This window comes from Strongylocentrotus purpuratus, unplaced genomic scaffold (assembly GCF_000002235.5).
Source record: "Strongylocentrotus purpuratus isolate Spur 01 unplaced genomic scaffold, Spur_5.0 spur5_scaffold_1, whole genome shotgun sequence".
In the NCBI taxonomy this organism is placed as follows: domain Eukaryota; kingdom Metazoa; phylum Echinodermata; class Echinoidea; order Camarodonta; family Strongylocentrotidae; genus Strongylocentrotus; species Strongylocentrotus purpuratus.
In genome coordinates, this window is record NW_022145594.1 from 47303766 (window position 1) to 47375854 (window position 72089).

General features: G+C 36.2%; 4 protein-coding genes across 5 annotated transcripts in view; all 4 read left to right on the forward strand.

Moving 5' to 3' along the window:
- Positions 1-17278: 17278 nt before the first annotated feature.
- On the forward strand, positions 17279-19582 carry LOC105440621. Its single transcript, XM_030978851.1, has 2 exons — positions 17279-17436; positions 19240-19582. The coding sequence occupies exons 1-2, from the start codon at positions 17345-17347 to the stop codon at positions 19580-19582; spliced, it is 435 nt and encodes a 144-aa protein (XP_030834711.1). The 5' UTR covers positions 17279-17344.
- A 4309-nt stretch (positions 19583-23891) lies between these two features.
- Positions 23892-29328, forward strand: LOC115921396. Its single transcript, XM_030978852.1, has 3 exons — positions 23892-24886; positions 28564-28663; positions 29324-29328. Exons 1-3 carry the CDS (start codon positions 23954-23956, stop codon positions 29326-29328), a joined length of 1038 nt encoding a protein of 345 aa, XP_030834712.1. The 5' UTR covers positions 23892-23953.
- Positions 29329-43065: 13737 nt separating this feature from the next.
- Positions 43066-49558, forward strand: LOC105440620. Its single transcript, XM_030978853.1, has 5 exons — positions 43066-43233; positions 44853-45020; positions 45753-45917; positions 48765-48862; positions 49188-49558. The coding sequence occupies exons 1-5, from the start codon at positions 43066-43068 to the stop codon at positions 49276-49278; spliced, it is 690 nt and encodes a 229-aa protein (XP_030834713.1). The 3' UTR covers positions 49279-49558.
- A 16994-nt stretch (positions 49559-66552) lies between these two features.
- LOC105445545 (NACHT, LRR and PYD domains-containing protein 12-like) overlaps positions 66553-72089 on the forward strand; it is a 7568-nt gene continuing 2031 nt past the window's right edge. Inside the window, exons 1-3 of one of the 2 annotated variants that reach the window (XM_030978373.1) lie at positions 66553-66707; positions 67505-67791; positions 69131-70848. In XM_030978373.1, coding sequence (XP_030834233.1) covers positions 66616-66707; positions 67505-67791; positions 69131-70848 — 2097 coding nt within the window. In that variant the 5' untranslated portion in view covers positions 66553-66615. The remainder of the gene's footprint in view (positions 66708-67504; positions 67792-69130; positions 70849-72089) is intronic. The other variant, XM_030978374.1, reaches the window with a different exon arrangement.

Genomic DNA, 72089 nt, shown 5'->3' on the forward strand with positions numbered 1-72089 from the left:
CAGGAGCACAAATTCCTAGGCTTAATGTTTGATACAAAATTAAGTTGGAGACCACATATTCAGGATATAGTAAAAAGATGTAAAATAAAATTGAATATTTTGAAGAAAATAACTGGTATATCATGGGAAATGACTCCCATTCTATGCTTATTGTATATAAAGCATTAATACGTTCACTATTTGACTATGGATGTGAAGCATAATTATGATTCGGCTTCAAACTTAGTGAAGAATACGTTGAACTCAGTACAATATCAGGCTTTAAAAATTATAACTGGTGGCCCTATTGGAACTTTATTACAATCCCTGCTTAAAGAAACAGGAGAAGAACCACTAGATATAAGGAGAAAAATGCTGACGAATAGATATTATTTTAAAGTTAAATCTACTTCCCAACACCCGGTCCAAAAATGTACAATCAATTGTTGGCAGTATGAAAATCTTTAAAAAAAGAAAGGAAAAAAGCCCTTTGGTTTTAGAATTCTAAATGAGAAAATAGTTCAAGAATCGGATGAGGTTTAAGAAAATAGACCAATACCATTCCCACCGTGGCATTACATACCACCCACCATCTCCACTGAATTACATACTTTAATCAGCAAGAAAGACAACCCACACTATACCCCGGTCCCCAACATAAAAAAAATCCTCTGGACGGCCATGCATTATGGCTCAAGGCATGGGCACACAGAATTTTGTTTATGTTAGGCACCGGGTTTAAATGCAATAAATTATTGAAAATTTATTGCATTTTCTGTTGTTTTTTTAATTTATGGAAACTGCCCCCTACCCTAGCCCCCGCTGCGTACAGTCATGGTTCGGTGACAAAGCAATGGCCTCGTAACTGTGAGGCCCCAGGATCAAAACCGTGTCGATGTGCTATTTTAGTGCCCTTTTGTGGGGCATTAATCCTCATTACTGTCATTTATGACTTAAGGGCATAGGTCCCCTAGTTGATAAGCATAGTAGCATACACATGCTTTAGCAGTCACGCAAAACACACATTGGCAAATTATTATTCAATAAAATCTGAGAATGTATACTATTATCTAGATCTATTATTTTTAAATTATTTTTAAAATAATTCCATAAATTGGAATTAAAAAAAATATTCCACCTTTATGAGCGACAGTGTATAAATGATTTTCTTATAAAATTTAAGATATGGCGTATATATTCAATACTGAATGAACACCATTAAACTATTACCTACAACAACAACATCATACAACCATTTCATATATTTTCTTTTGTTTATATGTTTTATTTGCTGCAAAAGTAATCAGGAAATTGCAACATTAACACCATACGATGCAATTTTATATCAAGCATCAAATCACTTCCTTTCCGTTTGTTACGGACAAATCTTCAAATAAAACAAGTATCTGCAATCTTGAACTTTTGTTTTTTTGTTTAAGTACCTAATGGCTACCTGTTGTCCTGTTCCTATATTAATTTGCATAATCGCCATTCATTTGTTTGCTCCTTGCCAAAATTTCACATTTTCATTCATTTCACAAACATATAACATTTTTATTCATGCGTCTAGCATCAACAGCTTGTAGGTATATATATATTACTGTTATAAATGTTATGATGTAATGCGATACGCTCACAAGTAAAGTCATGAAACGGTTATGATTATATTGCAATGTGATTTATCAGGACGATAAAGGCCTTCATAAGGAAACGCAATAATTATCATAAAGTTATCTTGCAGGCGTACAATATTGGAAATATGTATCCATGGCAATTTGTAAAAGTGGACTGAATGTCAAGTCAGTACATTGTATAATTAAATTGATGGGGGACGGGTCTATTAGAAATTGTGTGGTAGATATAATTTGAGGATGACAGTAGTTGAATCAACTATGTATATATATATTTTTTTATTTTGTACGTAATCCATGCTGTGTATTTTGTACTGTTTGCTGCATGTTTATAGACAAGATACTTCATTGTTAAAATATTATGAGGAAAAAGATGTTACTGTATTTTTAATACATGTATACCTAAAATGAAAACCAAGTGATATTCATTTTCATTGTTTTTATTTGACACACGACCGTAAAGTTCTTCAGAATATAAACCTAGGGCAATTTCAAGAGCAATTTGCATCGCTTTTTCATATGTGCAAACATGCAATGACTCATTACATAATGCAATCACAATGTCTACAGGCAGCAGTACATTAGGGTATTGAAATTGCCTAAGTTCGTGAAAGTCTATGCGATCATGATTAAGTGTGTATACATCTAACTACACAATTATGATGCACACATCACAGTATATATTGACTGTACTCTATTTCATGAAAATTACATATTACAAGAAGGAAAATGAAGTTTAAACTTTAACGTGAAGTCAACCTTCACTGAAGGTAGAGAGGGAATGTGGAGGTGTCTTGGTTTTGTGGTTTATGCACTTGACTCCCATCCAAGGGTTGAAGGTTCGAATCCCAGCCCGGCATTCACGCCCTTTGACAAGACATTAATCTACAATTTCCACTCCCCCATGCAGTCATTGTAGTTTGCTCAGCATTGTGAGCGTCTGTAAAATGGCGCCTGGTTGGAATGCTCACCAGGGAGTGGCGAATGTGCAGGGAAGACCTGAATATGATGATCGGTGTACTAAAATATTTGTTTCTGTAAAGCGCTTAGATACATTGTCGATGAATTAAAGCGCTATGTTAACCGAGAATCTCATTAGTACTATTAAAATGAAACAAATCTATGACAGTTAGAGAGAATCCGATTAAGGATATAATAGATTAAAAGCCTCGGTAGTTTTGAGATACCTACCCAAAATGACATTTCTGCTTTTTGTGACTATTTCATAATTCACTTCTTCAAAGAAAAGCTGCATTATGACCGAAGTCGTCCAAGCATTCTTGTAATCGCTATTCTCCTTTTTCAAATTAATTAAATCCTTCATCAACAATCGTGGAGGTTTATTTTCATAACGAATATTTGTTTGATAGGAAAGAAATTGAGAATAGCTTGCAAAGGAAATCGTAAAATTGCCACCCTGTGAACATTCATCAGGACTTTCAATATGCATGCCTTTCTTATTCTTTATCACGATCACAGTTGTTTTAATTTTGTAAATATATTTTTTTATCAGACGTTGCTTGTAACAATAAGTTTGTAACAATTTTGTATTTTGATTAAATTCCACTCGACGTCTCCTTGGTGAATTTTCCTTTAACCCTCATGATCATCCTTAAAGTAGACATTGATTAAAATAGACATTGCATGTCAAATAAAGCTCATGATTGAAAGAAAGTGAAACGTGTCATATCTCTTCCCTGAAAATACATGTCGACAATGTTTGATCGTGAGTGGGTAGATTCCATAATATACCATGGCGAATTACGAACTTGCCGCTGAATACAAACAATGAGACAAACAAATAAAAAAAGCAGCAACGGTAGCTTTGAATTAAAATGAGTCGCACGTGATAGAGAAGTGAAAGTTGTCATCCTGATATGTGGTGAAGGTCAATATGTCGCGTCTTGCAGCTGAATAAAAACCTTGAGACAAACAAATAAACAAATAAAGAAAACATAAAAACAAAGACAGCGAAAGACAGCTTTGAATCCAAATGATTTGCACGTGATGAAGAAGTGAAAGTTTTCATCATGATATGTGGTGAAGGTCAATAGGGACTTTTAGATTTGCGTGGACGTGGACGTGTTACGTCCTTTTAAGGCAATGGCAGCCAGATGTAACGTCCTTTTAAGTACATGGCAGTGCCTTAAAAGGAGGTCACATGTTGCAGTCCACGTTCTCGTCGTGCAAATCTAAAAGTCCCTCATATGGCGCGTCTTGCAGCTGAATAAAAACAATGAGACAAACAAATAAATATATACAGAAAAAATAAAAAAATAAAGACAGCAACGGTAGCTTTGAATTAAAATGAGTTGCACGTGATGAAGAAGTGAAAGTTTTCATCATGATAGGTAGTGAAGGTCAATATGTCGCGTCTTACAGCTGAATAAAACAATGAGACACATAAACAAACAAAGACAACAACAGCTTTAAATCAAAGTGAGTTGCACGTAGTGAAAAAGTGAAAGTTGTCATCCTGATAGGTAGTGAAGGTCAATACGTCGCAGCTGAATAAAAACATTGAGACAAACAAATAAACATATAAATAAAAAACAAAAACAAAGACAGCAACGGTAGCCTTGAATGAAAACGATTTGCACGTGATGAAGAAATGAAAGTGTTCATCCTGATATGTGGTGAAGGACATAGAAAGAAAAACTAGATTTTATATAAACTAGGTATGGCACATTATAAACATGGGTAACGCCGAAAATTGCAACCAGTCCAGGAGGCCGCCCTTTTTGTGAAGAATTTGTAGGAACTGTGCCCCTTTTTCACTTAATCCTCGATCCCCCCTGCAGGAACTATTGGAAACACTTGCATTTTGTTTCAGTTTGGTTGTTTTTTGTTTTTTATTGGTTGGTTTTGTTTTATGAAGGCGTCTTTATATCATCGTTTAGCTGTTGTTATTGTTGTTGTTTGTTGTTATTGTTTTTGCTGTTGTATTGTTACAGACAAATCGATAATTGCATAATATAATTAGGAGTGTTGTAACTATAATATTTATTTATTATTTTGTTCATTTATTTATCTATTTATTCATTTTATTATATATACATTTATTTATTTATTCATTCATTCATTTATCTATTCATTAATGTATTCATTTTTTTCATTCCTTCATGTCCTGACCTACTTATTTGTTCATTGATCTACTTATGTATGTATATACATGTATGCATGTACGTGAGGGCGTATGTAAGGGTGTATGTATGTATGTATATAATCTATTAATTCATTCAGTCATTTATTTATTCATTTACTTACTTTTCTCTATATTTATTCATCAAAGCTCACCTCTCACAATCTTTGCCGTGTAGTCACGTTCAGACATTATGTGAGTACAGAAGTAATACCTGTGATATGAGGCTCGAAGAATGAGGGTGTTGTTCGGCAAAACCTGATAGAAATTGTAACACAGCATTAAAAGAAAGAGAAAATTAGTGATGATTTTCGAACTCGGCGGGATTCGAGCATTACATGTTGGATGTATGTAGTTCTTATTAAGGTGATCAAATAGATCATAAAAATACACTTTTACTTACTTATTTTACTTCAAAAAGTATAACATACTAAAAATTACACAATTAAGGAAGGATATAGATAACCAAAAGAGTAAAGGAGTGAGACAGAGAGAGAGAGAGAGAGAGAGAGGGTGGGGGGGGGGGGGGGGGAGGCCTAGTGAGAAAGAGAGAGAGAGAGAGAGAAATCTTTTAATTTCCCTCCCACTCTCCCATCCCCTCCCCTTTCCCGCCTTACCCCCTATCCGTGTTAAAATTATGTATGTACCTAGAACCCCCCCCCCTTATTTAAGAAAAAAAAAAATCCAACCATGGATATCGCTTTTTATTCATCCAAGTAAGTCATCCATGTTCAGTGTACCACCGGTTCTGTTGGTGGACCATTGCACTGTTTGTTGGAAAGCGCCATCTATCATGCATGTGAGGACAATGTCACCCTCGCAGTTCGCAGACACTTTGAATATCACTGTATATGGGAAAAGATGCTTTGTTTATTATTATATTTCCATGAATTAGCAATGTTTTGTCCTTTGCTGATTGCCATCAATTCATTGGGACTACGGGGGTTACTCGTTTTTCCGAAGGTTCATAATTCCGAAACACAAATACCCCATGGAAGGGCCGTGGTTCATAATTCCAAAATGAAATAGGATTCTTTATACAACAACTACGTGGATCCTTGTCATTTGATTGGAGGATTGTTGGTCACATGATATTCAATAGATGTTATATGGCACGGGCGTGCATTTTTGGTTATATGCGCCGTGCATTTTTGGTTATATGCAGACTGCGTACCTCTCTGCCGTGCGCGTATCCCTGCGTGTATCTGACGCGAAGGCAATCTGAATGTAATCGAGAAGGCTTGACTCCAACTTTAATTTATCTTTGATATAAGGAGTAAAGCATAATTTGTTGATTAACGTTCTATTAGATCTTATTCGATGTTGTATAAAACAAATAATGAACGTTTTCCATTCGTTTAATAGTGCGAATATTTTTACTCACTGAAAGATTAACGTTAATTCTATTCAACTCGGCTGACGCCTAGAATGTTAATAGAATGTTAATATTTCAACTCATGAAAATATTCGCACTATTGCACTCATAACCATTCATTATTTGTATACTATTCCGAAGGTTCGTGATTCCCAAAACGTTACAGGGTTCTATTTCATCTTCGGAATCATCAACCTTCGGAATTTTGAACGTTTTTTTTAATTTATTTTTTTCAATTATGAACCCGTTTTCATTTTCGAAATTATGAACTCTATTCCACTTTCTGAATTTATTAATCCTATTTAACTTTCGGAATTGTGAACCCGTTTTCCTTTTTTTTCGAAATCATGAAACTTAGGGAAAATAAACTTTGAAAATTACGAACCTTTTCGGAAAGAAAAGAAATACACGCAACCATGACCACGATAATCTGGACTGGTGAATTGACATAACGATTGTTTGTCTAAAATAACCGGTATTGTTCATGGTGTGCGGTTCTACTGGAGGCGTGTGACAATGATGGGCAAAGAAAGAAAACCACGAAAACGTGTTTTGACGGGCCTAAGAATAACACACTTTCCATGCTGTAAGTAAAGCAACTGCATTTTCTATTCTCCAACTATTTTTTTAGACTTAAATTAATATCCAGACGTGGGAGAGATGGAGGACAACCTGACAATTTGGTGTTGTAAAGTTTGATAGAAGTTCCTATAATAATTTGTTTAACCTTTTATCATTGATAAAGTTTTAAAAAAACGATGGAACAAGAAATGGGAGAGGGGCTCATAACAATACACTCTACAGAGGATAGGTCGAATGTTTTTGGTAGAATCTTGGTTAAAATGACAAATCAAATTGGTAAATTTGGTCAAAATAAGGAACATCACTGGAAAAATGTTTGTCCGGTGTAAAAATAACCTTGTCAGTTGACTGGTTCGAATTTATTTCTGTTTTTCAAGAATGCCATAAAATAGTGTTTCATGGAAGGAGCGTACTGCAATCATAATTCATCTGTTTGGAGGTAAAAAGGCGTTAACTCATATACTTAAACACAGAGTTAACGCCCTTCTGGCTCTGAACAGATCAATTCATTTACCAAAGATGTTTTCATTCATTTTGTAAACATGTTCGAGTTGACATGGTCGAGGTATCGGTATTATTTTCAACTCAAAAAGATCAAAGTAGTGCATTTACAATGAGATTGAATTGTAGTTTGTCAAATAGCAGATTATGATAACTATTGTGATGAATGTAAATAAAAATAAACATATAGAAATAAATATGTACAGGTGCGTACGCAGAGGGGGGGGGGGGGGATTTGGGGGGTTAACCCCCCCCCCTTTGGTAATTTGTATGTGTGTATTTTGGAGGACCCCCCTTTTTTTTGTTTTAATTAAAAAAAAAATTATACTAATGGCTGACCTAAAAAAAGGTGACCTTACCCCCCCCCCCCCCAAGGGACCAAAATGTCAAATTTTCAAATTTCGAGACTAAATAAAATTAAAAAAAAGTGTCCTCTTACCCCCCCCCCCCCCCCCCCCCCCGCTTTTTCAGCGGCTGGCTTAGTCGTTGCGATTTTTTTGGGACCAAAAAAAAAAAGAAAAAAAAAGGGCCCCTTATTTATTGGTCCATGCATGCAAACATTATATAGAAATTTTGCTTCCAATGGCTTTTTTGACAGTGAAAATACAAATGATAGAAAAGACAATATAACATTTAACAATAGAAAACAATGTACATAAATATGGATAATTATTTATAATATGCATGCGCCCCTCAATTTCATATTGCCTACATTTAACATGCGTCATAAATTAAATTGTCTCATAATATAATATTTCCCGTCATCCCCCCCCCTATCCGCTAGCTCCCGATCCACAGTCTCCAACACTTATCCGTCTAATTGCACTTCAATAGCAGCTATTGAAGTGCAATTAAACGGATAGCAATCGAAAACATCAATAACAATTTCAAATCCAGTAGGAAATATATGATTTTAAATATAGGTAGATAGCCTTATGTTTATAGTTATCGCGTCACAGTTGAATTATACACATGTATGGAATTATGAACGTTTTTTTAAATTTATTTTTTGGAATTATGAACCCGTTTTCAATTTCGAAATATGAAATTATGAACTCTATTTCACTTTCTGAATTTATTAATCCTATTTAACTTTCGGAATTATGAACCCGTTTTCATTTTTTTCGAAATCATGAAACTTCAGGAAAATGAACTTTCAAAAATACGAACCTACTCGGAAAAAAAATGAAAGACACGCAACCATGACAACGACACTTCGGACATGTGAATTGACATAACGATTGTTTGTCTAAAATAACCGGTATTGTTCATGGTGTGCGGTTCTACTGGAGGCGTGTGACAATGATGGGCAAAGAAAGAAAACAACGAAAACGTGTTTTGATCTACGAATAACACACTTTCCATGCTCTAAGTAAAGCAACTGTATTTTCTATTCTCCAACTATTTTGTTAGACTTAAATTAATATCCAGACGTGGGAGAGATGGAGGACAACCTGACAATTTGGTGTTGTAAAGTTTGATAGAAGTTCCTATAATAATTTTTTTAACTTCTATCATTGCTAAAGTTCAAACAAAACGATGGAACAAAAACTGGGAGAGGGGCTCATAACAATACACTCTACAGAGGATAGGTCGAATGTTTTTGGTAGAATCTTGGTTAAAATGACAAATCAAATTTGTAAATTTGGTCAAAATAAGGAACATCACTGGAAAATGTTTTGTCCGGTAAACAAATTATACCTTGTCAGTTGACTGATTCGAATTAATTTATTTCAAGCATGAATGACTTATAGTGTTTTATGGAAGGAGCAGGGGCGTACGCAGGGGGGTGTTTTGGGGGTTCAAACCCCCCCTTTGGTATTTTAATGTATGTAAACCCCCCTAAAAAAACCAAACCCCCCCCCCCCCTTTGGCTTTTTTTTATTTTTTTATTTTATTTAAAAAAGAAAAAAAAGAAAAAAAAAAATTATACCCACGGCTAACCTAAATAAGGTGACCTAACCCCCCCCCCCATACGTAAAAAAATGTCAAATTTTGAAATTTTGAGACCAAAAAAAAAAAAAAGTGTCCGCTTACCCCCTCCCCCCCCCCCCCCCCCCCCCCCCCCCCACTGAGCGACTTTTCTGCCGGCTGAGTCGTTGCGATTTTTTTTGGCCTCCAAAAAAAAAAAAAAAAAATGTCCGCTTACCCCCCCCACTGAGCGACTTTTCGGCCGGCGTGATTTTCAAATTTTCGGGAGCAAAATATTTTAAAACCCCCCCCCCCTTGAAAAAATCCTGCGTACGCCCCTGGGAAGGAGTGTACTGCAATCATAATTCATCTGTTTGGAGGTAAAAGGGTGTTAACTCATACACTTTAACACAGAGTTAATGCCCTTCTGGCTCTGAACAGACCAATTCATTTACCAAAGATGGTTTCATTCATTTTGTAAACATGTTCGAGTTGACATGGTCGAGGTATTGGTATTATTTTCAACTCAAAACGATCAAAGTAGTGCATTTACAATTAGATTGAATTGTAGTTTGTCAACTATCAAATGATGATAATTATTATGATGAATGTAAATAAACATATATAAATAGATGTGAACATATTGTATTACAACGATGTTTTTTTTTTCTCTCTCTATGAAATCATGCAAGTACTTTATTGTTTAGGCCAAATTCGGCGCCGATAGAAAAATTAGGAGCGCAAGCAAAGAAGAAAAAGAAGGACAAGAAGAACAAGAAGAAAGAAAAAGAAAAAGGAGAAAAATAAGGAGAAGACTAGGAAAAAGAAGAATAAAAAGAAAAGAAAGAAGAAAGAAGGGGAAAAGAAACCAAATGGATAAGCGGGAGGGAGAGAACAAGAGGGAGAGAGAAAACAAAAAGAAGAGAGAGAGAGAGAGAGAGAACAAGAGGGAGAGAAAGAGAACAAGAGTAAGAGAGAGAGAACACAAGGGAGAGAAAGAAAACAAGAGGGAGAGAGAGAGAGAGAGAGAGAGAACAAGAGGGAGAGAGAGAGAACACGAGGGAGAGAAAGAGAACAAGAAGGAGAGAGAGAACACAAGGGAGAGAAAGAGAACAAGAGGGAGAGAGAGAGAGAACACGAGGGAGAGAGAGAGAGAACAAGAGCGGAGAGAGAGAGAGTAAGAAGGAGAGAGAAAGAACAAGAGAGAGAAAGAGAACAAGAGGGAGAGAAGGAGAGAGAGTAAGAAGGAGAGAGAAAGAACAACAGGGAGAGAGAGAGAGAGAGAGAGAGAGAGAGAATCGGTCATTGGTGTATCTAATAAAATGATCGTTGTATTTTTTTTCTTTCATCTTTAACCCTAAAAAGACGTGTTTATAAAATGCATTTATTCATAAAAAATTTCACTAACTGGTAACCAAGATTCCCAAAGACCTTCAAAATAGGCTGCATATAAAAATATAGCCCTTTGAAGATTAACAGAAGAAATGGAAGAAGAAGAGCACTGCAACCAAAGGCATATACTGCAATATTTTCACGATGGGAGGTTGAGGCCTCTTGCCACTAGATTTGTTTTGTTTGTGTTGTTGTTGTTGTTGGGGGTGGGGCTTTGGGAGGTTCTTGCACTCATTTTCTACACGTGCCTCGCGATTTATATATATATATATATTTTTTTTTTTTGGGGGGGGGAGGGCCGGGGGGGGGGGGGGGGGGGGGCTTGATCCCTGAACCCCTCTAGAACCGCTATTATGGTTCTATTTAGAACCACTGTGTAAAACACTATTCCCCAACATTTTCTTTAAAGCCTCTCTGTTCTTGTTTTACCAGGAGGCCTAAGACCTCCCTGCATGGTCACTGACAGGTGGTTATCTCATAAAATCAGCATTCAACTAACATAAGAAATAGGGTATCATGGGGGACCAACGGTCACCGCTTGCATTGTTTGCTATATAAAGGGCGCAAGTAGCTAAGTAATGCATTAGGGCCTTGCTATATTTTTATGCTCTCTTAAAGTTCAGTTCATTCAGTTCATTTTATTCAAAACCATACAAAGTATGATATAATCTGTTACATAAAAAAGAGACTGGTAATAGTACATCAATCAACATATTCTAACTTGATTACATCATAAACTGAACGGTTTTAGGACCCCTTTAGAAGCTAAGCTTGTGAGCGGGGCCCTATAACAAAATACATACATTTACAGTAAAAAGAATGTTACGTATGATTATACAATGGATGAAAATACTAAGCTACAGAATATAGAACATACAAATACTCTCACACACACACACACACACACAGACACCACATACGCACATCACCATACACAGCAAACACACTGACGAGTAGGTCCTTAGTGGTCAAAAAGCATTTCAGAATGAGAAATTACTAAGATGCGAATAAAAACTATGTCAGTCTTTCAAGCAGGAACGTTTTAGATAAACTTCTAAACCTAGAAAGAGTTGTACTATTTTTTATATCATCAGGCAGACTGTTCCATTCTTTAATGCAAGAGATATGGAAAGAGGTCAGAGTGACATTTGTTCTTGCAGACAATTTTATAGAACAAAGGGTCTTCTTGGGAACCACGTATATGGATTGGGTCCCGTGGGCCTGTTTAAGGGCTCTTTCGGGTTGCAAAGGCAAGGCTGTGGGTCCAGGGGAAGAGCCCCCCGGACGCTCTCAAATTTGAGCTATTCACAATATTCGAGATAGCCGTCTACACTGGCGTACCTGGGGTACTCCGTCAGGGGGGGGCAAGCGACCGAAACAAACAAAAAAGGCGATGCTAATTTTCACTTCTGGCGAGCGAGCGAGCAAAAAAAAATCTTTAAGTAACGTTTGGTATATAAACTGGTATTGTTGCAAGTTGGGGTGGGAACATTTACTTGTTAGCGACGTTAATTTCATTTTTTTGCAAACGAGCGTAGCGAGCAAGAAAAAAATCACTCCTTTTTTAATAATTGCCACTTAAACTTGGTTCAATTGTCCCATGCAGGGTGCGGGAACAATATTGTGTTTAGGGTGATTTCATACCCATTTTAGCTAGCGAGCCTAAATACATCTTTCTCTCAATGAATTGCTATATAAAATTTGTTTCATTGTTGCAGGTCGGGGGCGGGCACAATCGTGTTTAAGGCAATGTCAATCCCATTTTGGCGGGCAGGCAACCCCCTACATTTCTCTTTTTAATGATATTGTAGCAGGTTAGTGGTGGGCACATAATTCCACGAGCTAGCGAGCGTAGCGAGCGAGCGAAAAAAAATCACTTCTCGTTTATAGGGAAAATATGGTACATAAAACTTAGGTTCATTGTTCCATGTCAGGGACGTGATTATTAAAAGCGGTGTTATTTCTATTTTGGCGAGCGAGCGTAGCGAGCGAGCAAAAAAATCACTTCTCTTTTGTAGGGAAATTATGGTACATAAACTTGGGTTCATTGTTCCATGTCAGGGACGTAATTATTAAAATCGGTGTTATTTCTATTTTGGCGAGCGAGCGTAGCGAGCGAGCAAAAAAATCACTTCTCTTTTATAGGGAAAATATGGTACATAAACTTGGGTTCATTGTTCCATGTCAGGGACGTGATTATTAAAAGCGGTGTTATTTCTATTTTGGCGAGCGAGCGTAGCGAGCGAGCAAAAAAATCACTTCTCTTTTATAGGGAAAATATGGTACATAAACTTTGGTTCATTGTTCCATGTCACGGACGTGATTATTAAAAGCGGTGTTATTTCTGTTTTGGCGAGCGAGCGTAGCGAGCGAGCACAATTTTTGTAATGATAATTGGTTCATAAATTTCAGATTTTTTTGTTGCAGGGCAGGGCTTACACAATCATGTCTAAGGTGATGTTAATTCCGTTTTGGCGAGCACGAGCACACCAAAACTTCTTTGAATAACGTTTGGTACATGATTATTAACTGGTTGTTGCAGGTTGGGGCGGGCACGTTAGCGGTGTCAATTCCATTCTGGCGAGCGAGCATAGCGAGCAAGCAAAAAAAATTCTCTTTTAATAGAAATGAATAAATAAACTAGTTTTTATTGGTGCAGGTCAGAATGGACGCAATCGTGTTTAACGCGATTCAATTCCTATTTGGCGAGAGGGCGTAAAAACTCTTCCATTTTTAATGATATTGTTGCAGGTCAAGGGTGGGCACAATTGTTTCCAAAGCAATATCTATTCATTTTATTCGCGAGCAAGTGTAGCGAGCGAGAAAAATGAATTACTCTCTTTTAGTAACATTTGGTACTTACACTGTGTGTTATTGTTGCCATGGTTGCAGGTAGGGGCCCGTCGGGGAAGGCACAATAATATTCTAGGCAATGCTAATCCTTTTCTTTTTTCAGGGGGACGAGCAAGTGAAAACATTTAATACAAAATAGGCTAGCAAGCAGTTCGCGCCAGCGAAGAGTTTCGAATTTGTTATATCACTTATATTTTCCTATTTTCATTTGTCTAAATTTTTCAGGGCCGTATGCGGAATATTTTTCTGGTGGGGGAGGGGGAAAGATGCGTTAAAAGTTTTCGAAGAATCTCAAAAGCAAAAGGAGTGAAGGGAGTTCGAGCGACCGAACTGGTCATGAGGGTACTTTTGCATTTTCAAAAGTAGAATTGAAGGATTTGGTATAGGCCTACACTACATTTTCAGGAAAAAAACTGTACGTTTTCAAAATATCTGGGGTCAACTGCCCCCCCCCCTGGTGCGTACGGCCATGGTCTTTTTTTTTTAAATTTCCCCATTTTTTTCCTTTCCTTTTCTTTTCCCTTTTTCTTCCTTTTCTCTTCTTCTTCTTTTTTTCCTTTTTTCTCTTTCTTTCCTTTTTTTCTTCCCTTTTCTTCCCTTTTCTTTTTCTTTCCTTTCCTTTTTTTCTTTTCTTTCCCCTTTTTCTTTTTTTCCCCTGGAGCCCGTCAGGGGGGGGGGGGGCACTCTGCCCCCCTGCCCCCCCCATAGATACGCCACTGGCCGTCTAGCTTGATGAGTGATAAAAACACACCCTCTCTCCTAACTACATTTTTTTAGAACAAAATATTGTTTTGGAGTCCAGGTGCCCGCCTTAGAGCCCCTGCTGGGGTAAAGCTTTTGCTAGGGAGCCCCGAAGATATTCAGTTTTTAAATTATTGATTTTAGAACCTTTAAAATAGCCGTCAAAAAAAAAAATCAAAAAAAAATCACAGAACCTCTATCATTTCATTTTAGAAATCACCTCTCTTTCTCTATTCGATACAACTGTTTTTCAAACTGTTCTATTTCCCTCCGTTTTCGTAGGCCCATGTCAAGCAAACTGATCAGAAATCTGTAATCTGTATGTGTAATTATAGGTTTCATGATTTTATTTCCTATACTTTTCTTCCCCCTCTCTCTCTCTCTCTCTCTCTCTCTCTCTTTCTCTCGCAGTGGCGTAGACAGGTTCGTACACCTGGGGGGGGGGGATGACTCAGGGGCGGATCTAGCTTTTTGCTAAGGGGGGGAATGACCAAAATAATGACGATGCGGAGCATCGTCCACGAGCCGCGAAGCGGCGAACCGATTTTTTGGGCGGTGTTTATTTGAACCCCGTAAGTGATGTTTTCCTGGCATCTATTAACACAATGGAGACCATAAAAAGCAGTGCATGATAACGTCTTTTTAAATCAAGTAACAGTTAAATACACAGTTATATCCAGAGTTATCATGTGTTTGGTTAAGTTACCAGATGAGTTGAATATCTTCTCACAATATTTGCACTTGAAAGGGTTTCTCTCCAGCGTGCGTTCTTTTTTCTTTCTTTTTTTCTTTTTTCCCCCTTTTTTTCCCCTTTTTTTTGGGGGGGGGGGGGGGCCGCCCAAGGGGGGGGGGGGGTTAAACCCCCTAACCCCCCCCCCCCCCCCCGTAGATCCGCGCCTGTTTAATCTTGTGGTTATCTTGTGGTTTCCAAATTATTATTATCATCATCATAATTATTATTATTATTAATATTATAATTGTTATCATTATTATTATTACTATTATTATCATCATTATGACTTATTAAGTAAGCAAATATCATTCCCCAAAACCTGGGGGGGGGGGGATGATTGTACATGCCATCCCCCTCATCCCCCCCCCCCCCCCCGTTGTCTACGCCCCTGCTCTCTCGCTTTCTATTTACCCTTTTTTAGGCAACCAAAAGGGGTTGGCCGTGGCTGATTGCCCCCCCTCCCCCTAGATCGACTGACATGACAACAATTATTATTATTGGAGACCCTGAAAACTTTTTTTTACTACTGATGTCAATTTATGTGGTACTAAGTTCGTTCACCGGTCGCGCGCAGAGAATATCCTTTTGAAATAGCCAGGCTGTTGTGAAAAAAAGAAGAACAAAAAATACATAAAAACAATTAACAGCTAAATCCAGGTCGTAACTTGTCAAAAATCATTGCGACATACTGGTTATTCCAGAATCTGGCCGATTTAATTTTGATCTCAACCACACTGTAGCAACACAATATTCATATATTCACATATTTAAATGCAGCGGTAGGACGCCAGCCGCGTAGTAGGACGTCAGCCCGGGGATTCCCCTTTCATTCGAAACACCCAAACGTATAGTCGCCATTTTCCTGCCAGAAATGTGCACGTACTGACGCGCCACACCACCGGCCACCTCGCTTCCGAATATGAATCCCAGTTCGATTCAGTGATTGATCTTACTAAATTTTAAGATCTTTCTTCAGTTGCAGTAGATTTAGATTTAAGTCTATAATCGACGACTTGCTGTCTCTGTAAACCTGATCAGACTGAAACAAGGTTAGGCCTAGTCTATTTTAAATAATCTTGTTCCTTGTTTATACATATACATGTAGCTGCATTACTATCCTGGCTGTGTATTAAAAGCTGTGCCTTTGATTCTCAACATTTCAAACACCACTGTACAAAACTCAACTGATTTCACTAAAAATCGGTACTTTAGTGACAATTAATGAAACCTAAATAGCAGTAAAATACAATTTGTTCAACTTACTGGTGTTAAAAAGAATAATTAAAAAATTCAAATTTTAAGTATAGCGTCAAATTTGCCGATCAGATCAGCCACATCGGTACTATTGTGTGCAGTCAATGCAATATTGTGCGGTGTGTATATAATTGTGTACAATACCTGTCTCTCAGCAAGTATGCAGTGCTATAGAGGTCAATACGAATTAGCATTGACTCTCTATGCTTTGCTGGAGTGACCAGTACTAGTTGTATGATGGAATGCATGCAGTTTGATGGGGGTTAATTGGGTAAACTGTAGGCCTACTCGCTGTAGTTGTAGTGTTGTAGTTGTGCTTCTTTTATTTGGTTAGGGCCTACACTACAGTCATCATGTTGATTCTTGTTATCACCTGTAGAAATATCTATGACTAGACCATTTGCTTTAACACATATTTTAACATGATACCTTGCTAATTATGTTAGCATCCAGAAATGTAATTGTTTAGTTAATTAAGCAAGGCTGTCAACTTTGGGGAACTGCTTCGAGGGAGATTGTATGCCATTTTTTTTTTACTAACGGGGGGGGGGGGGGGGGGGGGGAAGGGGTGTTGAGTAAACAAAATTAATTGAAGTGCTCACTACCCCCCCCCCCCCCCGCCCGTTGAGTAAAACAAGTTGCTTTCGATATGTACTTACGTACTGTACACAAAATAAATTAACATTAAAATTTAACAATGTGTACATTACATACTGTATGCATCATCAGATCACAGTATTTGAGAAGGAAGATGGCCCTTGGAAAACAGACCTGGAAACTTGACTGCAGATCTTCTGCATTTTTCAAGTACATCCAGTAATAAGGTGATAACTTTAAAGGGGTAGAAAATGAGATCATTGGCATTGCCATTTGTGGGAAAGGGGGAAGTAGCCCTTAATCAGGGCTGTCAACCCTCCCGCATTTGGAGAGAGGGGGCTCAATCTCCCGCCATCCCACCAGCTCGTAGCGAGAAACTCCCGCCACCACGCCCTTACTCCCTTACTCTCGCAATCTTCCGCAGTCTCCCGCAATCTCCTGGTTTATGAAGAAACCTCCCGCCATATTGACCATATTGCCCTAGCTCGTCTTTGACTCGGGGCAATATGATCTTAGCTTGGTAAATATTTCTGATATACCCCTCAAGCCCAGTCAATATAATATAAATATTTTTTTCAGATATTTCCGCCCATGTCTTATCACCATTTTCCAGAGGACTACACTTCTGTCGAGTGAAAAGGACACCTTACACCATGGATGGATTCTGCCTTCTCTATTTGATCCTGATTCTCTTGATGAGATCTGGTGACGTTGAAACCAATCCAGGTCCTAACACTGCAGTAAGGTATGTAACAGTGGTAGTAGCGCCTTCGGGGTTAATAATAAACTTGGGTTCGATAACAAATTACAATAACTGTCATAAGCTACTGAAATTGTGGCATTTGATCGGCTGAGAGCAGATTTGTCTTAGAAATTTAGCATTTGTGATTGATTTATGAAACAGGGCCCTATACACACGATGTTGAAGCGATTGGAAAGGTTGATCATGCAGCAATGAGTTTTGGCATATATATACTGTGAGGTTATGGAGTTTCAAATAAAAAATTTCGCCCAGTCTAAGAGTCACATTTACTGGACACAAACATGTGTATATACATGTAGGACTAAACAAACATGTGGCAGGAAAGTGTGGTCCACAACAAAATGACTGTCATATTATAACTCAACTTTCTTAAACAAGGCAAACCACACAATGTGGTCAATAGTCGTGAGTGAGTCAATGTGACACTTGAAATCATTATGTTATCAATCAAACTTAGTGATATAACATCGATTTGGCCAAAACAAAATTTATCATTTGGTTGTCCTCGACCTCCCGCTCGTCATTTTCAGGCCGCTCAATTTATTTATTTTTTAAAATAATGTTGTAATTTTTAATTCATTTTCTTTTTTAATTATTTTTTTAAATTCATTTTTTTGGGGGGAAGCAATCTTAAATGCCATACCATTTTATGCATTTTGCAAGGATCAAAATGCGTCCCGTTGCCAGTTTGGTCTTTTCAGTACGCAATTCTGTATTTATTAAACTTGGCATTTTTATTTTTCTATGTCAAAATGCCGTTTATTCAAATCAGGTTCTGAGCATTCTTAAACTCATTTTAAAGCCCATCTGTACTAGTTTACATGAGGGATTAGACCACCCTGCAAGGTCACTGGACAGGTGGTTATCTCATTAAATGAGCTCTCAGTTAACATAAGATAAAGAGGATCATGGGGGACCAATGGTCATCGATTAGGCATTGTTTGCTATATAGAGGGCGCAAGTAGTGCAGTGGGGATTTAAAAGGTGCTGTATTTCAAAGCCAAATAAACTTTCTGTGTTGGTCTTGATATTCATTGTACATTAAACTAGTCTTTTACCATATTAAAATTGTTATATAGACATTGTTTGTTAAATGCTTGACATCCCAATGATTTTTTTTATTTTTTATTGAAAAATATTTATTAAAAAAAATATATATACAAAAATGGGGGGGGGGGGGAACACACAAAATTAAATTAAAAATAAATAAATAAATAAAGTCCGCCAGCCTGCCCCTACTCCAGAAAAGCAATCAAGGACAACCAAACGATTTTTGTTTTGTTTTAGCATTATTATGCATGATACAGATAATAATTATGATGATGAAGAAAATAATAATAATATTATTAATAATAATAATGATAATAATCATCATCATCATCATCATCACCATCAATATCATCATCATCATCATCATCATCATCATCGATATCAGCATCATCATCATCATCATCATTATCATCATCATCATCATCATTGATCATCATTATCAACTCTAGTAATGATAATACATGTAAACATTATCATTTTTTTTTACTGCCAGACTCTGCTTTTTTGGAATAATTACCCTTGCCAGAACAATACCGCCCTCACTTGCAACTTGGGGCAATATGTCTCAAATGTTATATATCACAGGCAATATATTTTGATATCCCCACCCTGTTATATTGCACACTCAAGCACACAATACAAATTGATGCGTATCACATGATAACTTTTTAGCCAATAGGATGTTCTCTAATGAATATCCTATCATACCCAATTGATTTATTATTCATTTTACAGTACTGTCAGTGAATTGGAGTTCCTGAAGCTGGCCCAGGACATCTCTCCATCTTACTACAAGGCTGTAGGGATATCTTTAGGGATCCCCCATGCTCAGCTACAAGCAATCCTGGTTGAGAATTTGAAGAACTACACCAATGCGTTACTGGATGTGTTTATGAAATGGAATGTCATGCAGCAACCTCCACACTCAAATAAACGACAGTTTTTGGCAGACAAACTTCGAGAGATTGACTTGGGTGGCCTATCAGACGGATTACTCAATGGACCTCCAATTCCAAACAGCACAGGTAAACAGAAACTAATTCTTGCAACACCAGAAGACATAGAAAATCACTCATAAAAGTGAAGTCATTTTTTACCATAGAGATAGTGAGTGCTCTGTGTTCTATACATTTGCCACAATTTACAGAAGTGTCAAGTTTTATCAGGCCCTTCGACTCTTTTCATAATTTACTAATTTAGCTTAGTTTATCCTAGATATTTATCTGGACACCAATATAGTACATGTACAAGTACTTTGAGTGACAGCAGAATTTAATGTATGTCAGCTTTCTTTACATGCAAACGTTCTACAAACAAATTATATTCTTTTGCGTCATTCCATTCTAAAACTGTAATTATGCATCTGCCCACCGAAGGAGGTGCCGGCAAAAAAATGTTTTGGGGTTCAAGGTTCAAGGTTCATTTTATTTCTTTCTTTCACAACATTTTTACATATAATAATAGAACAAAAAACAGCATAAGAAAAAACAATTTAAGTGCAATTTTAAGTCGATATATCATCCAAATGAAAGAAAGTGGAGACCTTAGAAAAGTTGGGCTTGTAAGAGCAAGGTCCCCATATAACATAATCCATCAATGTTTCACTTTTAAAAATGTTTCAAAGTTATCAAAACTATACATGATTAAATATGGGGGAAATATTTACAAGGGATAGCTTAAATTTTGAAAATGAGAGGATGAAAATATATACAAAGGGATCGAGAGGAAAAAAGCAAACTGCAACAAGAAAAACCACAAAATAGAGAAAAAAACAGAGAAAGAAGAAAGTTATATGTATATAGGGGAAAATGGTATATGGTGTAAAGAAAAAGAAAAATAGAAGAGAGGAGGGGGGGGGGGAGAGAATGTGAAATGCTGACATTTATATTGAATAATAAAACAAATTGATAAATTATTATCTAATATCATTTCTGGTGATATAATTTTTACATTAATTGTCGACATAGTTACTCAATAAATGTAATTTCAATTTGCGTTTAAAAACAAAGACACTGACAGATCTAGTTACATTGATAGGAAGTGAGTTCCAAAACTTGGGACCAGTACAAGCCAGCGTCTTCAGAGCAAAAGCAGTTCTTACACGTGGAATATGAAGTGCAGTTGCCTGCCTTGTATTATAGCTATGAATTTGATTGTTCTTTCGAAATATTTGTACTAACGCATTTGGGAGAGTACCATTTTCAAAACCATACGTAATTGCGCCTAACTGTATAAAGTAAATGTCTTCAACCTTCAATAGCTTATTACTGTAGAACAAAACATTAGTATGAGCACGATAGCTCGCATTAAAAACAACTCTAACCACCCTTTTTTGGGCAACACGAATCTTATCTAATTGTGTTTTCAATGACTTTCCCCATGCCAGCACTCCATAATTGAGATAAGGCAAAATTAAAGTAGAATACAAAATAAGCAAAATTTCTTGTGGGACAAAAGAACTTAATTTATAAATTACACCAGTATTTCTAGACACGACTTTACAAATATTAGTACAATGAGATGCCCAAGACAGCTTCTCATCAATATGTAGCCCAAGAAACTTGGTGGAAGTTACTCTCACAACATTAACATCATCAAAAAATACATTTCCAGGTACATCCTTTAGGGAGTTACTAAAAAACATATAGTTTGTCTTTTGAAGATTCAAGGACAACTTATTTGCATGAATCCACAAAATAACTTTCTTTAATTCAATATTAACTGTATCTAATAAAACTTCAGGGTTTTTATGAGAAAAAAATACACTTGAATCATCTGCAAAAAATATGAAAGATAGTACATCAGATGAAAGATAAAAATCATTAATATATAATATAAAAAGAAGGGGGCCAAGAAGGGACCCCTGAGGGACCCCACAAGATATAGTTTGATGACTTGAGTCAGTTCCATTTAATGATACATATTGTTTTCTGCCTGTTGTATGTCCATCCGCCTGCTTTTTTGTTATTGCGATATTTCAAGAACCACTTGAGTGATAGTATTTATCACCATAGGAACTTAGGAAGATAATCTTTAATAGATTTGGGGTTTAAGGGGGTCATAGAGGTAAACTTTTGAAACTACAGGATTTACTCTCATGATATGACAGAACCACTGGACGTATGAACTTGAAACTTGGTGTTATCATGCATCACCAAAGTGAGATGAAGTGATAACATTTTGGGATAAGTACAGTGTAGGTCAAAGGCCAAGGGCCATGAGGGTCAAATTAAATAAATTGTTAGGGTTTTAGCCCCATTATTGCAATGTCTCAAGAATGGTTTGAGCCGCTATATTGAGACAAACTGATTATAATGTCAGGTTAAGAAGGTCAAAAGTCAGCAAAATGAAACGATTATCACCATACCAATAACTATTTCAAGTTTATATTTCCTGCATCACAAATTGTTTGGTTTAGAGCTCTTCACGTGATTTTGCAAAAAAATACTATTTACGGCTAGCAAAAAAACTGTAAAATCTTTAAATTTTAAATGTTTGTTTTAATTTTTTGTAATTATTATTATTATTTTTTGTAATGAAATTTAAAGATAAAGGTGAGTTCTGGTTAAAAAAAGAAAATTAATTCTCACAGAATCAAACAATACTTACACTGAATGTTCAAGATTACAAATAAATGTCATTTTGCCAAACAATTTTGGTAGAAAATGTATACTGGCTGAGTAATGAGCATAGAAAGATTAGGAAATCAAGGTTAGTAGCCCCGACACCATTTGTGTAGTCCCATACACATCTTTCTGTGTACAGTGCTTGTTACTTTACCAAGACTGGGCCAAATTTATTATGATTTTGATGACTCCAGAACTTTGCAGTACACACCAATATATACCTACATGCTACTTGATCAACTTTTTCTGATCCATTCCACACCTTTTCTTTCACAATGCAATCGGATGACCAGAACTCACCTTTATCTTTAATCAAATTCAAAATGTTTAAAAGATTTTTTTTTATTTTTTATTTTTATTTTGTTGATGCAGGATAGAAACAAAAAATACTCTTCCTTCTTTTCGAGGTACTGGTTAAAACTATGGGCCTGGGTGACTCCAATAGTACCACTTGCTTCTCTTGCCCGTAGTTTAAACCAGAACCTCTCAAGACAGTGTATATTTGTATGCTATTTTAGCTGATTAAAAAATGTAAAACAAACTACATATGGTATGCGTCACCATAGGGAGACAAGTGATCAGATATTTGATTGTCAGGTCAAAGTTCAAAGGTTGTAAAGATCAATCAACATGTATTTATATAAATACACAGGCTTTTCGTTCTCATTGTGATATTTAAAGATTGATTCAAGCCCTGATCTTAACTGAATTTAGGCAGAGGCATACTGGAGATGCAGTCATATTTCTCTCGAGTTTTTTCAAAATAAAATGTGTGATTGTCAGAGAAACTATGCATTGCTGAAATGTCCTTGGAAAAATTATTCCAGTGATATTCATGTACAAGTGTCATGTAAACCTAAATTACTCAGATTTTGAATGCCCTTAAACTGAATGAAATCAAATAAGTTCAGACAAACGTATATGTAGGACTTTGTGTCTTTGAGTACATGCACCTCGTCGTAGGTCACACTATTAGCCCAGAGCCTTTACAATCCTTTTAGATGTACCTTGTAAAGATCAAACTATGTTTACCTTTAGATATCATGTGAATATGGATTATCTATGTATTTTTAGGAGGACCATCACGACTGTCAGAATCACAGACCAAACCTCTATCTCCTGAACTGGTTAAGCGGTGTGCAATTGATTTCAAGTTCAAGTACAGGTCAACTCTTTGTAAGATCAGAACTGATCCTCTCAATCCTGCTTCCACTGTGCAGTTTAAAGACATGTATACTAATCTCTACTTACAAGAAGAGCATGGGACAGAGAAGCGAAAGCTAGATTACAATGATATCCTTGACCTCAAAGTCAATGGAGAGTTCCCCAAGCGGATCATGGTTCAGGGAGAGGCAGGGGCTGGAAAAACTACATTTTGTGCTAAGATTGCCTGGGACTGGATTGAAGGGAAGCATTTCAGTGACTTTGTGTGGGTCTTGATTGTTCCTCTACGTGAATTTAAGCAACACACTATTGGCGAGATTGCAAAGTCTTATCTGGACAAAAGCAATCCAGCAACAGTTTCTCAGATTACTGAGTATATCCGCTCAAATCCTGACAAGGTGTTCATTGCATTCGATGGGCTAGACGAAGTCAGTGGCAAAATCATGAAGACAAAATCTTGTGAATCACAGTCTACTGATCGAACGCAACTTCAGCCATCACAGCCAAGGGTCACCTCCTCAGAGGCATGCAGAAGCTCATCTGAGACTGGTGATATTGCACTTGTAGATATTCTTTGTTCGGATTAACTTGCCTCTTGCCCAGTCTTGGTGACGACTCGCCCATGGAGAGCAGTAGAGTTTAGATCAGATGGTGATCTAATGAAGCTCTACACATTCATTCATGTTGAGGGTTTCGACAGAGAGAATTTGTCAGTTTACATTCACAAATACTTTCCAAACAATGATGATAAAGCAAATCAGCTTGTCCAGTTCACCAATGATAATGATATCATATCTGAATACATGGCCCACTATCCTATATATGTAGCCATGTTGTGTCTTATGTGGAAACAACTTGACGAGCCAAAACTAAAGGAATTGAAATCACTGAAAACCTTTTCTCAGATATTCAATGAAATGATTGGCTTTCTAAAAGAACATTATGCTCAGAAAGAGGTGAAGAAAGTAGGCAGCCCCTCACTTATTGCCTTTTTGAAAAAAATTGATGAGCTCCTTGGACCTATTGCCAAACAGGCCCTCAATGGTCTGCTAGAAAATACATTGGTTTACAGTGAAGATGATTTCAAAATATGCCCAGAATCCAAGGACACTGCCTGTCGGGTTGGGATTTTGTCTCAGGAGGACAGAATTACCACTAGCATGGACATGCATGAGAGAAATCCTCATGTGCAATTGCCTGTCTTCTTTCCCCACAAACTGTTTCAGGAGTATATGGCTGGAGTCCATCTTGCTTCCCTATATGAATCAAATCGTAATGAATTCAACAGGCTGATTGAGAAAGTAGTGCTGCCAAGGAAGGAGGAGTTTAGGTATCTCCTGTACTTCACTGTGTCACAGAACAAAAGCATTGCAACCCACATAATGAAGTCTATGCTACAGGATAGATTCATGAACAGATGGACTTCACAGCAGGAACAGAATATAGATTTCATTGTTGATTTAGCCTTTGAGAGTCAGGACCCAGATGTAGCAGCCTTGGTGAAGGCCGGGATTTCATCAGAGAAGAGTGTGATATGCATCACGTCATCAGCACACACTGTAGCTGCTTATGTATTCACTGGGGTACATTTGGTAAGTTTCATCATTGTTCGATAACCACAATTAGTTCATACATTGTTGTACAAGTAATTCTTACTTTTACATCTTTTGTAATTTTCTCATAGTACAACAGTATAATCATGGAAGGGTGTATCCCAACTAGCACATGTGCTATTATCTGTGCTATTATCTAAGTATATCAAGAGCTGCAATCGTAAAATGATATGTATGCATTGATGCCCGCATTTCCATTTCTTTGAGCAGATAAATAAAGCAATTAGATGATGTTATGTACACAACACGCAACAAGGCACATGTCATTAATCACGTATGGTTTTCCTGTACTGTGGTGTTCATGGCCTTGGATGGTAAGCATATACTAATATGTGACGCATATAGCGCGATACATTGCAATGCTAGCATAATAATATGTGACGCATATAGTGCGATACATTTGCAATGCAGGATATCAAATGGCGTCTAAAAAGTCCCATTTGATAAAGAAAAAAAAAGTGGAAGATGAATAAGAAAAAAAATTCAGAACACACAAATTACAAGGCATTGGCGAGGACGTCAATGCAATGACATTGAAGCTATGTACTGGCACATGCATATAATACATATAAAAAATACATCTATACCATATAATACATGACAAAATGCATCTATACCTTTAAGACAAGATAACATTTGGGGAAAGGGAACTTCATCAATAGTTTGCACATTTTTATCCCTTCCAAAAAATATCTTGGTTTATAAATGTAACAGGGCGCAAAGGAATTTGTTTGATATTCTTGGCTCTGTGTAAAAATCTAAAATTGGTGTTATTGACATTGCAACTACATGTACATGACTACTGTAGATAAATTCATCCTATCTTCTGCTTACTCTCCCTTGTTAAGAATGAATACATATAAATGCTCATCCAGGGGGAATCAACATTGTACTTCTGTTCTCCTTAGCGTGCCTAGATTTTTGCTCCGTATATTTCCACCCTTTAAAATTTAGTGATCGTGTTCCCATTTATAAATGATTAAAGTATGAGGCACCAGATGGTGTGAACTTAAATAATCTCCTTTGAAACCTGTTTTTGGGCAGGTCCAAGCTATTGTCCCCTCTGGGGGTCAAATTTCATCTTTATATATATTTAACAAACTATACCTCATTTTAAAGCTGAAACTATGAATTTTATGAATCTGATAAAAAAAAAAAAAATTATCAAAATACGACGAGTGCCAAGGTCACGAACTTCGATTTGTATTAATTAGCGTGACGTACGGGACTTTACATTTTTATTTTTGTATCTCGTTTGAATTATTTGTTTAAAATTAAATATCTCAGGAATTGTAGACCACCATGCTAGAAAATAGGAAAAAAATATAAAAACTTTCAAAATTAATTAATTATGCAAATGAGGTAGGTTCCAAAATGTGATGTCCCGTACGTCACAATTTGATCACAATTTGTTTAATTTTAATTATGAAAATAATTTTTTTTTAAAAGATATTCTAGGAAGTTCTAATTTAGATGAATACCTAACAAAAAATAGGTTTAACAAAAATTACAAAAATTCTGTGTTGATTACATAATCAAATTAAGAAATGTGACGTACGGGACAAGTGTGTGACGTACGGGACAACCCCATATAAAACCAATGCAAGATGTGAAAAAAGAAATGACCAAAAGGAGAATATATACTGTGTTAGGAAACTTGTTGTATACAGGGATATATAAACATTTCAACTGGGTCCCTTCTAGGAATTTACTTGTTTGTACTGAATTCGATGTAATTAGTCTTCAAGCCAGACCCCTGGTATTATCAACTTTGGTATTTTGCCAGTTGATGTCCCCAACATTGGCAGGATGCTAAATATGTAAATCATAATAGTGTACTAGTTCCTGGAATGAGTCTAATGAAATTATATGGTAGTAGATAGATGCACCAGAAGCTGGCTTTTACAACTCATAGATGCTGCAGGTAAGAATCTTAGCACATGTACATGTATGCTATCAAGCTCTCCATGTGAGGTTTTTTTGATATTCTATTTAAATGTCATATTATGATGGTAAAGGATTACAGCATACACTGTACATGTTATGGAGCCAGCTTGGGAATTTTGATCTCCTAAAAACTAAATCATAACTTTTAAGGAAGGATAGCCTTTTTGAGTATTTCACACTCTCACCCACTTAAAATTTTTATCACTTTTACACCCATGCATTAATCTTTTGAATTGTGGAAAAGGTCTCACAAACCTTTAGGGTTTTAATTTCTTATATCTGGTGGTGTTAATAAGATGTCTTTAATCAATACAAAATACATTCAAGATTTATATTTTTGTATCCATCTTTCACAAACATGTACATGTAGGCTACATTAATGTACATCTAAATTCTTGAATATATGACAGCAACATAATGTTCTAATCTGTGATAAAAGGATTTAAAAAAGACAATATGTTCAGCATTATCTTTGAATTCCTTCAAAATTCTCTGATATTACTATCAAGTAATTCAAACAAGCTATGAAGAAAAGACTTCATATTTTTAATGTATCTTTGTTCACAAACACTTAGAGCATAAGAAATGTTCTTTGACAAAAATATGATGTGCCGAGTGTGCCCCTGTGTTTCAAAAAAGTTAAATAAAAGTTTTCAAGTTCAAATTCATCTTCTTCATTAATTATTATTTAAAAACATTTTGCAATGTTGAATGGAATGGATAAAAGAAATGAGAAAAGAAGCATGACTGCGCATGATAGATGGGTAAATGGAATAAAAATGGTAATATAGTGTGTATGAATATATTAATTCAATTTGTTTTCTTTGTTAAAGTAATATTTGTATTGATTTACCCCATAAATTAACACAGAGGACATTAAGTGATGGTCAGATGATCTAATTGGGTTCTAAAACACTTTAATTGTCACTGATTTAAGTTAAAATTGTTCACATTTAACAAATTTTGACGAAAATTCTTCATTTCAATGCATTTTCCCATAGGGAAAAGTTGTCCCGTACGTCACGTGTCCCGTACGTCACATACACACATTTATGTTTTGGTATATTACATAACAACGAAAGGTCAGAAAAATATGGTAATAGTTGTGATTAATGCTTGATTCCATAATGAATTAAGATATCATTACCATAAATCTCATAACTTAATAAATTCAGAGAACTTTTATGATGAACTTATTTTTGAAAAAGTCAGAAATTCTCTGGTCCCGTACGTCACGCAGCACATTAATTACGTTAAAAATGAATTTATGAATTGGTCAGAACTAAAACTTTCCACAAATGAACTAGCCCATAATAGCCACAGACTCATACCAAAAGATAGCCATATAAATAATGTCATCCATTGTTATTTCTTGTTTAAAGTCTCTGAATGTCCCGTACGTCACAAAGCAAATAGCTTGGACCTGCCCATTTAGACTCATACCTTCCTTTTATTTTGTTTAATGATTCTCTGATTAGTACATGGTAAACTAAGATGAGATATTCCTACTGTAGCAAAAATAGAAATTATATATGAAATGTCATGGCATTAGTTCTTCAGCCTGCTCCCTTATTTATTTCCTTTTCCATCTTACTCTCCGGTAGTTCTAGCAGCACATCTAGGGCAACCGCTCATGTAGGTTACATATATATGCCCAACATCCAAGTATACGTCTTACCCATCAGTAATCACTTTATCATTTTATTAAGGTTTCACTCTCAATTCAGAGAGGAGGTGGACCTACTAAGTCACTTGATGTGGCTGAGATGATATGCACCATGCCATCCTTAAAGAAAGCTTTTCTACACGGTACATTCCATCATTGTTTTTTTGAAACACTTGCCAGGAAAGGAATAGAATCAAAGGTGAGCAGTTCATCCACAATTGTGATGTATCTATGGGTGCGTTTATTGACAATTTTTTTGCCTAGAATCAGGTTTCTCAAACGTCTTTCAGGCAAATTTTGAAGGTGATAAACGCAAAGCCTTTTTTAAACGTCTTTAGATAAGGGCATATCTAAAGATGCAAAAAGGTGTGCTTTGAATGTATACAGCCAGAATCACGTTTCTGAGAGATGATAAACGCAAAGCTGTTTTGAACCCCACATACATAGCGGACCTTTCCGGTTCGGAGGCTAGCGTGCGCCATGTGTTGTGTTCAAGCATGTGTGTGTAGTTGACCTCCGAGAAACTGTCTGCTTCCCGGGTCAAACGGCGCAAATTAGCTGCGCCGACACAAGGCCTTTATTTTGAATCGTGAAGAGACGATAAACACGACATCCCGCCAATCACTTTCGTATAGTGGGGTTCGATATGTACATACATGTATCTAGTGGCAAGACACGATAAACGCAACCTATGATGGTTTAATCTAATTTTATCCCATTTACATCTCTTATCTTTTCTAATCTACATTTTAAATTTTCTTTAATTCTTTTAAATGTCGCAAATATGCTGGTTCTTTTGACAGAATGATATATTAATGGTCTTTTCACTAAGGCGGCAGCAGTGTTTAATAACAAAAGCATTTAAAGAGATCGTTTAACAATGTTAAATCTGAGATACACGGCCCTACGTGTTATCAGTGTCTGTGATATGGTGTAATATTGCTGCCCTAAAAAAAAAATGCGCTTTAAAATGATCAAGAAGTGCCTCAAAAAGTAAAAATCTTTGAGTGACCGGTTTTACCATACACGTTTTCCCCAATAGACTAGTGTTATGAAAACCGTTTGGCAAACTGTTTTCAAAATTTGTAATTCCAATCATAAATATCTTGATAATCAGACAGGTGATCGGGCTTGGAAAATTCATGGGGTTCCTGACTGACCTAAAGGTTTATAATTATCATTGCAGCACAAGCTAAATCCAGAATTTTGTTTCAGAATCTGAGACAAAGTTACCGGATCCCTTTAAGTGTGCATACTAACAATTAAAACTTAGAGGGTGGGCAGGGGAGTACCATATAATAATAATACTCAGTTTTTATATAAACAGTTGTATGCATACAATTTGAATGCTCTAAACGAAACTCACATGTAGGAGGATCAGAAAATAGCAGAAAAATAAGAGAACCAAATAATGTGAAAGTTTGAGCAATATTCGGTTAAAGATACAAAAGTTTTGAATATTTGATGTTGTCATCAGTAGAACACATATTTGCAACACTGTGATGTATCTCGTGAGCTTCTCTCCAATTTGCTCTATAAAGAAAATTTCATGAAATTTTCTTAGTTATTGATGATGGAATAGATTTGTTTCATGCATGAAGTTTATGTATGATTGAACATTTTCTTAAGGGAAACTATAAAGTATTTTTTATTACAGGGTCAAAGAGAGGGGACCTTGCAAGATTCAATGTATGTCACAAAGTTGCCAATTTGTCTTTTATTGAACGCACCTTAAAAAATAACTTTCTTATTTTAAATTGGTTTTTACTGACCTGTTAATCTTATTTTTCTGCTTCTATTAAACCAACTTAAAGATAAGTTTCATTGAAATTTGAAAAATAGGTAAATTATACCTAAACAGATTGCTGATAACCTTAAAGGAGAACTAACCCCAAAGAATAACTTTAGTTGTTCTGAAAGATTTATTGCATTTTTGTCTATCAATCTATAAGATTCCCCACCAAAGTGTATGAGAAAGGCATAAAGCAAGAATTCTCAGCAAGACATGGGCATGCCTATTTTCTTGATTGAATGGCGTACTATGCGGAGTCGTTTATCAACTAAATAATGTATTCAAATTTATGGATGCTTCCTTCCCAGGTATTTGTGGTGTTGAAACATTTCAGTCACCTGCTATTATCCTATGTACTCCACTTGCCAGAACGCAAATTGCATAAATAAGTTAGTGCTGATCTGGGGTGAAGGTTTCACATACCGGTAAATGAAATAGATTTTTCAACCGCTATATTTTAGTCTTTGAAAGTAAATGAGTTACATTTGTTACCCTATTATATATGTTTACCAAATGTATTTCTTACCTTCTCGGCTATGATTTTCCCTCATTGAAAAGTAAAGGTTTTGTTATTGAATTAAAAGGCATGAATTCATCTCATTTTCAGAATACCTACACTTATTCTTTGGGGTTAGTTCTCCTTGAAGAAAATGAGTAAAGTACTTTGTAAGCCCTCACTAGTGTGAGGAGTAAATTACATGCAATTTTGATACCCTTTCCCGAACCCACTCACAAATTAAAATGACAGCGATAAAACACATGCGATAGTGTGACATCTTTGAATGAACTAGTCGTAGTAGTGGTGGTTATTTTACCTAAAGCATAAATGCTTGTTAGTAAGCAACCCGAGGACCGACGGCTTAAGGTCCTCTCAGAGGGACCTAGTAATGAGGATAAATGCCTTACCAAAGGGCACTAGCACATCGACTTGATTTCGAACCCGGGTCGCCGGATTACAAGACCACTGCTCTACCAACTGAGCCCTACACCCAGGGGCGTACGCAGGATTTTTTCAAGGGGGGGGTTTTAAAATATTTTGCTCCCGAAAATTTGAAAATCGCGCCGGCCGAAAAGTCGCTCAGTGGGGGGGGGGGGGGGGGGGGGGTAAGCGGACACTTTTTTTTTTTTGGAGGCCAAAAAAAATCGCAACGACTCAGCCGGCAGAAAAGTTTTTCAGAAAAGTTTTTCATAAAAAAAAAAAAAAAAAAAAAAAGCCAAAGGGGGGGTTTTTTAGGTTTTTTTAGGGGGGTTTACATACATTAAAATACCAAAGGGGGGGGGGGTTTGAACCCCCAAAACACCCCCCCTGCGTACGCCCCTGCCTACACCGCACATTTGGGACAATGTTGGATGCCCATTGTAATTTGTATACATGGGTTTAACGTTGTTTGTATATTTACCGCAGATGGTGATATTTCCTTCATTTTGGCACTTTCAATGAGATGCACTAAATAAATAATACTTTCTTCAAATGTATGTTAGATTTTTATGATATTTTTTCGTCTCATTTGACCATAAAAATTGGAATAATAATCACATATTGTGTGTGCATGTTAGCGTGTATGTGTCTTATCTAGGAGTGCAAAGGACATTTTGTATGCTACCCTAACGACTCTTCTTAAGCACACGAGGCGACAAATTTACATAAAATTGTTCAGATATTCATTACAAAAATGCAGGATTAGGCCGATTAATTTATATTTTTTTTATAAATTAAGTCGTAGAACCAGATAAATGGGAAAAGGGGAAATCGAGAAAAGACGGAGATCAGTAAAGTTCGCGATATACGGCTAGCTCGATCTTCAGACGGGCTGGCTATGGCTATAGCCGACATCAAATTCTGTAGAACTTTGTGAAATCTGTGAAATTTGAATGTTAGCAGTGTCCTAATATTCATATTATGCAAGGAAACCCGTTTACCTGCTAGACTTCACTGTCAGACACTGTTGAGTGACTGACTGGCTTTTTTTCTTCTTTGGTAATAACACACATAGAATGAGCTGTAATGGTACATCAATAACTCACTTCTTGTAATGGCCAAAATTAAACTGATTGAATCTTTGGGCAGCCCAAAACGTACGACCATACGGTACAATGGTCTAAAATCCAGACTATTACTTACTGACTTGGTAGCACTTTTGTCGTTTCGACAACTAATAGTCGTTATTTTCCCACTTAAAGACATTTTCAAGCTCCCTTTTTTGAGGGAAGTTCTAAATTAGTATTATCTTCAAATGCCGTTGGAATTTAACCTTTTCATTTTTTTGGCCTGCAAATGGGACATTAAAGAACATGAAGACCCTTGTGAAAAGCTGCACCTTAAAGGGATAGTTGAGTTCTGTTTTCAGACCGCAAATGCCTTCAAAGTGCATGGTTATTGCTCTTATTCTTATCTTTGACATTTATATTGCCCTTTTAGAACCTACAATTGCTATGAAGGTAATCTTAGACCCCAAAATGTGTGAAATTTAGCCAATACGATCATACCAATTCAGCTCCACTTAAAAAAAACAGGGTGACCGTTAATAAATGATTTAATTAAAAAATTACAATACATGAGCCGGCTAATTGTGGGTAATATAAGCAACACGAAAATGCCAACAAAAAAGCCAACATCGGCATTGGCTGAAAATCTGAAATACGATGTAAAAGGCGTTATTTTGTTTTTTTCAACGGTTTTTTCTAATATTTGTGGTGGTACACAAGTATTAGAAATCGTTATATTTCAGCCGTCTCTGAACCGATTTTGATCAAACAAAGATGATTTTGTCATTAAAATATTATGTTCTTTCAAATTTGACACTCAATTTTTCATTATCTTACAAAAAAATATTTTGTGTAGCGCCCTCTGCAACAGAACTCAACTATCCCTTTTAAGGGCCCATGACATCGAAATACAAGTGTGTTCTTGTTGGTGTGCAATCCTGCATACATCTCATATTTTGATATGTAAACTTCTGAATTTGTTTCATAGATTTTAATATTTTTTTAAATATTTGTTTTTCAAACTTGCTAAGCTCCACCCCCAAAACCTCCAGATCTCATTCCCCTTGTGATATCATCTGTCAGTCATCAATGAGCTAACTTGAGAAAGTGGCATGTAACTATGCCAAAGTTGACCACCTGTTACAACACCACAAACAATAGCAACATATTAAGTTGCTATCTCAGACATGTCAGACTAAACTAAACTAACTTAACTAATTTCCTTGCTTGTACTGGGAAGGGTTGTTCCTAACTTTTCTAAGCTCTGGCAGGTAGTGTACATCTAACTAACTACTGGAATCCATGAAGCCCCCGGCCCCCCACTCAGGTTTCAAAATGACCGCATGCGTGTTGCCAAAATGTCCTTTTCGTAACAAAAGAAAAAGGTCGAGCCGTATTGACTTTACACACCGGACTTTTGCTGAAAAGGGGGGGGGGGGGGTCGGTTGGAACACGCATATGCGTACCCTAAATAACACTGAGTGGGGGGCCGGGATGAAGCCCCACCATCTGTTTCATCTAACTAATCTACATACCGGTACTTAAAGCACCGACACCTGCGCGATTCAATTCATCCAACACTGGATTGGGACAATCTAAACAAGAGTGAACGTTTTGGCGTAGTGACTCGAGAAGAAGAGGACCATTGATAGAAATAACGAGCAGTAATGATAACATGGTGCACATATATACATCAATATGGTTATTTTTCGTTTCAATTGTTTGTAAAGTTAAATGCCATTCACTTGATACATTGGAATAGTCATGGAATGAAAGCAAACTACACTTTCTTGTTTTAGATTTTATTGAAACGTTTTATTTTTTGTAATGATGTCATCCTTGACTGAATAGACCCTTTCTCTCTGTCTCAATGCCACCTCTCCCCTTTCTTCTATTTCTCATTCCCACCACTTCCCTTTCTTTTTCTCATTCTCACCTCTTCCCTATTTGTATTGCTCTTGTATGTGTAAGACTGTGGGTGTGTGCATATATATACATGGTTGATACCCGCTGTAGTAAATGTTTGGTCTTGTTTCCCCCTTCTAAATACACACATGTATACCTTGTAAGTTTGATTTTGTTTTGCAATTTAATTTAATATCGTGTTTGCCTTCATAAGGGCCTCACTTACCAATCACAAGTTATTTCTTGGAGGTCCTGGCCTGTTATGTATTTTGTATTCATGATTTGTAATTTTCTGTTCATGTCAAATAAATTGAATAGAATTGAATTTAAAACTATGCATGTGGAGATTCAGTCGAAATTGAATTGTGTATAAGATTTGCATTATTTTGATAAATAATCAATATCCAACCTTTTCTAAGTTTGATTGATAGGAAAAATATGTCAAAAAGTTTTTTTAAGAGCCAATTTTAATAGAAGGCTTGAATTAACAACACTGTACCATAGCAACGAACCTCCTGACTAAGGGGTCTTGTGCACATGCATTCCAGAATTATGAATACCTTATATGCATGATTAGCAGATGCAGATTTCTGAATATCATTAATTTCAGTGTTAGTAGGAGAAGGACCTAACAATGCAAACAGGTTGGAAGCCCTATAATTAATTATATAGAATTTTAAACACAACACTCTTACTTAATCATCTTCTTCATGGGAACTTTAGTGTTTTTTTTTCTTCTTAATAGACAAGGATTGAATTTGAAAGTAAAATCTATTCATTCATTTTTGTTGAGTATGTTGTTATGAATGCAACCGGTAATGGAATTTGTGTGAAATGTAAGAATACAGTGAGAAATTAGTAAATAAAATGTATGCATGTACGGATGAGTTACCTAACTATATACACCATGAATGCAGGTCACGACTCTCGAGCTTGAACTCATCGAGTCTCCTTCACCAGCCTCATCACATCACCTAGCAGAAGCACTGTGTTCTATGCCAGACCTGACTCACCTGTCACTCTTTTGTGGGAATTTCAATGAGGACTTCTTCTCCACATTGAAAGTAAAGGCACCGTCCTTACAGGTATGTTCTTGATGTAAATTTCAGGGAGAGGGTCATTGAGATAAAGAAAGAGCAGTAATTATTATATTGTGCATATATGTTATTTTTCATTTTAATTTTTTGTCAAGTTAAATCCCATTCACTTGATACGTTGGAATAGTCATGGAGCATGAAATGAAAGCAAACTACACTTTCTTGTTTAAAATTTTCTTCAAACATTACACTTTTGAAATGATGTCATCCTTCAAGTTCAAATTTCTTGATCATGCACAAAAGAACATGGCATACAAATCATTTTCCGGCAGTTTCTTCAATTGATATGACAGCAATTAACATACATGTACTATCAATTTATACAAAATCAGGAATGAATACATCACACAAGTTGAAAATGAGTACAGAATGGTATAGGCTTTGGTATAAAAAACATAATAACACAAATTACAATCGTAGACAGGTACCAGAAATCACTACTGCTGTTATCAATTTACGGTTAAGTAGGCAGATTAGCGAAGTATAAATAAATAAATGTGCAGTACATCCATACATCCTTAATAGCTGATTCCGCAACTAACAATGACCTCCTGAACCTGTCATTGTACAGTGTCATGGCACGTATGAGAAATGACCCCTAAATCTATTGGTTCTGACTTTCGGTAGCCGAATAGACCCTTTCTCTCTGTCTTAATGTCACCTCTCTATTTTTCTCCTTTTTCGCATTCTCACTCTTTCCCTTTTTTGCATTTCTCTTGTATGTTTGAGTTTGACTGTGGGTGTATGCATATACATGGTTGATACTTGCTGTAGGAAATGGTCTGTTTTGTCCCCCTTCTAAATATACATTGCCTTGTAAGTTTGATTTCTTTTATAATCAGGTGGACTGTATAACGTACAGACCACCTTATAATTTCGTTAGAATTGCCTTTATTTATTTATTATTTATTATTTATCAGGTGGGCTGTATATTGTACAGACCACCTTATAATTTCGTTAGAATTGCCTTTATTTATTTATTTATTTATTATATATTTTTCTTATTTCTAACCACTTTTTTGTTGGCAAGATAACTTAGAAATGGCTCATTCAAATGCCTTGAAATTTGGCACACATATGTATGGGCATATGTACAAAGCACAATAACCTTTTCAACATTGACCTTTACTGATGACGTCATCTAGGCGCCATTTTGTAAAATTTTACGAACATCAACTCATGATCATATCTTCATAACCAAAAGGTATTTCTCATTCATATTTACCATGATCAAGGTCAATATCCGTCCGGTCAATTTCAGGTAAAAAAACGCGCGCGTGCGCGTACGTCCGCGCGTCAATGCGCGCGCAAAATTTTGAAATGCTCAAAATCGTCTAAAAATCATTTTGCATACGTTTTAGGCCATTCTAAGCATTTTATAAAAAATCGCGCACACGCGCATGCACGCGCGTTTTTCGCGCGTAAAACTATTGCACAACATAGAATTGCCTTTTTTTTTCTTTTATAATATTCCACATATATTTACAAACAAATTGATACCACGTTTGTCTCTTTATGACGTCATCATAATGGCCTCCGATCTCAAAATTTCAATTTGCATATTATGACGTCAGCCAATTTATGAAAAATTGATTGTAGCTCTGTAAATATTGATCGATTTTCTTCCAAATTTTGATATGTTCTAGCTGAGACAATTTTCTACAAATGCAGTAACTATTATTCTTCATTTTGACAAAGGCATCATGGCGTATTTTTGCGATTAAAGGAGGCATGTCAATTTTTTACATTTTGCGTGTATTCTCTATGGGACATGACTTTTTCTCAAAACTGGATTCTACATTCCCGTCTTTCGCGAGCAATATCTACGTCGTTTTAGCTTCGATTACGCTGAACTTCGAGTATGTTGTAGTTGAGACAATAAGATATCTCAAATGTGCCCTTTATTTTGTCTCAATTTTTTGTTGGATCAGCCCACCTATACTTGTTCCAAACAAGTATTACAAATCTAGTTTAATCTAATATTGTGTTTACCTTGAAAGGGGCCTCATTTACCAAGCACAATTTACTTCTTGGAGGTCTTGGCCTGTTATGTATTTCTTATGCCAAATAAAATGCAAAATAAATTGAATGTAATTGAATTAAAAACTACTCGCGCGAAAGGGCGGCCTTTCGCTCCGTGTGAGCGATATGAGGTGTTAAAAGGATGTAGGCCTACTTTAGAGTTGACCCAAATGGTGGATTGGATAAACAAAACTTGGTACTTGGTTGGGTAATCCCTTTGGCAGCTCACTCAGGAAGCTATACTGGGATGGTAGGTGAGGCAAGTGACTACAAGGAGTGTCATGAATTGCTGGAATGGTGTGTGGACAAAGCACTTGTCAATTTATGTATTTCTTACAAGTTGGTAAATGGGATCCTAACAGAATTATAACACGTGTGCACATAATACATGTACAATAATAAATGTGTAAGAATTCGATGTTAAAAGTGTATTTTGAAGATGTTGTTTGTCATAGCTAAATCCATTCTCATTTTTAGGTGATATGCCGTAATGGTGAATTGGATAAACAAAACAAAACAAGTTGGTGAATGTGATTCTAAACAGATTTATAACACGTGTGCACATAATACATGTACAATAATAAATGTGTAAAAATTTGATGTTAGAGTGTACTTTGAAGAGGTTGTTTTTCATAGCTAAATCCCTTCTTATTTTTAGGTAATATGCCGTGTTTACTAACAGTAGCGTATAAAAATAATTAAAATATATCAGGTATTTGTTTGGTTTTTTGGTTTTGATTGAAATTAGCATAAAATAAAAATGCTTTAAATAGCCAATCTATTTGAAGGTGGTAACACTACTCCAGCAAAGCAAGAGATTCAATGCTCTAATGCGCATTGACCTTTAGCACTGCACTACGTAGAGTTACGCAGAATCGCCCACGTGAAAAGTCTATACACACATAACACACAAATGCACGCAATAAAGACGATGTGGCTGATCGGCAAGTTTGACAGTAGACTCAAGATTTGAATTTTTAAATTATTCTTTCTAACATCGGTAGTTGAACAATTGTATTTTACTGCTATTTAGGTTTCATCAATTGTTACTAAAGTACCGATTTTGAGGGATATCAGTTGAGTTTTGTACAGTGGTGTCTGAAATATTGAGAATCAATAGCACAGCTTTTAATACACAGCCAGGATAGTAATGCAGCTATGTGTGGGTTACTCTACTTGTTCTGAAACTTGAAAGAGTTCGATTTGTCGACCTAGTCTAGACCACCAGCAAAGCATAGAGAGTCAATGCTAATGGGTATCGACCTCTTCTAGCGCTGCAAATGCATATTGACCTCTAGTGCTGCAAACATGCTAATAGGCAGTGATTGCACACACGAATAGTCAATACACACACAACACACAAATGCATGCAATAAAGCGATGCGGCTGATCGGCGAGTTTGACAGTTGACTTACAATTTGAATTTTTAAATTATTCTTTTTAACATTGGTAAGTTGAAATAATTGTATTTTACTGCTAGTTAGGTGTCATCAATTGTTGCTAAAGTACCGATTTTGAGTGAAATTAGTTGAATTTTGTAGAGTGGTGTTTTAAATGTTGAGAATCGATAGCACAGCTTTTAATACACAGCCAGGATAGTAATGCAGCTATGTGTGTAGAGCTTTAATTAATGTGACGTCGCTTGTATTGCATTTCTGTACTGTGCGCGCATAGATGGCTACATGTACTGCATGCTGTATAGATAGATGGAGGCACCAGGAATGAGCGGAGCTTTAAAAGATCTATGTGACATTGCTTGTATTGCACTTCTGTGCAATTCATGGGGGCGTAGATAGATGGAGGCACCAGCAAACGCAACAGTACTTGTTGCTTATTTCAGTTATCTGTGAAAAGTTGCAGAGACCAGTACAGAAACTTTCACCCGCGGAACCATTTCTTTATACATGCTGAAGATATTGCTAATTTAATTATCCTCAATTTCAATTTGAAGAGTGTACATTCGCTGTACAGCGCAAGTACCGATATCTGTTGCCATCCTTTTTCATGAACTATTTTGAGGTTTTATATTTAATAATAATAATAATAATAGTTCGTCCTTATATAGCGCATTTCAGGACCGCAGGCCCTCTCAATGCGCTTTACAGATATATAATATTACCCTGGTCATCGGATTCATGCTTACCCGCACGCAAGGTATGCACATTCTCCACTCCCTGGGGAGTATTCCAGCGCCATTTTACAAGCGCCATTGCTAATCAAACCACATTAGCGTTCGCATCCTACCGGGTACCCATTTAACACCTGGGTGGAGAGTGGCAAATGTAGATCAATGTCTTGCCAAAGGACATTAATGCCGCGGTGGGACTTGAACCGCGGACCTTGTGATCCACAGTCCGCTGACATATCCACTCGACCACGACACCTTTTTCCCAGCCTTTAGAACAATCTGCAGTAATAACGAATGACACGTGGCATTTTTTCAGCCGGAGGCATGCAGCATCCTAAAGTTTTTAGATTTCAATTGATTTCCTTACTCAAATTATAATATAGATGCATTTGGAGATTCAGTCAAAATTGAAGTGTGTATAAGATTTACATTTTGATCAATAATCAATATCCAGCCTTTTTTCGAGTTTGATTGATTTGAAAAATATGTCAATTTTTTTGTATAGAGCCAATGTTAATAAAGGCTAGAATTGACAATACTGTACCATAGCAACAACCCTCCTGACTTACGGGTCGTGTGCACATGCAATCCAGAGTTATGAATACCTTATAAGCATGAGTAGCAGATGCTGATTCCTGGATATTATTAATTGCAGTGTTAATAGGAGAAGGACATATCAATGCAAGCAGGTTGGAAGCCCTATAAAGAATTGTATTACTTAATCATCCTCTTCATTGAAACTTTAGAGTGTTCTTTTTGTGAATAGACAGGAATTTAATTTGAAATTAAAATCTATTAATATCTTTTGAGAATCTTTTATTATTCCAATTATGTAATCAATAGAATTTGTGTAAAAGTAAGAGTGCAATGAAAAAAATTGTTGATAACACATATGCATCTATAGATCAGCCTAGTAACTATATCCACACACAATGCAGGTCCAGACTATCCGACTTGGTGTTTTCCTGTGTCCCACACCAGTCTCATCACATAACCTAGCAGAAGCACTGTGTTCTATGCCAGACCTGACCTATCTTTCACTCTATGGAGGGGATCTCACTGAGGTTTTCTACTCTACATTGGAATCAAAGGCATCATCCATACAGGTATGTGTGTCCTAATGTAAATTTCAAGTGGAATATTAAAGAACACAAAGTCCCTTGCACTCAAGAAGATATGGACGCACTGACCCCCTGTGCAATTCAATGCTTCCAACACTGGATTAGGACAATCTAAACAAGAGTGAACGTTGTGGCGTAGTGACTCAAGAAGAAGAAGAAGACCACGTATAATAATCATTTTAATGACTTTTTTGCCACAGCTACAACGTAGCCGGAGGCATTATGTTTTCTGGTTGTCCGTCCGTCTGTACGTACGTACGTATGTCTGTACGTCCCGTTCTCGTGATCAGGTTATCTCGAGAACAGATTGATGGATTACCGCCAAACTTGGGTCATGTATGTACCTTGCAGAGCTAATGAACTGATTAGATTTTGGGGTCAAAGGTCACAGGGTTCATTATGTATGCAAACATAACTTGTTTTCACGTTATCTCAAGAACAGATTGATGTAGTAACGCCAAACTTGGGGCGTGTATGTATCTTGCAGAGCAAATGAACTGATTAGATTTTTGGGGTCACAAGGTCAAAGGTCACAGGGCTTATTCGTGCAAAATAGCTTGTGATTACAGTATCATTAGAACTGATTGACGGATTACCAGCAAACTCGAGACATGTATGTATCTTGCTGAGCCAATGAACTGATTAGATGTTGGGGTCATGACGTCAAAGATCAACGGGTCATATATGTATATGAAAAATAGCTTATAATCACGATATTCTGAGAACCTGTTAATGGATTACGATTAAACTTTAATTTGACAAATTGCTTCTGTTTTGGTTTGTGAAATCGCTTTATGGCGGAGGCAACAAGTTCCATCTAGTTTGAATGATGTCAACCTTGACTTAAAAGACCCCTTCTCTCTGTCTCAATGTCACCTCTCCCCTTTCTTTTAATTCTCATTCCCACCTCTTCCCTTTCTCCTCTTTCTCATTCTCACCTCTTCTCTTTCTCATTCTCACCTCTTCCCTTTTTTGTAATGCTCTTGTATATTTGTGTGTGACTGTGGGTGTGTGCATATACATGGTTGATACCTGCTGTAGTAAATGGTTGATTTTCCCCCCTTTTAAAAATACATATATATACCTTGTAAGTTTTATTTCTTTTACAATTCAATTTAATATAATGTTTACCTTGATAGGGGCCTCATTTGCTAAGCACAAGTTGCTTCTTAGGGGGTCCTGGTCTGTTATGTATTTTGTATTTATAATTAGTAATTTAAAAATTTAAAGAATTTAAAACTATGCACGTGGAGATCAGTTGAAATATAAGTGAGCGTGTGATTTACATTGTTTTTATCAATAATTAATATCCAACCTTTTTCAAGTTTGAATGGTAGTACAAATAAGCCATATAGGTTTTAAAGAGCCAATTTTGATAAAGGCTTGAATTTACCTATCTGAACCATGGCAACAAACCTCCTGATTTAGGGGTCTTTTGCACATGAAATTGAGAGTTATGAATACCTTTATTACATTAAAAGCAAATGTATATTATTCATTTCAGTGTAAGTAGGAGTAGGACTTGTAAATGCTAACGGGTTGGAAGCTCTATAAAGAATACTTAAGGAAGTTTTAAAAATCACTCTTACTAAATAATCCTCTCCATAGAAACTTAATTGTGTAATTTTCAACAAAAGACAAGAACTGGATTTGAAAATTAAAATTATTCTATCATTTTAGTTGAGAATTTCATGATGAATGCAACTATGTAATTAATAGAATTGTTGTGAAATGTAAGAATACAGTGATAAATTAGTAAATAAAACATATGTATGTAAAGATTTTCTGCTTAAATACATTCACAAACAAAGCAGGTCCAGACTCTCGAGCTTGATGATGTTGAGTGTCCAACACCGGCCTCATCACATCACCTAGTAGAAGCACTGTGTTCTATGCCAAACCTGATTGACCTGAGGCTTAAAAGGAAAATCAATGACGAGCTCTGCTTTGCCTTGGAATCAAAGGCATCATCCATAAAGGTATGTGTATCCTAATGTAAATGTCATGGAAGGTCATTGAATGAAAGAAACAGCAGTAATAGTTTACTGGTGCACATGCATACATGTTTTTTTCTTCTTCCAAACACCCACTTTTAAAGGCCATTCATTCCTTTTAAAAAAGCCATTTGGTTCATTGGAACAGTCATGAAACATGGAATAAAAGCAAACTACACATGTTATGAATCAGTTGGATGTCAAGTGTGTATAAGGTTGACTTTTTTTTTATCAATAATCAATATCCAACCTATTTCAAGTTTGATTGATAGTAAAAAATAAAAGAATACATATAGATTTTTTTTTCAATCACTCTTACTAATCAGCCTCTCCGTAGAAACTTTAATGTTCTATTGTTCAATAGACATAAAATAATTTGGAAAATTAAAAATCAATTCATTCATTTTTGTAATTAATGGAATTTGTATAAAATGTAAGGATACAGTGAGAAATCACTAAATCAAATGTATGCATGAGTAACTTATCTATATACACCATGAATGCAGGTCCAGACTCTCAATCTTCACTTCATCGAGTCTCCTTCACCAGCCACATCACATAACCTAGTAGAAGCACTGTGTTCTATGCCAAACCTGACTGACCTGACACTGAAGAATCTCAACGAGGATTTCTACTCTATATTGAAAGAAAAGGCATCAATCATACAGGTATGTGTGTCCTCATGTCAATGTCATGGAGAGTCATTGATCGACAGAATCGGCAGTAATAGTTATATGGTGCACATGTGTATACTGGGGGTATGTTTTATTTTCTTCCAAACACCCACCTCACTTGGTATATTGCAACAATCATTAAACATGGAATGAAAACAAACTACACATGTACTGATACAGTTGAAAGTCAAGTTTGTATAAGATTGACATTGTTTTGATCATTAAACAATATCCAACCGTAGCCAAGTTTGCTTAATAGGAAAAAAATACATTGTTTTGTATTTTAAGAGCCAATTTTAATGAAGGCTTAAATTATCAAACTGAAAACCTCCTGACTTACGGATCTTTTGCACATAAAATGTAAAGTTATGAATACATTTAAAACTTTAATAGCAAAAGAAGATTTATGAGTATTGTTAATTTCAGTTTTATTAGGAGTTAGGACGTATCAATGCAAAAATGTAAGAAGCCCTTTAAAGAATACATACAGAATTTTTTTTGTAATCACTCTTACTAATCAGCCTCTCGATAGAAACTTTAATGGTCTTTTTTTTTCAATAGAAATCAAATGAATTTGAAAACTAAATCAATTCATTCATTTTTGTTGAGAATGTCATTATGAATTCAACTACGGTATGTAATGGATGGAATTTGTCTGAAATGTAAGGATACAATGAGAAGTAATTAAATAAAATGTTTGTTTGTATAGATGAGTTACCTAACTATAATACACCATGAATGCAGGTCAAGACTCTCGATCTTACTTTCATCGAGTCTACTTCACCAGCCTCATCACATCACCTAGTAGAAGCACTGTGTTCTATGCCAAATCTGACTGACCTGACACTTGGAAGTCTCAATGAGGAGTTCTACTCTACATTGAGTGCAAATGCATCATCCATACAGGTATGTGTGTCCTTATTTGAATGTCATGGAGGGCCATTGATCGACAGAAACAGCATTGATAGTTATATGGTGCACATGCATATTTATTTTTTTCTTCTTCTAAACTCTCACCTTTAAAAGCCATTCACTTGGTATATTGGAACAGTCATGAAATATGGAATGAAAGTAAACTATACATGTACTGATTCATTTGAAAGTCAAGTGTGTTTAAGATTGACATTGTGTTGATTAGTGAAGAATATCCAACCGTATCCAAGTTTGCTTAATAGGAAAAAATGCATATTGTATTTTAAGAGCCAATTTTAATGAAGGCTTAAATTTATCAAACTGAAAAACTTCCTGACTTACGGATCTTGTGTATATAAAATGTAAAGTTATGAGTACATTTAAAACTTGAATGAAGATTTATGGTTATTATCAATTTCAGTGTTATCAGGAGTAGGACGTATCAATGCAAAAATGGAAGAAGCCCTTTAAAGAATACATACAGAATTTTTGTAAATCACTCTTACTAATCAAATTCTCCATAGAAACTTTAATGTTCTTTTGTTCAATAGACATAAAATAAATTGGAAACCTAAAAATCAATTCATTCATTTTTGTAATTAATGGAATTTGTATGAAATGTAAGGATACAGTGAGAAATCAGTAAATCAAATGTATGCATGTATAGATGAGTAACTTAACTATATACACCATGAATGCAGGTCCAGACTCTCAATCTTCACTTCATCGAGTCTCCTTCACCAGCCACATCACATAACCTAGTAGAAGCACTGTGTTCTATGCCAAACCTGACTGACCTGACACTCGTTGGAGAGGTATTCACTGAGGAGTTCTTCTCTACATTGAAAGAAAAGGCATCAGTCATACAGGTATGTGTGTCCTCATGTCAATGTCATGGAGAGTCATTGATTGATAGAATCGGCAGTAATAGTTATATGGTGCACATGTGTATACCGGGGCTATGTTTTATTTTTTTCCAAACACCCACTTCACTTGTATTATTGCAACAATCATTAAACATGGAATAAAAGCAAACTACACATGTACTGATACAGTTGAAAGTCAAGTTTGTATAAGATTGACATTGTTTTGATCATTAAACAATATCCAACCGTAGCCAAGTTTGCTTAATAGGAAAAAAATACATATTGTATTTTAAGAGCCAATTTTAATGAAGGCTTAAATTATCAAACTGAAAACCTCCTGACTTACGGATCTTTTGCACATAAAATGTAAAGTTATGAATACATTTAAAACTTTAATAGCAAAGGAAGATTTATGGGTATTATTAATTTCAGTGTTATTATGAATAGGACCTATCAATGCAAAAATGTAAGAAGCCCTTTAAAGAATACATACAGAATTTTTTTTTATCACTCTTACAAATCAGCCTCTCCATAGAAACTTTAATGGTCTTTTTTCATTAGAAATCAAATGAATTTGAAAACTAAATCAATTCATTCATTTTTGTTGAGAATGTCATTATGAATGCAACTATGTAATGGATGGAATTTGTCTGAAATGTAAGGATACAGTGAGAAGTAAGTAAATAAAATGTTTGTATAGATGAGTTACCTAACTATAATACACCATGAATGCAGGTCAAGACTCTCAATCTTTACTTCATCGAGGCTCCTTCACCAGCCTCATCACATCACCTAGTAGAAGCACTGTGTTCTATGCCAAACCTGAGTAACCTGGTACTTAGTAGGAATCTCATTGAGGAGTTCTACTCTACATTGAGAGCAAAGGCATCATCCATACAGGTATGTGTGTACTTATGTCACAGAGAGGGTCATTAAAAGAAAGAAAGAGCAGTGATTCTATGGTGCCCATATATATATATTTTTTTATTCTTTTAATTTTTTTTCTTCAACAAAGTTACTAAAATCACGAAAGCTGTGCAAATATCCACTTGGTATTTTGGTCAATTGATTGTGACAGAGTTACAGACAACTCTCCTGTTTGACATGTAAAAAAATATGAAATAACTGTTTTAATCCTAAGCACGTTTTCTGTTGGGGAACTACTCAAAATAATTGTGGATAGCGTATTGTTAAAGCCTCTCTAAAAAGAAACTCTGAAGTCATAGAATTTGATATGTAATTTGTCATTAAAAATATATTTAACTGTGACAAGAAAGAAAATAAAACAAATACAAATTTACTACCTGAAAATGAGGTGGCAGTGCCTGAATATGGTGAATTAAAGCTTCCAGGGGTGGTGTGGGGGATGGGAAGGAGGAAGTGGTTTCAGATCCCCCCTTCCCACAGAGAGCAAGCAGAAATGATGAGACTTTCATTCAGTTATGATGTTTTCCATACATGTATGATGTATACAATTCAAGCAGAAAAAAGGAACTAGCCTTTTATTTCTAAACTCAAGTGAGCTATTGCTGTGATTATTGTTTTTTAAGGTCCATATACTTTTTACATTTATAACTTGTTCTCGGAAAACATGTGGCAATATATAAACAATACTTGGTAGGAATCACCTGCAGGAAATGGAAATCTAAAGTTGTTCAAATGGGTATATGCCCTAACCCCAAAGTGCCCATATGGCAATAGTTTTACATTTTATACTGTTTGTAAAGAGGATGGGAGCTAGGTTCCTTATTGTGAGGCCCCTAATTTCATCGGCTCAGGTGTGCGTAAGTTCCGTGGACCTCTTGTTTTTAACGTGATATTTATGCCAGGATGTATACAATTGTGGGCTGCTACTTAAGAACATTATAGTAGTGATATACTAATGTCTTAGCATAGTACTTTCAACCTTGTTTTCACCTTCTGTAGCTTGCCCCTTTCTGTTAGTTCTCCCTTCATTTCGAAGGATGTTCCTGGGAGTAGTTGCCCTGGGGGATTCATGGTCCAGGGGTTAACTGTCCAGGGAGTATTTACCCTGGGAGGTGATTGTCCATGGGTTGTCCTAGGGTAGTTGTACTGGGAGTAGTTGCCCTGGGAGGTGATTGTCCAGGGGGTAATTATACTGGGAGTAATTTCCCTGGGGTAATTTTCCATCGGGATAAATGTCCCGGGGGTTCGATCAGTCTAGGACGTAATTGTCCCGAGGCTGATTGTCCTTGAGGTACTGTGTATAAGCAGTAATTATCGTGGGGATTTAATATTGTGCATTTCACAAACACTCATTATTTGCAAATTTAACAATGTGTGCAAAATATTTCCAGCAAGAAATGTGGCGTGTCAAAATCACTAACATAAGCCTAGTTGAATGTCATAAATCGTGTTTATGCACTTTCAAAGTTGGGGGGGGGGGACCAACCACCCCTATAATGTGATTACATTATCAGGAATGATTTCAATATTTACTTCTTTGTTTCCATGATACAAGACACTGCTTTAGAATCATACTTTGCAGTTGGGTGTGATGGTCTGAATATTAATTTGAAATTTTGAAATTTGTGAGGTTGCAGTGCAAAAATTCCATCTTATAAAGAGGAAAAAACTATCCTGATTGGTTAGTAAGAACAATGTAATCATGAAAGACAGAAAAGACCTTTGATAAGAAACATAATTACATCAACTAAAAATGAGCGCGAGGGGGAAAATTAAAGAATAAGTTGCTCTTAGTTGTTTTAAATTAGGGGCATATTTTATGGTAAAAGGCAAAGAAGACACTTTTCAAAAAGGATAAAGAAACATTTTAGAAAAGAAAAGGTGAACGTGTCAATGTAAAAGGGTAATAATCAGTGGTGAAAATGTGGCACTTCTCACACCTGAAAAGTGGCATTCACCAGTGATGAAAAAGACACTTATGAGAATACATACCTGACAACCCTTACGAATAATCTGAAATTTTACGTTTTTCTGGATTTCTAGGACCCGAAAATCCGTTGAATGGCTGCATGATCGGGCAGCGAATTTGTATTCGCTTTTTGGTACAGATTTACCGCGTATTGCCAGTTATGCTGCCGCTGCAAGTGCGATTTCTTTTTTTCGAAGGCATACCGTGCTAATAATTCCTAATTCTTACTTTCAAATGTTAGGCAGGTATGAGAATAGAAAGTGGGCACTAAGTTTTATAGGAAAAGGGGCACCTATCAGATGTTGATAGGGGCAATTTTCAGAGGTGAAGGGGGCATTTATCTCAAGTGAAAAGGGGCATTTCTCCTACCTGTTAAGGGGCACTTATGAGAATGGAAAATGGACACTTATTGCAAAGAGAAAAGGGAACTTGTTGAAGGAAAAAGGGCACGTGTCAAAATAAAAGGGGTACTTATCAGAGGTGAAAAGAGGCACTTATTAAAAGGGGAAGTAGCACTTCTAACAAAGGAAAGGGGGGCATTTTTGGGGTACTCCCCCCCCCCCCCCTCTGAAGCTGCCTCTGTATGACCACATTATGATGGGGCACTTCAATTAATTATTTTTATTCTTTTTTCCAGAAATGTTTATCTACTGCGCAAAATTGCTCTTACTCTACCTATTTTTAATTCTCCATACTTCTTTTTGTTCTTCTTATTTTCAGTTTATCTTAATCTAAATGTAGCTATTCAGTGTATATTCCCAAGAAAATAGATTATATACGAGAATGAAATAAATCCAATTTCTTGAAACTAATACAAGGTTTACAAGCAATTTTGCTGTTATATATTACAGGGTTGTTTTCCTCAGATCAGGAATGGAAACTTCACGCTCAATGGAGAAGCTCAAGATGACTTGAACTCATTTCTTCACACCCTCACTTGTTTGCAGAGGTTAGTAAAGTATATATGATTTTAAAATAACTCAGATAACAGCATTTAGACTTTTCATGAATAGTGCAATACAGAAACAATATAAGGATACTATAATGGAATGCTAAGAAAAAATACAATGCGGATACCGCTCAGGAAGCATGCATAAAGTGATACTGTGTATCTTGAAATAACTTAAGATTTCTTGTCGTACAAACTAAATATTCAGTAACAGCTTTCTTGAACAATTTCCCTACTGTAAAGTGCTTTCAACCTTCGATTTGTAAATTCTTTTGTGTTTCTGTTGTTTTGTGTATGTTTTCTTGATATTTTTGTTACACTGTAGTGGTAAGAAGAGTGAAGTTCCTTCTACTCAGTCAAGAGCTCCATTGGATGATCCTGGAATTCCAGAGAAGCGACCAAAGTATGACGTCTAGTTGCTATGGTACCGGTAGAGTAAGAGGTCCACTTCATCTTGATTTATATATGTATGATACAGGGCTCCACACTAGCTTTTTCTTTTGGAAAAGAGGTTCAGATTTTAACTGTTTACAGTCTGCATGCATAAGCGTTCAGGAGGTCCTGACCTAGATCCTGGGCATCCATGTGTCCAGCTAGCCTGGTTACCTTTGAGCCCCGGACTGAAATTTGGGGTAAAAGGGGATAATTCTGTGATGTTGAAAACATGAATATTCGTAATATTTTTTTTTTACCTTGATGGGTACAGTCCACTGGTGATATTGCATCGTCCAAGAGCCGCGATTTTGCGGGCTATTTTGAACCCCCGTAAGTGTTTTCCTGGTATATCTACTAACAAAATGGAGACCATAACAAGCAGTGAATGATAACTTCTTTTTAAATCAAGTAACAGTTTAATACACATTTATATCCAGAGTTATCATGTGTTTGGTCAAGTTACCAGATGAGTTGAATATCTTCTCGCAATATTTGCACTTGAAAGGTTTCTCTCCAGTGTGCATTTTTTTTTTTTGGCGGCCCAGGGGGGGGGGGGGGGGTTAAACCCTCTAACCCCCCCTTTACCATTTTCATTTTAGGTGATTTGCATGCAAAGTATGGAATACCACTCAACTTTCACTAAGTGAGCTATGAGGTTAAGTATGTAATATTTCAAATTATCTTATCAAAATGTCAATGTATATGTCAATGACATCGCACATGTTCAATACTAAAATATGATTAAGTAAAAATCTAAAATAGCTTGTGAATTTGTTACCAGAAATGACCCAGATGTTTAAGCCATATTGCCCTAATTATCATCTCAGCTAGCTTGATAGAACTCGGTATACTTGAGAACTAGCTTTGTCTGGTAAGGGTGTATGTCATAGGCCTGACTAATATCATTGTAACATTTTATCTGACATGGATTATTGTTTGTAAATTTAGAGATATATTCAGTTCTAGATTTTAAAATCCATCTGAGGAAATAATTTCCAGGATTTTCTTTACATCAGTCAAGGGTATATGTAAATATGCTGCTATAATTTTAAGATACGTGTCTCTTTTGTCAATGTAACATGCTTGAGTTATCAGTGTAATATTTAATTTGACGTAGTTATTATTTTTATATGTTTATACATTCGCCAGTACTATATACTAATTCCATTTGAGGAAATATTTTCCAGGATTTTCTTGTCATCATTCCAATGTACATTTTTATATGCTTCTATAATTGTACGATACATATTTATTCTAATTGTATTCAGTACTGGATTTAAATAATGTTCATGATACATATTCCAGTCTTTTCTTCGCATCATTATGATTATGATTCTGTAATGGTATAATACATGTATATTTTGAACTTATATATGTTTGCCATACATACTTGCCTTGTAAATAAGTTTCATATTTTAGTAAGTTTGCATTCCTGATTGGCTTTAAATATAACAAACAAACGTAGACACCATTACACTACTCTTATGAGCATTTCGTTACCTTGCCTTTTGATCACCATCCTTTTCTGATTAAGTGATGTCATTTTTATAATCCACTCTGATTTTCATAATAGACAATGCAAATTGCTCAGATCTTTGAGTTTATTCTGAAATATGTCATGCAAAAGGATGAACTAAACAGGTCTTTCTATCAGTGAAAAAATACATGAGGGTTCGGGGCGAAATAGCCCTCGTAATGCCCAAAAGAGCCCCCGAAAATCAGAAAAGAGCCCCCGAAAATTTGCATAGAGTTCAATGCAAAACAAATTTTAGAATGTTATATTCAATGCAGGCAAGTTTGAAAAGTAGCCCCCGAAAAATAAATATTATTTTCCCCCTGCTTTCTATGTATATATTGGATGATCATGAAAATAATACTGAAATGAAGTTTGCAGTGCCTTAGATATTGATTGCAACGTTTTGATGTACGAAGGAGACAAAAGAACTTGCAAGTTGTAGTTTGATGATGGTGTATTAATTTGTTAGTAAATATCCTACTTATTGAAACGGTATCACGTGACACACAACATTTTATTTGCAATATTACAGCCTTATTTTGCATGATATAACGAGTTCAAAAGTGTTTGCATTGAATTGTTTGCACTGTCTCAACTGCACGCATCTGACCCAAAAGGTTCGCAAATACCCACAATTTTATATAAGAAATATTGCATGCATTTCATTGTTCAGCGTAACATGTATTCATCTCCAAATTCAGAATTCCCCTTGTGCCGTTATATTTCAACCTCAGCCTATGGCTTCAGTGAAATATAAAATCACTTGGCAATTTTAAATTGTTCGGTTCATATACATACATGTATACATAATATATTAGTAATCTATGTAAATGCGATTACTTAATGAAGATGCAATGATATGATAATTTCCTCTGTCATTTAATTAGATATAGATTTTTTTTTTTTAAATTCTAGCACCTGTTTTCCTACATTCTCAAAAAAAAAAGATGATGAAGACTTTAAGTACTTTCATGAAAATGTCAGGTTGATAGTAACTCTCATACATGTATTTTTTGGGGATAGATGGGGGCTAGCAATATCTTCCTGTTATTGAGAACTGTATTCCTCCTGAAATATCCTCATGCAAGTCCTAAACATTATTTAACTTGAAACTTGAAGCAGCATCTTATATCTAAATATCATTGATTCTTGTACCAATATTCATATTATACAACATTACCTATATTGTTTTCAAACTTATGATTTTGTAATTTTCATTTGTATTACCTGCCATGAATGATGTCCCTGTCATGTTTTGTCATGTATGTTTCTTTTTTAGTTTGTTTGTATATATACATTTTTTAACTACTGTTCGGGGAACTATGCCTCCACAAGGCCATTTGGACTTTTTTTTTTAGTTCCCTATTTTTATTTTCTTATATACTGCAAATGCTTATCATTGTATATATCTTTTTATTATTTTTTTTTATTGAAAATAGAAATGAATAAAACGAATTGAATTGAATTGAATATACATCTGCTGCACCAATATTTTGTACGTCATAAAAGGCCATCTTCGTACTGTAACCAAATTTATACTTTAGTGCCTCGATACAAATTATTTCATTCACCTGTTACAAATAATTGTATTTCAATAGAATGGAAATAGCATATGTTACGTGTTGTTAGGTAGGGCAAGCCATAATGTTTGTCCTACCTAGCAACAACTAATGTATTCATTTGAATTCTGACTATTGAAATACATTGATTCTTAACAGGTGAATGAAATAATTCGTATCAAGGCGCTTCACAAAGGCATATGCATACATTTGGTGTACATGACAGAAATGGCCTATTGATGTGTTTGTCATGAGCAGTCATGATTCTAAATTGATTAAAAAAGGAAGATTTAAATTATCAATCTCTGATCTCTTTGTCTGATGTGAAATCTAGGATAGACATGGGGAGACGAAGAGAGAGAGAGAGAGAGAGGGAGTGGGGAGGGGCTAGGGAGGGAGAGAGAGAGGGAGAGAAGAGAGAAACGGACCCACACATTTAAACTTAGAAGGGAGGAAGCAAGAAAAACAAAAATATAGAGGAGCAGAAAAGGGAGATGCTAAAAAAAACAAAAAACGGGGAATTTAAAAAGATAAGAGAGAGAGAGAAGATCAATAAAAGGGGAATTCAACAGAAAATATTAGCAAAAGACAGAGCATAGGAAACGGTGATAGCTAGATGACTTTGAAGGGTGACCGAATGAGAAGAAAGAGAAAAAGCTAGGGAGGGTGAGGCACAAAGGAAATGGGGAGATGTGACAGAGACAGACATACATCAATATTGATGAAGAGAGATATGAAGAAAGGATGACGAAGGAAGAGAGGGTGGGGGCAAAATAGAGAGAGATGCCTGTCTGTAGAAATGAGTGAAATTTGGGAGGGATGATAGAGTGGAGGGGGGGGGGGGGGGGTAGTGAACGAGCATGAAAAACGGCAAACGGGTGATAAAAGAGATAATAAACATTCATGATATAGAGGAAAGAGGAATAAAGGAATGTAAGTGAGAGGAGCAGAAATAAGGGAGATATACCGGAACAAAAATAAACAGAAATATGGAGGAATGGGACATGAGCTAGAGAGAGAGAGAGAGACAATAAGGGTGGTAAAGAGAGAATTGAAAGCTTGGGAGGAAGAGAGAGAGAGAGAGAGAGAACAAATTAGTGAGAGAGACCATGATAACTTAATGGAAATGGGAAGAGAGAGAGAGAAAGAGAAAGAGGGAGAGCAAACGAAAAAGAGACATAAAAGCAATCAGTGGCATTATCTAGTAAATTATATTTTTTCTTTCATCTTTATCCCTCAAAAACGCATTTTTAAAATCAATTTTTTTTCATTGAAAATGTCACTAACTGGTAGCCTTCCCACAGATCTTCAAAAAAAAGGTTGCATATAAAAACATAGCCCTTTGAAGATAAACATAAGAAATGGAAGAAGAAGAGCACTGCAACCATAGTCGTTTACGGCCATATTTTCACGAGGGGAGGTTGAGGGCTCTTGCCACCAAAAGAGTAACTTCCTTTTTGCGGGTGGGGGGGGGGGGGGTTGCATTCATTTTCTACACGTATCTAGCGATTTTTTTTATTGTTATTTATTGTTAGGGGGGCTTGAGCCCCAAACCCCTCGAGAACCGCTACTAATATTACTGCGTAATCCCAGGAAACCTACTAGCTCTGCTAAGAGTGCATAGATGAATACCTCAATTCATTATGCAACTAAACAAAGTTACTAACACTATATTCCCCACCTTATTTTTTAGGAAAAAAACCCAGAACTGTTCCGACAAATAATATTTCCCTAATTCTGAGATTTATGTAATTTAAAAATAGTTCAAGTATTCATGAAAGGAAAATGACACCCAGCCAAATCTAGCTGACAGCTTTGTTACAAAGATTATGAGGCAGTTACAATTATCTTGAACTTACTAATAATTGATTACTTAGAAATGAAAACAATCGCTCCACATTTTGCAGCTTCCTTCCAAGCCATTATTGGGTTAGGTCGCCATTTTTATTGAAATAATAATGTTAGAGTAGTACAAGGCTTGTGAGATACCCACTGACCTGTATTTTAGTTACAGTGTAGCACATTTACCTGTGAAATGTATGACAATGGTTTCCTAATATAAACTGTTTTTGTAATGCATTTGAATGAATGGCTGTTCTCTCATAACGTAAGGTCACACGCTATTTGGTTCAGCTGTTTTAAACAGTTGATCAGTTTCTTTTGTTAAACATGTATGTGGCATATGTTCTCAGGACAAGCTCATAGAACAAAGGGTCTTGGGAACCACTTATACGGATGGGGCTACGGGCCCGTTTAAGGGCCCCGTCAGTTTGTAAGGGGCACTGGAGTTCGGGGTGGAGATGGCCGTCACGAGTGATAGAGAAATCATCTCTCATTCTCTCTTCAATATCAATTTTATATAACAGCTGTTTTTTCGTACTGTTTTACTTTCCTCTGAAGTTTTCGTAGGCACATGTCGAGCAAACTTATCGGACCTCTACATGTAATCTTTCTGTGTAAATTTAAGCTTCATATTCCCCTTTTTCTCTCTCTCTGTTTCTCTCTGTCTCTCTCTGTCTCTCTTTCTTTCCTTCCCCTCTCCCTCTCCTATTCTTTTTAAAGCCCCTCTGAAGTGTTAGGAGCCCCACAATTTTGATGGTAAAATTGTACTTAAATGTTATCAAAATGTGAAAGAGGATGTTATTTAGGACACATTTCTGCAAGCATTTTCAAAACAAATGTGTTTGAAAACGAAAATTGATGAACGAATACAAAATATAGGTCTCCTGCGTGCAACAGAAAACACAAATTATACATTATATTCTTTTATCAATATAGTGTCTTCAAACTTTTTTTTTTTGTGGGGGGGGGGGGAATCTTTGCAGACGTATGTTTCTACAATTTTAGTGCAATTTTGCCATCATTTGTTTTGGAGGGGCTTTAAATTTCTTTTCTCTTTCTATTATCATTTTTCTTCCATCGCTCTCTCTTCTTCCCTTTTCATTTAAGGCCGCCAAAGAAATGGTGGGGTCCAGGGGCACTCCTTAACGGGCACCTGTCGGGGGTTCATAGGGAGGGAGCCCTCGGACGTTTTCGAGTTTACGCTATTCAAAATCTTCAAGTTAGCCGTCTCGAGTGATAGAAGAAGAAAAAAAGCCTTTCTTATAACGACAAGTTTATAAAACAAAGCGTTGTTTTGGGAGTCGCTTCTATCTTCATGGAAAGGGTCCAAAAACACGCCTCAGGGCCCTTTTGGCTTGCAGGGGAAGAACCAATGCCGGGGACCAGAGGGCGGAACCCCGGACGCTCTCGGACGCTCTCGAGTATCGAGTAAACGATCCTTGAGGTTGTTCACACCGCAATGAGATAGCGCGGTCTATCGTAGCACCCCCTTTTTTTCTAGCGCGCGCTAGACCGCGCTATCTCTCGTGGACCACCCCCAAGAGGTGCTCGAGTGGCACACCGTTTTGGCTCGCCGTGGCTCGCTGTTGGGCGGACCGAAACGACGTTGTACCTTCCAAACCGTACCTTCCAAACCGCGCGGTCTAGCGAGCGCTATCTCTGCGGGTGTGAACAGCCTCCTAGAGTGTCGCCCGCTGACTGCGAGATAGCATAGATACCAATATGCCAGTAATCAAATTTAATGCATGAATCTTTGTTAAGTGCCAAATAATTGTATTTCAAAAGTCAGAATGCGAATCGCATACATTCCGTGTTGTTAGGTAAGACGAGCCATAATCTTGTCCTACCTTGCAACAACTACAATTAATTAGCATTCCGTTGAAATACAATTATTTGTAACAGGTGAATGAAATAATTTGTAACAAAGATTTACTCATCAAATTTGATAACATAACGACATTTTTGCTATTCTAGCTTTACTGACCATAACTGCAGTAGTGCAGCATTGAGCATTGTTCGTGGTTAATTTCAAAAGCATGTTTTCTTCGTGGAATAGTGTCTGATGATTTATTTATACAAGTGCATGCTTCTTCACATTACATAATGTGAACATAGGCTTATTAAAGAAGCTGTAAGATGGCAGCTGAAGGTTCATGAATTATGCATTAGTTACGGCCGGGCGAAGAAGAGAAAAGGTGATGTTTATTCATGACTGAGTCACTATACCGAATCAACTAGTCTAATGTCGGAGGAAATGAGACGCTAATAACTTTTGTCTTCTACGGAAATCCGTTACAACTATTTGCTATTTCCATGGATCATTTCTTCTTCTATCAAAGATTTTTTTTGATATGCAAGAATTAGAATGTGATAAAACCTTAATACCATGGACGTTGTATTCCTCGGTTAAGACTGAATCAAATACCACCTAATGTACCTAGGCAAAGATTAACTATTCATACCGCAACAAAGGAGAAAAAACACACTCTTCTTAATACCGCTTATCACTCGAAAATATGAAAGTCTAGCCTGTATAAGCTTGTCTTGAAATCTTGTCCCCCTCCTTCCCTTTCTCATTTCTTCTTGTTCATTTTTCTTGTCCCGACATTTAAAAATCTTGTACTTTTTTCATTTTCTTCTTCCTTCTCTATACCACTGAAAGATGGCCTGATTAATTTAGCTTCAAATTCTTAAATCATGCACCATTAACAGCTTGACTGCTTTCGTGTGATGTATATGTAATTTTATTTGATTAAACATAAGTTTATTCATATTTGCTTAGTTACCTTCATGAATGATATGTGTGTATTAGCTAAGTATATAAGGTCTTTAATTTAATGCTATCTTTAGAGGGCTACCTGCATGTAACCATATTGTGATTGATTTGTAATGTGGTATTCTCATCTTCTGGATAAGTGAATGAGATGAACAAGTCATTTTGAACATTCAGTTGTTGTCGAGCCATGCATGCATTCATTATCTTATCCATTATGTAATTATCACCGACCAATGAAAAAGTAAAACAAAATGTTGTACATAATGACGTGGGAGAAGCACAACCACTAGATAGGAATATTTTTTTCTGCAATGATTTACTTTCAACTAATCACTTACACCAAACATTGATTACATTATTTTGTATTTTGTATTTATTAACATTTATTTCCTTCTCAACAGTACAATATGAAACACAATGTATATATAAATGATATATTTAACAATTATTTCAACATAGAGTATACAGTAAATAATTCAGATACAGAAGGAGGCGAAAACCTGGAAACCATAGCTTGAGTTGGGCCTACAATACTGTTCACAATATATAATATATATATTATAATATATTATATATATATATATATATATATATATGATTATTATATATTTCAAATTTGTTGCTTTTTATATTTGTAAAGCGCTTAGAGACATTTGTATTAAGCGCTATATAAAAATTAAATATTATTATTATTATTATTAATACACGACTATCATTTTTCTACCTGCATTTTTGAAGATATTTTTTACTGTATAAAGACTACATCAAAGCACATATGAACACTTTATGGAACACTGGGATACATCGAAAGTATAGTTTGTTTTGAATTTATAGTATATGCATTTTCTGTTCTAAATTCTCTCTCAGACATACAGGTAAAACAAGGAATGTATACATTAATTATTGTCCACGGGCGTAATTGTCCACGGAGGTAATTTTCCGGGGTAATTGTTTTTCACCATTATAATTATTCGTACTTATATATGCCTAGATATACTTTGTCTAGTTCTGATATTCTTTTTATGTAGAACGCTGCAAAAAACAAAGATGTTTCTGTAAAATTCAGGTTTTCTCAATCCATTCAACATCAGCTTAACGGGTAAAGGCCCTCTGAGTTTCAAGTACAGCCATCATACCATACCATACCAAGACCGGTGGACCCGAATATCCGGTAAAGTGCCATGAACAGGAGCCAAAGTATTTTTTCAATTTTTGACTTCAGTTGTCTGTCTGAGTTTTCTCGTATTTTAATTTAGGGAGCAATGTTTGTATCAAAGTGGAACGAAGTAATACCCAAATTTAGACATGTTCAGACTTCAGATAGTTTTACATTGTAACTTTACTCTAAAGAATCTATTCGACAAACATGTTTTTGAGGTTTTAATAACCCACGCTCATCAGGTTATAATCAGTGATCATAAAATGATAAAAAAGTAAAACCTACCAGCGTGAACACCTTTACAAAGGATTTCAATCAAGGCACGTTTCCTTTCAGAACGTTGCTTTCAAATGTGTTTTTCTTTTTGCCTTTTACCCTTGCTACAAGCCCAGCTGTAAGGAATATATTATTCACCTACGATACTGTGTATCACGGTATGACTAATGGATCCGACATAGATTTGTGTGATTTCCAGGCAAAGTCACTCTTTTGTCTCTCTCTCTTAGTGTTTATATTATAATAAAACGAAACTTGAAAGTGAAAATTCAAAACATAATCAAATAATGACCGGGAAACCAAAGCTTGGAATACTTTTAACCCCCCCCCCCCAAAAAAAAAATAACATGTTTAAATTTCCAAATGAAGATTTGGAATTGTCTAGATTCGCAAGTATAGTAGATTTATATGTTTAAATATCGGGAAAAGTACTCAAATGCAATGGCAGTTGATTTATATTGAAGTCCCCTCCCCCAATCGTCATTTAAACTAGTTTATTTTCTGTCTGGGAACAGACTAAGGTTCCCGCTTGTTGAGCGAAATGCCCAGGCCACTTGATCACGTGATATATTTGTGCAGCACAATGCCCATCAGGACCGACTCGCTGAGCAAGAGATATGTATTCTTTTGTTTGGTTGGTTGGCTCTAGTTGTATGTATTTTCCTCTTTAGTGTCAATCTAAAGTGTACAAATACTTTAGGGCCAATCTTAGAGTTATTTCCTCTTTAGTGTTAATCTAAAGTGTCAAATTACTTTAGATTATCTTAGAGTGGTCATCTTGATCTCAAAGGATAGGAAACCTACTTCCTTAACCTTCTACGTCTAAAATTGGTTCTTCAGATTCAGTTAGTGAGGACAGAGAGGTGGCTGACAATGACAATTCCACAGAGCACTCAAACATCACTTGGTCTTCAAAAGATATGACCAAAGCCTTATCACATCTGAAACTAGGCAAAGCAAGCGGCCAAGATAATATGTGTTATTTGCGTTAATAAGTTAAAAGCATAGTTTATGAACAAAAAGATAACCTGATAGACTAGTAGATCGAGTAGAGGAGCATCATAACATCCATATTAAGTCTACATGTGTGTTGTGTAATGTTTTTCTTGGATTATTTCAATTACTACTCCCTGAATTCCCCGGGTACGCAGACTTGAACCAAGCATTTATTCATTTATTTATTACGGTCTATACCTAATTTGTAACACCATCGGCTTAGCAGTACAAAATCGGCCTTTAAGTTAAGATATCAATATGCTACAAAGCCTGAATGTCGTTTGTTTCTTATTTAAGAGTATGCCAGAGCCTAAATAAATATCATACAAATTGATTGATAAGTACGCATAATTATCTGGAATATCTTGTACCGGGGACGGATGAATCTATTCTGATCATTTGAAGTGTCAACAACTTAAGTATTGAAATGCAGACCGTGTGTTTTTCACCATTATTTTGCCTAGATATACTTTGTCTAGTTGTGATATTCTTTTACTTATGTAGAACGCCCATGAAAATCTTTCTGTAAAGCTAAGGTTTTCTCAATCTATTCAACATGAGCTTAACGGTTTAAAGCGCTCTTAGATTCAAGTACGGCATACCATACCAAGAATAGTGGACCTGAATTTCAGGTAAAGTGCCATCAACAGCAACCAAAATATTTGTTTCCATTTTCCACTTCAGTTTTATGTCTGTCTGAGTTTTCTCGTATAATTTTATAGCGAGGAATGTTTGTATCAAAGCGGAAAGAAGTAATAACCAAATTTGGACATGTTTAGACTTCAAATAATTTTCCATTGTAATTTTATTCTAAAGAATCTATTTGACAAACGTGATTTTGAGCTTCTAAGCACCCACGCTCCTCAGGTTACAATAAGTGATCCAAAAATGATTTTCTTTTGTAAATAGTTTTGTTATGTAAAACCTACCAGCGTGAACACCTTTACAAAGGATTTCAATCAAGGCACGGCTCCTATCAGAACGTTCCTTTCAAATGTGTTTTTCCCTACGATACTGTGACGTGGTAAGAGTGTGTCAGTCCGTATATCATGGTATGACTAATGGGGATCAGACACAGATATGTGTGGGTTCCAGGCAAAGTCAGTCTTCTCTCTCCCTCTCTCTCTCTCTTTGTTTTTATATTATAATAAAACGAAACCTGAACGTGAAAATTCAAAACATAATCAAATTGTGACTGGAAACCAAAGCTTGGCATACCTTTAACCACCCCCCCCCCCCAAAAAAAGTTTACATTTGCATCAGAAGATTTTGAATTGTGTAGATTCGCCAGTATAGTTTTTGTTAAATGATTGAATGGTGGGGAAAATGTTTTTCATATCATACGAGTTGTCCGTCACTCCTACATGAAAATCTGATGGAACGAAGCACATTTTGTGCAAAGGAAATCTGCATTAGATTGGTTTCTAGATTATTTTCGTCGACACACTGCATGTTTTGGCATCTGTCGAACCGGATTCATGACCCAGAGACAAAATCCCCTCTTATCTTGCGAAAGAGACATTGTAAACGCCTTCATAACACATACTAGAAGAGACCTCTCTTGTCACTTTTTGACAGTTAATTTTATTTAAACTGTGTAAGATTGTATGTGAATCGTTTTAGCTCGACAATGATTAGATAGATATTTCTGAGGAGAGGATTCTACGACTCATTCCACGATTCATTTCGCAATTAGCAGGATCTAGGCAAAAACTGAGTATATCATATCATTTTTGACCTGTTACCTCTAAATGTTGATCCAAGCATTAGCCATGCACAGACTATACAAATTAAAAGCTAATCTGAACAGAGTTACATACAATCCATGTATATATTGCAGAAGCCCTAATCCTTAGTAAATATCATAAACAATTTGAATATTACAAAGGAATTCAATCAAGGCACGTTTCCTTTCAGAACGTTCCTTTCAAATGTATTTTTTCTTCTGTTACCCTTGTTACAAGCCCAGCCGTATGAAATATCTTATTCACCCACGATACTGTGACATGATATAAAGAGTGTGCCAGTCCGTATGACATGGTACGACTAATGGGGATCAGACATAGATTTGTGTGGTTTCCAGGCAAAGTCACTCTTTTTGTCCTCTCTCTCTCTCTCTCTCTCTCTCTCTCTTTGTGTTTATATTATAATGAAACGAAACTCAAAAGTGAAAATTCAAATCATAATCATATAGTGACCGGGAAACCAAAGCTTGGCATACCTTTAACCCCTCTCCAAACTAACATGTTTACATTTGCAACAGAAGATTTGGAATTGTCTAGATTCGCTAGTATTAGTAGATTTATATGATTGAATATTGGGAAAAGTACTCAGATGCAATGGCAGTTGATTTATATTGAAGTCCCCCCCCCCAATCGTCATTTAAAGTACTTTTTGTTCTGTCTGGGAACAGACTATTATTAGCTTCCCGCTTGTTGAGCGAAATGCCCAGGCCACTTTATCACGTGATATTATTTGTGCAGCACAATGCCCATCAGGACCGACTCGCTGAGCAAGAGATATGTATTCTTGTGTTTGGTTGGTTAGCTCTAGATCTAGTTATGTATTTTCCTCTGGTTTCGTTTTTGGACCACATGATCCAACTGACTTGCAATCAGGTACCTGCTCAATGCCACGTCACCAGGCGGTGAAATACAGACTCATGTCCATCATTTCGTTCGGGTTATCCGTCACCTCTACATGAACATCTGATGGAACGAAACACATTCGTGCAAAGGGAATCTGCATTAGATTAGTTTCTAGATTATTTTCGTCGACACCCTGCATGTTTTGGCATCTGTCAAACCGAATTCATGACCCAGAGACAAACTCTCCTCTATTCTTGCGAAAGAGACATTGTAAACGCCTTTGTAACACGTTTTAGAAGAGACCTCTCATGTAACTTGTTGACAGTTACTTTTATTTGAAACTGTGTCAGATTATTGTGTAAATCATTTGAGCTCGACTATGATTGGATAGATATTTCTGAGAGGACTCGACGCCTTATTCCACGATTCATTTCGCATTTAGCAGGATCTAGGCAAACAGTGAGTATATTATATCATTTTTAACTCGTTACCTCTAAATGTTGATCAAAGCAATAGCCACTATATAAGCACATTGGAATATAGTTACATATAATCCATGTATATATTGCAGAAACCCTAATCCTTAGTAAATACATGTACCATAAACAATTGAATAAATGTTATTACTATACCCACATTAGCATGCTTCAGTTTCTTAAGTCTATACATGTGCAAGAATAAGGCATTTTTTGCTCTGGTATCGTATGGAACATAATTTTGTTCAAAGTGGTTCCCCAGAAATCCCCGGTAGGATAGTGGACTTTGCATTTCATGAACATAAAAAAGGTCTTTCGGTTAAAGATTTTTTGTTGTTGCTGTTGATGATCATGGTGATTATTCGTGATCCCATGTCGTAAGGGAACAATTTCAAAATTCGGGCAATGTTGGGAAATTTGCATAATTCGCATTAACTATTGAGCCCAATGTTCCATGATGATGTATGATAGATGTATTCCCAGCTTCTGAAGGGAGTAGGACTCACTTCTCTGGTGTTTATTTTGTAATCTAATGTCATGTAAAGGTACTAAAGGTCAAGTAAAGATCAGAATAGCTATCTCGGAATATTGACACAATTTTAATTGCATTCAATTATAATTTCACATTAAGTGATAAATTGCATGGTAATCTCAGGTTAGTCACACGCAAAGTATCATAATGTACATGTATACCGAGCATTTATTTTGCGTGTTTTGACAGTATCTGGAGCTGAAATCTCTATTCTACTCCAACGAACTTACCATTAAAATAAAAAATAATCTCTTACGTCTTTTCTTAATTTTATAGTCACAACTTATACTAGGCCTTATTATGTAACATGTAAAAGGGGCAAAAGACAGTAAATTCTGTGACAAGAAAAAAAGTCAAGTCTTTTGTCAATTCCGTTTGTTGCGACGGCAGGCAGCCAGTGAAAACGAATTCGTTTAATAAAATTATGTACATGCAGGCATCACTTTAAACAAACAGAACTTTGTTATTCCTTGCTCATTTTTCCTGATTGAGGTGTCATATGAAAGGGCAGACACTGAACTTTTTAGAAATGTGATTTTCTCTTTGAAATTCAGATACTGCCCGCCAAATTACATTTTGGTTTCCTCTCTTCAAATTGATTTTAATCACTCATGAGTGAAATATGCATCATGTGGGTTGCATCAAATGAACGATGAGGATCTCGGCTTTACAAATATGTGTCATTTATTAACTATAATTGTAATAAAGTTATGATAAAACATCGATAATTCTCGGTTTTGTTTTTTCTGGGACGCACTGTATCATAGTGTTTGTACATTGTAATCCTGTGTATTTGCTCTGTTGCGGTGATCTGTTTTGAGATGAACTTGTGAAATAGGGTTATTGTGAATGCCATGGACAATGAATGAGCAATCAACTGTGAAAAGCTCTATTGAGCGTTTCACCAGGGACATGCTAGCATGTCCCTGGTTTCACCTGACGTCAGAATATGTGTTGGTTGAGTTCTGGATATTAACATTCTTAAATTGGCAACACACAGATTAAACATTATTGTTTTTCGATCAAAACTGGCCATTTAAAAAACTTTTCCATAACATTCTTGCCTGTGTGTATCGTTTTCGGAGACTTATCATTTACATAGCAATTAAAGAAATATATTATTGATGCCAATTTGAAGAACAATATGTGATAATCGTGATCAGTTTAGCCCTGAATCGTGTCCTGAAAGAGTTAATGCACTTTTTGCTTTCCATGAGTCAACAGACCCCGGCAACAGACTACCGGTATGTTTGCTGTGTGAGAATGGAGAAGATTCAGTAACTATATGTTTGTTTGATACAGAAACGCTGTGGACTGTAGTCCCTATACTATTAAATCATTCTAGGCGTATCTGTACAGTGTATGCGTACGCCTTCTTTATGACATTTAAATTTAAAGGGACTTGATAACATTATTTAGATGAGAGAAAATGATGCTAATGTAGTGAATTCGATGCTAGATGTATAATTAAAGATAATCTGAAAGTTTGAGTGAAAACAGACCATTATTAATGATACAAATTGGGGAAAAACTGATCTGATCAATTCCTGAACCGATTCTCCCAACTATACTATAATAAATTAATTCAATCTTAGGTAAATGTAAATCCTCACAAAGCAATTAATGGGCTCTTTATATCATTCCAAACATTTAAGTGTTGAAAGATTTCTAAATGCCTGTTTTATGTCTTATTTACAACTGAAGGAAAAACGGTTGGGAAAATTCAAACATTGGTTGGGAGAATTTAATGTTAGAGGGTGTTGTACAGTGACGCCTTCAAAGAAAACTATAAATATCTATGTGGTTTGAGAATTTTTGTCAGGATTCTTTGCCTGTTTGAGGGTAAGTACAGTAGAAGGAATATAATAAGTAACAATTATGCAGGTTTTTCGTCTACTTTTAACAATTTTACCGGTTCACTAATATGAATTGGTTAAGACTCAATGTATTAATAATAATAGTCTCATCTGTATAGCGCCTTAAATTACGTCTCTAAGTGGGGGTCAGTGGAGCTAAAATATAATAATAATAATAATAATAGTGTAAACTTATAGAGCGCACACACCGTCCAGGGACGCTCATGGCGCTAGCTCAGCAACAGTTCTCTTTGATACAAGTAAAGTAAATAATTTTGCAATATTTTTTGCAATATTTTTTTATAACCCATTTCAATCCTCAGCTCTGCCCGATGTATTTTCGTATTGTAATTTCAATAGTCAGAATGCGAATTGCATACATGAGTTGTTGCCAGGTAGGAAAAACATAGCTTGTCCTACCCAATAGCACGGAGTGGATATGCAATTTGCATTCTGACTAATGAAATACAATTATTTTAAATGTGAAGTAATTTGTAACAAGGCACTAAATTTGATTACACATATACATTAAGAAAATGGCTTAAGAGTGTCTGGGCTGACTCAAAGTCTGACCCAAAGTCAGTACCCAAACTGCAGTGTCACTGTCGTGGGCAATTGTCATTGTGACGTGCGAGAATTAAAAAAAGGAAAGCATGATCTCTTGTGAGGTAAGGACTAATCAAGGACAAGGCCTGTCCATGATGTAATTATTGAGAAAAGGGATGGACAGAAACAAGAAATGCATAGTGAGTTCATTAAAAACATGATGTAAAACAGTTTAACACACCGATGTGAAGAAAGGTAAATGGTATACAGATAATTACACGAGAAATATGTACAGCGGCAGCCTAAGTCAAGCAATTATTTATAAAAACGTGCTGGTGAATTGTGTTTCCCATCGGTTGCTGCAAAACTGTGGAACCAGCTACCTACTGCTGTGCAGACGGCCTCAGTTGTTGACCAGTTCAAGAAACTACCCAAGTCACATCTATTCTTTTTTAAAATTATTATTATTTATTCGACCATTCATATAAAAAGCACAAATACAATACAGCATGGCAAGAGACAAGTACATAATAAGAATGACAATTCTGCTAGACATTACTTTATTACCAGCCTACATATACTTGACTGATCTCTGAGAAGTGTCTAACTTTTGCAGCGCTTTGTAACTGCAGGGAAAAGGCGCTATAACAAATATCTTTTGGATTGGATTGGATTTACCAAGGCATATATGTTAAGTATGCGTCTATAGGGCAAATAAGATGTAATCAATTTACAACTTGTCAGCCAAGATCAAACTTTTAGAATGTACAATTTTTGGGAAGGGGTCGTCTTTTATCAATTTATGTTTATTGATAATAATTATACAATTTCGGAATGGGCCTATGACTCCTGAGTATGATTTACCGGTATATATTGGTTTGTATGTGTATATAGATTCATACAGCTGGGATATATGCAATATAAAAGCCTTAACAGTGAGCATTTTATCAAAAACGGTATATGCATATCTTGGGGGGGGGGGGGGGAGGGGAGGGAAAAAATTCCCCAACCCCCATCCCCCAGAATTTTCGCCTATAGATAATAGTGAAATTGAAACGCTCAAGGATCTTCATTCCAACTGTTTTATGTACATAATGTAGATATTTCTGAATATTGTTTCAAGTATTGTCGCCCATGTCATATCACCATTTTCCAGAGGACCACACTTCTGTCGAGTGAGAAGGACATCTTACACCATGGATGAATTCTGCCTCCTCTATCTACTCCTGATCCTCTTGATGAGATCTGGTGACGTTGAAACCAATCCAGGTCCTAACACTGCAGTAAGGTATGCATACTTGTAGTTCCTTCAGGGGTTAACAATACAGTTGAGTTCTGGGCCCTGTTTCATAATTGTTATCGATAATAATTTACAATAATTGTTATTAGCTACTGAAATTGTGGCATTTGATTGGCTGAGAGCAGATTTGTCATAGAAATTTAGCATTTGTGATTGATAACAAATTTTATGAAACAGAGACCTACAGTGAAATTACGAAGTTGCAAAAGAACCAATCAAAATGATAATTTTGCCCAGTCTTGCTAAAGTCACATGTACTGGACACAGACATTTTCGTGAATGCATGAGTCAATGTGACACTTAAAATCATCATGTTATCAAACAAACTTAGTGATTACATATTATTCAGGATGCTGATGATAATTATGATGACGAAGGTATAATGATATTTTAATAATAATGATAATAATCCTCATCATCATCATCAATTCTAGTAATGATGGTACATGTAAACAATATCATTATTTTTACAAGTAGTAGTAATCCTTTTCTTCTTATTATTATCATCGTCATTATCATTATTATTGGATTTACTAACATACTCTGCTTTTTGGGGAATAATTACCTTTGCCAGAACAAAACCGCACTCACCTGCAACTTTGGCAATATATGTTTCAAATGTTAAAATCACATGCAGGCATTATATTCTGATATCCCCAGAATAGTATATTGCATACTAGAGCACTTATGTAATACAAATTGTTGAGTGTCACATGATAGCTTCTCAGCCAATAGGATGCTCTCTAACTAATTTGTACCCAATTGATTTATTATTCATTTTACAGTACTGTCAGTGAAATGGAGTTCCTGAAGCTGGCCCAGGACATCGCTCCATCTTACTACAACGCTGTAGGGATATCTCTAGGCTTCTCCTATGCTCAACTACAGACAATCCTGGTTGAGAATTTGAAGAACTACACCAATGCGTTACTAGATGTGTTTATGAAATGGAATGTCGAGCAGCAAGCACACTCAAACAAACGACAGGTTTTGGCAAACAAACTACGAGAGATTAAGTTGGGTGGCCTGTCAGACGGATTACTCAATGGACCTCCAATTCCAAACAGCACAGGTAAACAGATACTAATTCTTGCTACACCAGAAGACATGCATAGGAAACCATGCATACAGTGAAGTCAGTTTTTACCCTAGAGATAGTGAGTGCTCTGTGTTCTATACATTTGCCACAATTTACAGAAGTGTCAAGTTTTATCAGGCTCTTTGCATGTTTTCATAATTTACTATTAAACTTAAGTTTTTGGTACAGGGCTTCCTTAGGACCTACAAAACAATATTAGGCTAGGAGCCCTCGTCAAAAATTTCAATTCGAGGGTTTCGGGGCGTGGGCATCTTTTTGTAGCCCCAAATTAATTTTATAACATTGATTTGTTGTTGTACAAATGCCATTCATTGGTACAGGGCTTCCTTAGGACCTACAGAATGATGGTAGGGTAGGAGCCCCCGGCATAAATATTCATGTGTTATTGGGGGCCCCATGGTGTTTGTACAACAAAAATTCAATGTTTTATTTGTTGGCTACGAGGCGACGCCCCCGCCCCACACCCTTATATGATATTCTCGCCGGGGGCTCCTACCCTAATATAATTCAGTAAATCCTAAGGAAGCCCTGTACCAAAAATGGCTTTGTACATCAGCAAATCAATGTTAATTTACCTTCTAAATTATTTGGGGGCTACCAGGCAACGCCCCATGCCCTTATATGATATTCCTGCCGGGGGCTCCTACCCTAATATCGTTCAGTAGGTCCTAAAGACGCCCTGTACCAAAAATGGCATTTGTACAACAACAAATCAATGTTACAAAATTATTTGGGGGCTCCAAAAAGACGCCCCTTCCCCCACACCCTTAAATTGACATATTTGCTGGAGGCTCCTAGCCCAATACAGTCAAACCTGCTTTAGTGACCACCTGTCTACAAAGACCACCTGTTTACAAAGGCCACATTTTGTGTTTCCCTTGGGCGGTCCCTATAGACAGGTTTGACTGTATTATTTGTTAGGTCCTAAGGAAGCCCTGTTCCAAAAGTGGTGCTCTTATCCGGCAAGTAACGATAATCAATAAATTTGACGCTAAGCCACCTGACACTAGTCAGGTGGCTTAGCCTCAAATTTATCTAGTCAGGTGGCTTAGCGTCCAATTTATCGATTATCGTTACTTGCCGGATAAAAGCTACATGTAAATAAATCAGATCTTAAATGCCCTTAAAACTTAATGAAATCATATAAATTCAGATAAACATGTACGACTTTGTGTCTTTGGGTACATGCACCTAGTCGTAGGTCACACTATTAGCATCAGACCTTTACAATCCTTTTAGATGTACCTTGTACAGATCAAACTATGTTTACCTATAGAAATCTTGTGAATATGGATTATTTATGTATTTGTAGGAGGGCCATCAAGACTGTCAGAATCACAGACCAAACCTCCTTCAGCTGAATTTCAGACCAAACAACTTTCTCCTGAACTGGTTAAGCGGTGTGCAAATGATTTCAAGTTCAAGTACAGGTCAACTCTCTGTAAGATCAGAACTGATCCTCTCGATCCTGCTTCCACTGTGCAGTTTAAAGACATGTATACTAATCTCTTCTTACAAGAAGAACATCGGAAGGAGAAGCGAAAGCTAGATTACAATGATATCCTAGATCTCAAAGTCAATGGAGAGTTTCCCAAGCGGATCATGGTTCAGGGAGAGGCAGGGGCTGGAAAAACTACATTTTGTGCTAAGATTGCCTGGGACTGGATGGAAGGGGAGTATTTCAGTGACTTTGTGTGGGTCTTGATTGTTCCTCTACGTGAATTTAAGCAACATACTATTGGTAAGATTGCAAAGTCTTATCTGGACAAAAATAATCCAGCAACGGTTTCACAGATCACTGAGTATATCCGGTCAAATCCTGACAAGGTATTCATTGCATTCGATGGGCTAGACGAAGTCAGGGGCAAAATCATGAAGACAGAATCTTGTGAATCACAGCCTACTGATCAAATGCAACTTCAGCCATCACAGCCAAGTGTCACCTCCTCAGAGGCATGTGGAAGCTTATCTGAGACTGGTGATATTGCACTTGTAGATATTCTTTGTTCAAAACAACTTGCCTCTTGCCCAGTCTTGGTGACCACTCGCCCATGGAGAGCAGTAGAGGTTAGATCAGATGGTGATCTAATGAAGCTCTACACATTCATTCATGTTGAGGGTTTCAACAGAGAGAATTTGCCAGTTTACATTCACAAATACTTTCCAAACAATGATGATAAAGCAAATCAGCTTATCCAGTTCACCAGTGAGAATGGTGTCATATCTGAATACATGGCCCATTATCCTATATATGTAGCCATGCTGTGTCTTATGTGGAAAGAACTCAGCGAGCAAAGACTAAAGGAAATGAAATCACTGAAAACTTTTTCTCAGATATTCAAAGTAATGATTGCCTTTCTAAAAGAACATTATGCTCAGAAAATGGTAAAGAAAGTAGGCAGCCCCTCATTTCTTGCCTATTTGAAACAAATCGATGAGCTCCTTGGACCGATTGCTAAACAGGCCCTCAATGGTCTGCTAGAAAATACCTTGACTTTCAGTGAAGATGATTTCAAAATATGCCCAGAATCCAAAGACACTGCCTGTCGGGTAGGGATTTTGTCTCAGGAGGACAGAATTACCACTAGCATGGACATCCATGAACATGGGAGGAATCCTCATGTGCAATTGCCAGTCTTCTTCCCTCACAAACTGTTTCAGGAGTATATGGCTGGAGTCCATCTTGCTTCACTATATGAATCAGATCATCATGAAGATCGTAATGAATTCAACAGGCTGATTGAGCAAGTTGTGCTGCCAAGGATGGAGGAGTTTAGGTATCTCCTGTACTTCACTGTGTCACAGAACAAAAGTATTGCAACCCATGTAATGAACTCTATGCTTCAGGGAGTATACAGGCATTCGGACAGAGAGTTATCTTTCATTGTTGATGTAGCCTTTGAGAGTCAGGACCCAGCTGTAGCAGCCTTGGTGAAGAACAGGTTTTCATCAGAGAAGATTGAGCTGACCATAGACACAAGCATGACAGCACACACTGTAGCTGGTTATGCATTCATTGGAGCATATGTGGTAAGTTTAATCATAGTTAATAACCAAAATTAGTTCATCCATTTTTTGTGCAAGTTCTTAATTTTGCATATTTTGTAATTTTTCTTATAGTACAACAGTATAATTATGGAAGGGTGCATCCTGACTAGCACATGTCCTATTGTCTGTGCCAAATATCTATGTATATATCAAGAAGTTACTCTTCTTGTATACCATTGCATGAAAGGTATTACTGTATTGCTGTTGGTATTTAAATCAAATCAAAGAGTTTTGAACAGTAATAATTTGGAAACTAGAACTGCAATCGTATAACGATATGCATTGATGCCTGCATTTCAATTTCTTTGAGCAGATAAAACAAGCAATTAGATGATCCTATGTACAGTAAAAGCAACAAGGCACACATCATTTCTCACGCATGGTTATTTTCCATATATACTTTGGCGTACGTGGCCTTGCATGCTAGCATACCAAATTACCAATATGTGACGCATATAGTGCGATACATTGTAATGCAGGATATAAAATGGCATCTAAAAAGTCCAGTTTGAAAAAGTTTAAAATCTGGCTATGAGATGCCCTGCGTTTGGCCACGCAGTATATACTCGCTAAATTTCAAGATAAAGAAAAATTGGGAAGGGGGCCAAAAATCAGTCTGAAAATTGACGTAATAGTAGTTACAATTGGGCAGAAATCTTGCGTAATCTGAATTGTGACCTGCTTTCAAATTGAAATTTTTTTTTAGTGTTCACTATCACCCCTGAAAGTTATAGTAATTTTTCTTTTTCAGCACTCAATATTGTAAAATAATTAACGATTCTTGAAAGAGTCGATTTTTGACTAAAATTTAGAGTATAAAGATTGCATTTTGAAGTGCCATTTGTACCGGGTAAGTCAAAAACGAAGAGCAACTCTTGCACTATCTAGAGTAATTTCTTAGAAGTTGGTAGCATCTAGGATAGTAGGATAAAAAAATATGCATACAAAATATGAAATGAATTTGGATAAAGGGACCTAATTAGGGTTTAGAAGCACTGCGTGCAAACAAACGTGATTTGGGTGGAAGAGGAATAAGATAAAGAATTCAGAACGCGCAAATTTACAAGGCATTGACGAGGAGACGTCAATGCAATTACATTGAAGCTATGCATGTACTGGCACGTGCATACAATATATACGAAGTGCATCTATACCTTTAAGTTGAGATAACATTTTGGGAAAGGGAACTTCATCAATAGTTTGCACATTTTCATCCCCTACAA

What these genes read in the sequence shown, in the direction of transcription:
- LOC105440621 (XM_030978851.1), top strand. Translation starts at nt 17,345, where the DNA reads ATGGATGGATTCTGCCTTCTCTATTTGATCCTGATTCTCTTGATGAGA. An exon ending in GGTCCTAACACTGCAGTAAG is followed by an intron (nt 17,437 to 19,239) that starts GTATGTAACAGT and finishes TTCATTTTACAG; the next exon opens with TACTGTCAGTGAATTGGAGT.
- LOC115921396 (XM_030978852.1), top strand. Translation starts at nt 23,954, where the DNA reads ATGAAGCTCTACACATTCATTCATGTTGAGGGTTTCGACAGAGAGAAT. An exon ending in TATTCACTGGGGTACATTTG is followed by an intron (nt 24,887 to 28,563) that starts GTAAGTTTCATC and finishes CATTTTATTAAG; the next exon opens with GTTTCACTCTCAATTCAGAG.
- LOC105440620 (XM_030978853.1), top strand. Translation starts at nt 43,066, where the DNA reads ATGCAGGTCCAGACTCTCAATCTTCACTTCATCGAGTCTCCTTCACCA. An exon ending in AAAAGGCATCAGTCATACAG is followed by an intron (nt 45,021 to 45,752) that starts GTATGTGTGTCC and finishes CCATGAATGCAG; the next exon opens with GTCAAGACTCTCAATCTTTA. An exon ending in CAAAGGCATCATCCATACAG is followed by an intron (nt 45,918 to 48,764) that starts GTATGTGTGTAC and finishes TATATATTACAG; the next exon opens with GGTTGTTTTCCTCAGATCAG.